The 72,089-nt window shown below is 39.0% G+C and overlaps 1 protein-coding gene and 1 pseudogene across 1 annotated transcript; one reads left to right on the plus strand and one right to left on the minus strand.

The window, feature by feature from the left end:
* Window positions 1-10,455: 10,455 nt before the first annotated feature.
* Window positions 10,456-38,783, minus strand: RXYLT1 (ribitol xylosyltransferase 1). Its single transcript, XM_036758436.1, has 6 exons — window positions 38,397-38,783; window positions 36,688-36,858; window positions 31,025-31,127; window positions 13,951-14,265; window positions 12,277-12,447; window positions 10,456-11,087 (listed from the first exon to the last, which is right to left on the minus strand). The coding sequence occupies exons 1-6, from the start codon at window positions 38,575-38,577 to the stop codon at window positions 10,667-10,669; spliced, it is 1,362 nt and encodes a 453-aa protein (XP_036614331.1). The 5' UTR covers window positions 38,578-38,783; the 3' UTR covers window positions 10,456-10,666.
* Window positions 38,784-49,557: 10,774 nt separating this feature from the next.
* Window positions 49,558-50,186, plus strand: LOC118850795 (annotated as a pseudogene).
* Window positions 50,187-72,089: the final 21,903 nt, after the last annotated feature.

Genomic DNA, 72,089 nt, shown 5'->3' on the forward strand with positions numbered 1-72,089 from the left:
GCCTTGTATGCTGGAGGTTGTGTGTGTGTGTGTGTGTGGGGGGATTTCTAGTTACTTTGTTAATTTGTTTAATTAAATGCCTTTTAAAAATTTAATATGTCCTCTGGTAAAAGAAGGCAAAAACCAAACACTCAAGAGGAGTCTTGGAACTCATTGTTGTAGGCTGCCTGAATGGCATAAGCTATCTGGTTTTCCTAGTCTCTCTGTGACTGTGCCACCTATCTGCCAAGGCACTTCATAATGTATTAGCCCAAGTATAGCCCTAGGCTTGAGGCAGTGATTGTGTTTCCTCATTCATAAAGGAAGTAATAAAATATCAAAGGACTCAAGTGACTGGCTTATTTAGCAGGAACTCTTCTTGCTGATTTCTTGACCCATGCTTGTGTCTGTCCTCCATATTATAAGGATGCTCTGAGTTCTCACTATGATTAATATGTATCTAAAGCAATAGCATTCATTTAATCCTGACAGAAGACACCCAGTCTGGTATAGTGGGAAAAAATGGAATAGGTTAGGGTAGTTCAGTGCCTCTGGGGTCAGAAACTCTTAAGTGTGAATCCTGGTCTGCCGTGTGTGTGTGTGTGTGTGTGTGTGTGTGTGTGTGTGTGTGTGTGTGACCTTGGGCTAGGTACTTCTTTCTAGGTCTCAGTTTCTTCATTTGTTAAATGAGAAGATTGGACTGACTTCTGACGTCCCTTTTAAGCTCTACATGTATCCATCTTATGGTTCTATGAATAAATTTTTCTTTGGGATCCCTTCCAGGACAATGCCTTTAGAAACACCCTTATCATGTGCCCTAGGCACAGCGGTGAGGAGCCCTGTTCATGGAACATCCAACTCCATAGGAAGTGATTGGATATAGTTACATCTATAGACATACACACACACACACACACACACACACACACACACACACACACACTCAGCTCTTTCCTTAGGCAAGATTCTGAGATCCCAGAGCATAATCTCATCTTGGTAACCTTGGCCAGTTTTATTCATAAGTAGTTGCCTACATCTTTGATTTGAAGGAAACTGGAAAGGTGCCCCCTTCTCAAAAAATGCTTTCTCCCATTAGTGCTTGGCACTGTTCTGAATGTAACCAGGAATTTATACTAATTTCCCTGTGGACAGGGAGAAATTCTGGGAACTGTTAGTGTGGACTTCTCAGAATAGTGGTTCCAAGGAAGAGTTTGAGTTCCCACCCCTAACCCCAACTTAGAGGGAGAAGCATCAAGAGATTTGAGGGAGGAGGCTGAGCTGAAGCAGCTGGGCATGAGAGTTTGGGAAAGGGAGTTTTAGTATGGCAGCTTTGAAGGGGAGAGGAAGAAAGATGGCAGTATTGCCATGTCAGACTGGAACTGATGGTTGGAGTGACAGACACTCCAGCAGGAGCTCGGAATGGAGACTAAAACTGGGGTGTTAATGCAGCTAGGGCTCTCCTCGATCCCTGGCTCCCATCACCACTTACTGCTCCAAGGGGCAAACTCAGGGAGTGAAGGTGTGACTAGAATAAACTGGAGAAAAGATCAATAAAGACAGTGAAAGTTTAACTCCCCTCGCCCTTCCCTTGAGTTTGTTTGCACCTGGAAGGAATTTTCAACACAATTTCCCCATTTTTAAAAGCTGTTCCTAATTTGTACAGTTAAGGATTACTGTATAAAGTATAGGTAACTTTGCGGGATGGGGGGGGGGGGGCACCATGAAACTATGTCCTATGTCACAGCACCCTCAAGTGGACAAATATTGTATCTGTCTTTCATCAGTTTTCCATTCCAAATTATAATTTAGATTATTTATACTTTTCTGCTTTATATAAACAAGGCCATAATTTGCCTTGTAGAAGTTCACTTGCAAATTGGTCATTTGGAACTCAATGGTCTGTGTTTCAGAACAGCTCATAAGAACCTCTTTTATCCATAACATCTGAAGTGTAGTATTAGTATCAACATGAAACCCTGTCATGCATAACAATATTTCTATAGGGAATTCAGATTTAGAACTTAGAATGCTAGTAGCATAATTCTTTTACTACAAAGGAATCCAGGTGCTATCAGTCATCCATCTGCTAGAGGCACTGGGTATTTTCTAGCTCCAAGTCATTGCTAGATTTAAGCAAATTCATAGACTTTCCTTTTTCTTTTATAATAGAGGAATTATCTGATTTCTAAATTAATTTTTCTCTTCCTTGCTTTTTGGGTGTGATTTTTATACATGTTTCTTATTTAATATTTAATTGGAAAAGATTATAATAATACAGCAGCTCTCTCTCTCTCTCTCTCTCTCCATGTCTCTCTCTCTCGTACAGACCTGTGATTTCCTCATTGTGGGGGGAATTGTAGCATAGAAACTCATTCCACGAATGCACATTGGTGACTTCTCTTCTACATATAGTCTTAGAGAGTTGGGGGATAGTGAGGGCCAGTGAGAATTGATAGATTAAATGTAGTCCAGTATGACAATGAGACAGAGAACTCGATCCCAGGTCTTGCAAATGCCAAGGCCAGGCCTCTATCTATTCTTGGATTTGATTTTTGTCCTGATTGGTGAGCATATGAGTACAAAGTCACTTAATGTACTCTATCTAGCCAAGCCTAGAACGTGCTTCACATCCCATCTAGACATCCATCCTGGACATCTTGGCAGGTATCCCTATCCCCCCCTTCAGCTCAGCTTTCTACCTCTTATTCTGTAAAGGGAAAGCAAATGAATACTACCACTGCTTCTGGAAAGTGACAACTGATTGCCCTAGTACTTTACCATGTTTGTGGTGACTCTCCAGACAAAAACTCACTTTCCCAGGTACCACTCCTTTAAATATATTGTCTCTCTCTATTAGAATATAAGTTCCTTGAGTGAAGAGACTGTATCACTTTTATATTTGTATTCCAGGGACCTTGAACCATGCCTGGCAGAGAGTAAAATGTTCATTTATTCATTCACTGAACCTTGCCTCCTCTTATATTTACTAATGGAAAAAAGTGCCATTCTTCCCCTCTGAGTGGTTAAGACCATGTACAGTTATCCTTTCCCCATTGTGACTTTCCCCATTGTTGGTTTGATATATCTCAGGTCAGCATAAGATATTAAATGGGAAATTTGGGAGAGTTTTGCCAAACCTGCAGAGAACAAGCAAAGGCCAGCAGACAACACATAAAAAGTTTAGAAATTCAGAAATGCATAATATGTTTGTATAGTATTGAAAATATCAACCCAAATTTTATAAAGTATTGTAAACACCCCCTAAAAGAAAAAGAAAAAATTCAGACTCCTTCTCTGGGAGGAAGGGAGGACCAAAAAATTTTACACAGACTTTCCAGATAGTGGGGGCACTGTGTCCCAAACCCCAGCAATGTTGAAGTACAGCCAATCAGTCATCAATGAGAGGCTAAGTTTTGTGACTAGAATAATGATTTTCAATATGGGAAAAATGTATTAGGTTCTATATAAGACTGTGTAAGCTCACTGTTAAAGACGTAAACAAGAAATAGACACAATTCTTGACAAAAAAGTTTAGGATTTAATAGGAATTGTAGTACATGTCAACAGACAGCAGTAACACAAATTAGAGTATGACAAATGCAAAGGAGAAGTCCAAACAGAGTAGTATGAGAAACTTGTGGAGGGGAAGATCATAGATCTAAAGTTGTAAAGTCCTTTAGACATCATTTTAGAGGGAAAAGCACTAAAGTCCATAGAAGTCCAGTAGTTTGACCAATGTCACATCAGCAGTAAGCAGCAGAGTTGTGTTTGAATTTGGATCTTGTTATTCCACAGCCAGTGTCCATTCCTTAATTGTAACACTGGCACTGCACATACTTTTCCCTTCTAGCAAGGGTCGTTAGGGAAGACCACCAAGGGGACAGCAGCGTTGTAGCATAGTGCCTGGCACATAGTAGTTATGTAATAAATGTTTATTGATTGATTGATCATGGGCCAATTATTTAATCTCTAAATGCCCTAGGTAATTCTCTGAGAGATTAGTTATGGAGATTATAGAATACATTACAGAAGGCTAAAGATACAGGCTTACAGTCAACAACAACATACCCAGCAAAAATAAATATAATCTAATGGGGGGGGAGGGAATTGATTCTTTAATAAAATAGAGGACTTCTAAGCATTCCTGATGAAAAATCCAGGGCTCTGTAGAAACTTTGAAGTTCAAAAACCAAAAAAACCAAAAAAGGGTAAACACAAATGAACAATGATAAGGGACTGAACAAGGACAAATTGCTTATGTTCTTTTTTTTTAACACTGTCTGTCTGTCTGTCTGTCTCTCTCTCTCTCCACACACACACACACACACAAACACACACACACACACAAACACACACACACAAATACATGCATGCCTACATACATATATTTATCCCAATTACATGTTAAAACAATTTTTAACATTTTTTTTAAAAGTTTTGACTGCACCAGAGCAGTGGCAATGTTAGGAGAAGAGGGAATGTATAAAAAATGGTACAAAGTTAAAATAGCTAGATTGGATATGGTGGTACCCTCAATGGTAATACAGAAGTTTGGAAAGGGTTTGGGGGAAAAGATGATGAACAGTTTTGAACATGGTGAATTTAAGTTATCTATGGGGCATCCATTTTGAGATGTTCAATGGGCACTTGGAAATTAGTGTGGAAGTCAGCAGTGAGATTAGGGGTGGGTAAATGGTTTTGAGAATCTTCAACATAGAGATGAAAATTGAGAGAAGGAAGTCCAAGGGAGAAAAAGCATTGGAAGCAAGTGGTCCAAAATGACAAAGGTTTGACTCAGGTCCATTTATGAAAATGAATTTATAGAATCATATCATTAGTATTTCATTGGGAGTAAAACCAATGTCTTGATAAGTTTTTTTTGTTTGTGTCAAGTGGGAGAGGATGGGCAAAATCGGACCAATTCAGCCTTTTGCCCCACAGAAGTAGCCAGGAACAAGCTTGAGAACCACCCTTTATGTAGAAGAAAATAAAGAATCATTTCACTGCAGCGCCACCTAGTGGTTATGCACCATGAAAATGTATTTGTTTTTCTATCAGTCATAGAAATAACCAAAAACATTGAGGAACCTGAAAAATGGCATACTGTGAAAAAAAAATCATTTAAATTAATCTTTACTTTTAAAGGTGAATAAATGCTAATAAGCAGCATTTATATGGCACTTTAAGGTTTGCCCAACTGGAGTTTGCCTCCAAAGTAAAGATGAGGAAACTGAAACTGACAGAGGTTAACAGATTGTCACACAGCTAGTAAGTGTCTGAGTCAGGGTCTGCACTCATCTTCCTGGCTCCAATTCCAGTGGTCTCTTTGAACACCTAGATAGCTTTGAACAAGGAAGAATTTATTGTGTACTTGTTATATGCCAGGATGGGTGTTAAAACTGGTATCAATAAACCCCGCTTTATTTTCTAAATAAAGGTTACAAAGTCTACACTTTGGAAACACTCTAAACTCACATTTACATTAATAAAACTTTAATTGTATGCCCACTTTGTTGGTTATATATCTTTATTTACTGTCCTGGCATGCACCGACAGTAGGTGAGGGCAGGTCCTACTAGGAAATGTGCTTTGAGAAACCAAGGGGTACCCATTTCTCAAATCCTCAAACCTACCTATCACAGGACTTCCACACTTAAAAATTTGACCAATAGAAATTTCTTTGGTTATCAAGTGTAGAAAATGCTAGGACTTTCTCCTTCTTCCCTTTCCCAGAGTCACATCCACTGAGGAAATGCACGCCAAAAGACTTGGAAAATGCATAGCTTTTCTAGGTTCACCTCTTTCCTGGTAAAGGGGGATTTTAATATTCCCACCTAGTTGCTTCAGAAAAATTCTTTGGCATTTAAGGAAGATAATTAGGGAGAAATTTGAGTGTACTATCAGCGCTTCCTCTGGGCAAGGGGGGGAACCTTTCATCTCAGTGTTTCAAAGGACAACAAAATGTACAATATGTGAGCATGGAATTTCATTGGTGGTGATTTTCTTGAAGATGTAAAAGGATAGAACTCTGCTCCCTGAGCAAGTTTAGGTGAGACCAAAGGTTGGCAGAAGTTTAAAAAGAAAATAAAGGTAATAGCCAAAACCCTCATGAGAGGGAGCCCTTACTCTAGAACTGCATCAAGAAAGCTATTACTAGGAGAATGTATGCTTTCAGCCATAAAAAATCCTGGAGCCTTCCCTTTTCTTTGGTGGTAGAGACTGAGTAAGATTGTGGCAGAGAGTCTGTCCATGTCTCAGGTTCTTGTTTGTCCTTTGTTCTTGAAAAGGACCACGACATTAGGGTAGTGATGCCATGACATGCAAGTGAATTGGATTTAAGTGAGAGGGGCCTGTGCAAAGTCACCAGCCTCACTCTCTCCTCCAGAGCTGTCTGGGTCCAGTGACAAGATATAGATACTAGATGGTATGGTATGGTGGTACGGTTGTTGTCCTTCGTTCATCACTATCACATCACTATGCTTGAGTCAAGACTCTATGTGTCCAACTGTGGCTGATCAGGAGCTAGGAATACTCTACCACAGGTTGGGCATGAATAGTCCATGTGAACATTTGGGGTGGATACTCCAAACTTGTGCATCCTGCATGTCCTTTGAGCTGTTTCAATTCTGCTTTGCTCAGAGAGCACAGCACCTTCTCTGATGTGGGCATGCCATGCTGAGTGGTTCTGTGCCAATGTCTCCCATGTCACACAATCAATTCCAAAGTTCTTGAGAGAGACCTTGAGAGTGTCCTTGTATCGCTACTTCTGACCCCCATGTGAATGCTTCCCCTGTGTGAGTTCTCCATAAAATAGTCTTTTTGGCAAGTGTATGTTTTGCATTCGAACAACATGGCCAGCCCATCAGAGTTGTGCTCTCTGAAGCAGGGTTTGAATGCTTGGCAGTTTAATTCGAATAAGCACCTCAGTGTCTGGTACCTTATCCTGCCAGGTGATCTTCAGAATACCAGTTGCCTGAAGGAACATGGATCTAAAAGAGGAACTTAGGAAGAGCTGCAGGATGTATGTAGAAAGCAATGCCTGATGCTCCCCGCTAGGAGCTCCCTGGAACTACCACAGGAAGCATGCAAGGGCTTGCTGCACACAACTCTGCCTCCTAGATGCGTCACACCTGGTGACACTAGCTGGGAACATCTGGGGCAGAGCTTGCATATGTTACTGTAGGTGACTCAGACTATCAAAAGACTTTGGGAGATGGTTTCTCCCTGGAAGCTATCTGTTATCTTCCAAGAATCCTATTTCATTATCTTCCCACCTTTCCATATACTTTCTCATTTTTAATTTTATGACTTGTGTGTTTATAAGTGGGGAGATGGTCTCAGTATCCTGGGCAAAGAGGGGAAGTGATATAACACAGAAAATGTCAGGCTTTCTGAATGGTGCTAAGAGTCAAATGAACGAGTTAAGTCCCCAAAGGGTCCTCTGGCCCTCTTTGTCACATGGCCTTTTTGGACATAAGGGTTACATATTCTTCTTGTTTCAAAATACAAACACCACTAACAGGGCTAAACAAATACAAATATCCACCAACTGGTCCCCTTAATATGAAATGATTCAATCATTTCACTGAAGGAATTGGGAGCTTCGAGGGTGAGAAAGAAACAAATGCATAAGACTTAGAGATAGAATCATAGTGTGAGATGGAGAGAATGCAGGACTTAGACATCTCCATCTATATACTGCCTGTGTGACCATATGCAAATTTATCTGCTCTAAGCCTGTTCTCTTATTTATAAAATGGTTAAAATAACCATAGTACCTATCTCACAGGATTGTTGTCTCAAATGAAATAATTTACTTAGTAAAACATTTCATAAACTTTAAAACGCTATATACATTATTCTTAACAACTAATTAAAACTTATTTGTGAATGAGGAAACTAAAGCCTAGAGGTATATTATCTTGCCTCGGATCACACAAGTAATAAGGAACAGAGCTGATATTTGAACACAGGCCTTCTACCTCCAAATGCTGTGCTCTTGTACTATATTGGAGATGGCTCAGTATCTCAAATATGCTGCTCTCTGGAAGGAAAGGCCTGAGTGAGGACTGGGTGGAGGCAAAATTCAGATAGCCAAACAGTAGAGAAGGAGATACAGGGAAAATGCATAGGTTGAGAAAAGGGTTTAGGAAAATGGGCAGGAAATTCTAGGATTCCATCTTACATTTGAAGACAATTTTCAAGTGTGGTTACGATCACTGTCACTCTATTGTATTTAGTTTAGCTGCTTCTTCGACTAATCAGTGAGAAGCAGCTGTGAGGCATGATGGGTCACTGAGCTTGGGGTTAGAAGACCCAGGTTTTACATCTTGCTTCGAATACTTAATTGCTAGTGGTCATTTCTCTGAAATTCATCTATCCCCATTTGTAAAATGCCAATAATAATAATACACTATCTACCTGGGTTGCTTCGAGGAAAATGCTTTGTAAACCCTAAAAGCGCTATGAAAGTAAAAAACCAACCCAACTCTGGTAGAAGGACAAACTATCTGCTTTGGCCCCTTCAGATGGCTCAAATCCCAGCTTCTTCTGCAAGAGGCTTTTCTTAGTTCGTCCCCCCCGCCCAAGGCTAGAGTCTCCCAGAGGTTAGCTCCAATTTATCCTATATATAACTTGCATGAACATAGTTATTTATCCTTAGTTTCCCTCATTAATGTATGAACTTCCTCAGGGCTGGGGCTATTTTTTGCCCTTCTTTGCATCCTCAGCTATAAGCATAATGCTTCCCTCATTTTTGCTGGCGTTCAGTCATTTTCAGTCATGTCTGACTCTTCATGACCCCGTTTGGGGTTTTCTTGGCAGAGATACTGGAGTGGTTTGCCATTCCTTCTCCAGCTCATTTTACAGATGAGGAAACTGAGGCAAACAGAATTAAGTGACTTGCCCAGGGTCACAGAGCTAGTGCCTGAGGCCACATTTGAACTCAGGTCTTCCTGATTCCAGCTTGGCACTCTATCCAGCAGTGCCACTCTATCCAGCAGTGCCACTTGGCTGCCCAATATAGTAGTGCTCAATAAATGCTTCTTGATTGTTTCCCAAAGCAAAACGAACTGAATTGGCATGTTCTGGTAAAGTTTCTTTTCTCTTTTCTGCTTATTGACAGCCAACAAGTAAAAGATATATCACTGCCACTACCTTTGCTGATTCCCTTCTAATCTAGGAAGTTCAAATCATTTTCTTCCTTTAGCAGATTGGTAAAAGACTGTGGGTCCATCTAAATGAAGGCCTTGAGTAGGAATTTAAACTCCTGGATCATAATTTGGGCTTCTCTTTTTTCTTCCTCAACAGTTAACTTTTACAAATTAGTTAACTGGAGATTTTGTAATAATTAAATTGGCAGCCAACTTAAAAAATACCCAGTTATTATTATTAATCAAAATCATACAACTTTAGGAATAGAAGTAGTATTAGAGATTGCACTTTACGGACAATAAAAGGTAACCTCAGGGAGACTAAGTAACTTACTAAAAGTCACACAACTAGAGAAGTGGTGTCTGTGAGAGCTATTGAGAGGCAATGTGTCACTTTAGCGGACAGAGGGCTAAACCTGGAGGTAGGATGACCTGGGTTACTTTGTTAGAATGACTTCTCCCCTAGGAGCTATCCAGAATCCTGGGCAATTTCTACCCCAAACTCTTTCTGCTCCAGTGATCAGAACCTTCTGTTTCTAACCCACGGCAGCTTCTTGCCTCGATCCTCTTTTTCCTGTGACTATGTCTGACATCAGCTACTTGGGTGGACCCATGCCTTTCCTCCCTATAACTACCCTTTATAGCCAGTCAACTGACTAGCTTGATCTTAACAACAGTTGCTCTCTGCATGGTGATCTATCTTCCTGACAGGTTTCTGAAAGAGCACACAATTACTTATAAATAATACAAATTAATATACACATATATGACATCCACAAAAGGACATATCAGGCAGCCTTTGGTACAAGAACCATAGGATTTGAGAAAATGGGCACACAGTGTGAGAAGAGCTGAGAATTTGAGAAAAAATTTAATTCCATTTCCTGTTTAGAGACAGGAAGAGTGAGGTACATAAATTAATATACATTTATATATATATCCAAAAGGTCAGAAAGGGTAACCTCAAGGATAGGAACAACAGAATTTTAGAAAATGAGCAAATAAGGTGAGGGAAGTTAGAATTTCTAAGAAAAAATTTAATTCCTTTTTGTGTTTGAAGACAGGAAGAGTAAACTACTTGAATATGCAATATATATATATACATATATACATGTGTATATATCCATATACATGTGTGTACATACACACGCATACATGTGAGTAATATATGTGTGTGTGATGTATATGTGTGTGTATGTATACACACATATATACACATGTATATATGTATACGTGTGTGTGTATCTTCTGGAAAAACAGACAGTGTAAGCCCAGGGATAAAAGCCATGCAATTTTATGAAATGGGCAAAAAAGGGGAGACAGGTTAGCATTTTGGAGAAAATATTTAATTCCAATTCCTGTTTGAAGACAGGACAAGTAAGCTCCATAAGGAAGCTCAGGATGAACCCTGCACGTTCAGTAGTCTATTAAATGTAAACCACGAAACACATTTTTCCTTAAAAACACATACATACACTAAAAGTTTTGAAAAGTACATTTTCTATCATGTCTGAACTTTGAGTTCAAATGAACAACTAACCTTTGCTACCATTCATTAAAAAGGAGCGTTCTAAAGTTTTAATGAATTTCAGTCTGAGCTCTGCTTTGAAGTGTTGATACCACCCAAGCAGTGTTTTTCTTCTTTCAACCTTTTCTTGTAAGCTCATATTTTTCTCTTTTTCTAAAACAGCAGGAAGTTCTTTCCAGTCTTTAATGAAGATAAAGGGAGCCCTCATAGCCTTGAGGAGTTGCAGTGGAGCACTAGGAGAGGTGGATGCATTCCCACAATTGCCAGGCGTCATTACATCTTCTACAACAGGAATGGAGCCATAGGAACAAGCCTCATAAATTCGGTAACATTCCGTGTTTACTCCTACGGGGCACAATGTGAGATCACTCTGAAGTAAAGCATCTTGGTAGTTCTTCAAACTTTCATTTGTTTCTTGAGGTTTCCACCTAGAAAAGAAGAAAAGGACCATGAATTCCCATTTCATACTAATTCTGTTCTTCAGGAAAAAAAATTATACCTTAATATCAAGAAGCAGAAATGGTTAAAAAAGAATATATTGGTAAATAAGAAAATAAAAATCTTACCTAAAAAGAACTCAAAGCACTGAGACTTGTTGATGTTTAAGTTTATAATAGAAGTTAAATTTTGAGACCACCACTGCAGATATTACAATTAGCTTTCTAAAAACTCTTATGGCTAATATTTAAATATATTTTTCCCATTTTCCCCTCATGAGTGATTTAAAGAGTTTTGTAATACCCATATGTAATACTAAATTTACTTTAAGGCTGAACTGGGAATAGACTTTGATAGTCTGGAACAAAGCATCTACTAAAATAATTTTACTTCCTGAAGGGCTTAACAAGAGTACAATAATAAAACTTTTCTAGCTGAATTTTACTGAAGGATTTTTTATAAAGAAGAGAATCAAACAATGCAACTCCAAGTTCCTACGTCAACAGTATTTTTTAAAAAATGATTCTAAATGTTTTCAAATGAGAATACTACATTGATATTCCCGGGCTATTCTGGGTTTTTCTGCCTTAAAATGTTTATCCACAGACTGTCATGCAAAAATATGACATGGTCCACAATTCTTGGAATAACAACATTTATTTGACACTTATGATGTGTTAAATGAAGCAACCAGAAGTTTGGTCTCTCAGGTTTTTTTCCCCTCCTATGTTTGTTGATTACTCCCATCCTTCTTTTCCCAATTACAAGGTGTTCCTGGAACTGAGTTCACAGAAGCTGGGAGGGAATAGATGTAGTGCCAGCTACAGAATCCTGAAATAGCACAATGAATGCCAATGAGATAAATGAATACCACATCTTCACCACATCTCCAGGAAGTCAAATTAACCTAGCAATGCCAGTGAGCCAAACTCTGGCAAACGGTTTTGCCTTTGACTGCCAGTATTATTCCAAGTCCACCTTAATGGAGCTTCTGCCCACCTTCAAGTCCTACCTTGTCTCTGTAAGATGCCCCTAAAAGCTTTAGATACTACTCTACTTTCTACAAGTAAACTATACTGACAGTGCAGCAATTGCCTCTTGTGGAAATGCCCCAGGCTAACAAGGCCTTCTGCCTGACTTTGGCAAACCAAGGGAATATGTAAAAGAAACAGAACTTACTCTTCTCTGGCTGTAATCCAGCACAATTTATTGTTTTTATCATGTTGCAAAATGTCCATTAGAATCTCCCTGGATGAATTTTTATAAATAGTTCCTAAGAAATTACACAAGAATGGTCTCTCATCATGCAACAATGACCAACTAGGTTCCACCACAGGAAAATTTCTGTATCTATAAAAATAAATATACAGATTAGTGCATAATATGTCATACCATTTTCCATTTCAATAGTGAGGAATGAAACGCAGATTGAAAGATTAGGGATTATTTTTGTACATAATTTGAGGTGTCATTTCTTTCTAATGGCTGACAAATCATCTTTAACAAATTACTCATATTTATAAATATTAATATTTATTATATATTACTATAAAATATAATGTATTAGTATGATTATATATAAATATCAATAACAGCTACTTCTATATTAGATAGAAAGATTATCTAACTAAGGTGCATTTATATTTTCCTTTTATACTTCCCATCACTAATCTATATTTGTTGTGTAGGTTGCATTCAAAGCTTTGCAACAGTGACTGGTGCATAATTCCAGCATGGCGGCTGGCAAGGAGGCTTAGCGACACTAGACCAATAGTTTCCAAACTTTCGTATATGAGGGCTCCCTTTTCAGGTTTTTACAATATTCCACAGACATGACAGTAGCTGTACTGCTAGTATCTGTAAATTAAAAGTACACTAGCACAAAAAGCTGCTATGAATTCATGAACACTTTCAAATTAACTTACAGTTTGTTAATCACAATGACATATATCTATCCATTTGACATTATTCAGTCAATAGAAGGCATTTTGCTTCTTATACTATGTCATACTGAGTATTCTGTTGGAGCTAAAGAAAAACAATAATAGTGTGTGGTGTGTACATAGATTTCTAATAATGATAGTGGATGCCTGTGGATTCAGTTCTACCAGTTGGGAATCACTGGTCCATACCAACTCTCTCAATTTACAGATGAGGAAACTGAGTATGAGAAAGGTTAAGTGACCTGCCTGGGGTCAAAGAATTAGAAACAGAGTAGGAAGGAGCACATTTCCAGACCAGTGTTCTTTCTACCACATTGCCTCTCCAAATGATTATATAAACAAGTCTTTTTGGTGGTTAATCTAGTTTTTAAAAATTGCTACTAACAAAAAGAACCATATAAGATGGTTTTCAGATTGACTCCTCACCCCTCCAGGAAACATAACAGAAACTTGTTGCATATTGCTAACGTGGATGAGGAAAAACCAGAGATAAATCATGTTTTTAAAACCTAATAAGCCTGTTGTAATATATGATTAAGCACTATCTTACATGACTGGCTAACAGGAGATCCACATGGTAGCATAATATCTACCATACTAATATAGTCTCTTAGTACTGTGTTTTATTAGTTATATATTATTAGATTTTTAAATATTTTTACTTGAGGTTTTGAGTTCCAATTTCTATTCCCACTCCCTCCCCTTCCCTTTCCCTGAGATAGTTAGCAATCAGATATAGGTTATACATGTGCTTCTGTAAAGTGTACCTGTCCCTAATGATCACAGATAGATAACTAATTTTCCTGTTCTGAAAAATCTTTAAATGAAGTTGATTCCATAATCTTCCTTTTAATGGCACAGAAATTAAAGTGTTCAATTCTGAAAAACAATGTAATTACTTTATACTTACGTGGCTACCCCTAAGGGCCACTGGAAAACATCTTCTTCATTAATCCAGGGGCTATCATAGATTACAAAAAGTAGTTCCACAAAGCCTCCATTTTTTTTAAGATATGGATTAATCCATTTGTTATTGCAATGTTCATTTCCAAGTAAGACAACAGCAACATGCTGGAGTTTCCGAGCTTCTAGTAAAGTTTTTGTATAGAGTAACCACTGTGTGGCGAAAGAGATCTTTGTGTCTTCTCTTCCATTTAAAATAAGCACCACGTTATCCACCTCAACTGAAAAGTATCCTGGGAGTAGGGCTGGACCAGTGATGAAGCTGTAACATTAGAACAAAGGAACTTGACATTTGGTTAAGACATTTAGTCTTCAATGCAAATCTTGTCAAAATTCTGCTCAATTCTTCGTGGAAGAATGCCATACCACTAGCAGGCTTATACCCCAAAGAGATCAAAGAAAAAGGAAAAAAGACCTATATGCACAAAAATATTTATAGTAGCTCTTTTCACAGTAACCAAAAACTGCAAACGAAGGGGGTATCCTACTGGGAAATGGCCAAGTTATGGCATATGAATGTAAGGACTATCACTGTACCATAAGAAATGGTGGAAAAGTCAGTTTCAGAGGAAACTAGTTAGAACTCTATGAAATAATGCAGAGTGAAATGAGCAGAACTAGGAGAAACTTTTATACAGTGACACCATTATAGAAAAAACAACTGTGAAAGACTAGAACTCTGATCCATGCAACCCATGGGTCCAGAAGACTGAAGATGAAACATACTACTGACCTCTTGCCAGGAAGGTGATGCACTTAAAAATGTCAAGAGAGACATTTTCAGGTACAGTCACTATGAGAGTTTGTTTTGCAGGATTATTCCTTTTTATGATGACGGTTTTAATTTTCGTATATTTTTGTTGTTGTTGCTCAAGGGGAGGAGGGGAGACAATGGCAAGGACAGATTATAAATGAAGGAGACATGCACTGTATAAGAGGGTCTTTAAATGACTAGTCTCTAACCATTTCTGGTTGGCTGGAGGTGGATGCATGTGTGAAGGAGGGAGGCTGTGAGGACAGTAACAATAATTATAATAATTAACATTTATTGAGCACTCATTTTGTGCCAGGCATTGTGCTAAGTGTTCTACAATTATTATCTCACAACAGGTCTGGGAGGTAAGTGCTTATTTATGTGCATTTTACAGTTGAGAAAGCTGAGCACACAGAGGTTAAGTGACTTGCCCAGGGTCACCCACCTACTAAGTGTCTGAGGCTGGATTTGAACTCAGGTCTTCCGTGCTCTAGGAAGACTCAGGCCTAGTGCTCTACCCACTGTACCACTTGAGAGGAGAGCAAGGCCATGGAGTAGCCTTCTGCCTCAAGGGGATGATGATGGACTTTGAGAAGGCTCTGTGTATCCATGTGAGAGAGTCACTTAGAGCACTGGACGCAGGGATCTTAAAAGTCATTCTCCCTACCTCTTTACAAGCCACTTTCTTCCGAGTTTGATGTTTGAAATCCTTGCAAACCATAGTGTGTGTGTGTGTGTGTGTGTGTGTGTGTGTGTGTGTGTGCGCGTGCGCGCGCGCACGTGCACAGCACCTATTAGCCCTCAAATGGATAGATGAGCATGACTGCTCTGACAGAGATAACTCCTTTCCAGGACAGCCCTTTTGGACTCACATACACATACCAATTGTGACTTTACTCACCAATTAGTTTTACTTGATTTAGTCTGGGGGAAAAAAGGTGAATTTAGGCCAAGAATTTACAGGAGTTTTTGCTCATCTATATAATGTAAATAATCTGTATGATTTCATTTTTTAGGTTTCAAGCATTTTTGCTGGGATTTAGAAAATCATAGGTAATGACTGCCCTTAAAGGTACCTCTTTAAATGTAATCAATGATTTGATTAGCATTTATTAAATGCCTATTATGCACAGAAGACTATTCTAGGTATTTGTAGAGACATCAAGATAAACAACAGCATGTACAGCATTTTCACATCTGATGATGCCTTATCAATGACTTTCAAATAGAGTTGAGCTGAACCATATTACTTTTCCTCTTCAAGTTCAAAAGATTAGAAATTTTTCCACAGTGGTGCCCACTCTGATGCAACAGACTGTGGCCCTTCCATCTCTTAGATGATAGTAATAAAGATTTATCACCAGAAAGAAAACCTTCTAGCAATGAATTAAGGCATTACATGTTTTTTAAATGCCACTTGAATTCATCTTAAAAGAAACTTATATATTTCCTGAGCTCAGATATTCTAAAATCCTGAGGGTCAAAAAAAAGAGGGAACTATGATACAGACAAAATTCACTGAACTACTAACATTTCTGACTGCTTAATATGAAAAAATGAGAAAACCAAGAGTATTTTATTACAGAGACAATTCTTGACATATCCACAACACAGGAGGGAACCTTTTAACCCCAGTCTGACAGAAGTGGACAAGAAAACAGACAGGTCACTCCTTGTGGCCTGAAGAATGAAAGAAAGAGGACAACTAAGGAGTTTAATTAGCCCAGGTGAGCGTCCCTGGGAATTTACACTGGCAAGAAGTTTGTTCTTTCCTCTTTTATCCCTTAGTCACTTTACAGCCCTTATCCTGCTTCTTATGCAAGGGTTTTTCTCCTTTCTAGCCCCTGCCCCAGACCCCAGGGCCATTGGTTTGGAGCTGGGTGAACTCTCACTAGGAGTGCTTGGCAGGTAGGACAAAGTCTATTCTAAGAAAAATCTATTTTCTCAGGGAGACAGTGGTTTGGTTTTACAGTATTATAGTTCAGATACATGATGGATTACGTAAGTTTTTGTGGGTTGGCCTTGGGATCCTAGTCACAAAATTTATCATTCTAACAGCAAATGTATCCCAAATACCTTATATAAAAACTTTTAAAAACATAACCAATTTCCTAAGTTGTGGACTATCTACTATAGCCTCCTTAACTTGGGGACTTTGAGGGGGTGGGGTAGGCAAATTCCCTGCTATGATGAGGATCAGCAACACTTATGTAACTGATGGTCTCAGAGCTGCCTCAGGTGCAGAGAGGTTGTCACCTGCCCTTGAGCAGAAAGTTGTTATGTATCTGAGGCAGGATGTCTCAGTCTGTCTGATTTCAGGGCCAGCCATTTAATCACCATTCCATTCATCTTTCAATTGGACTCTTGCTGATAGAAATAGTTATCACATGCTATTTTTTTTTAAAAATCTAGCACAACAAACAATGAACGCATGTTCCTATGGAATTTGTGTATACATATCCTAATGAGCCTGAGGCATTATGTTTGTACCACTATATATCTGTATGGTACATAATGTCTATAAGTATGTAGAGAGTCAGGACCATAGCATCGAATATAACCCAGAAAAGGAAAATAGGAATAACTCAGTAATTCCGTATTTGCCAAATTTTTAGCTAATATGACATACCTTTCTGTGAGACTAAAGATAGCTGGGAAAAAGGTTAAAAATATTTACTCTTACTGATCTAATTAATATTTTAATTCTAATCTTAACCACCAAGTTATTTTGTAGAATACACTTTTATTTCATTTCTTCTTAAAGAATAATTGTAAGGATATTTATCTACTAATATTTAACTTTTAGCTAAATAAGATAAAGATATGCTACATTAGGTCTTAGAATGAAGTACGGAAGGAAAGAATGAAAAATGAATTTGTAGAAAATAAACTGCAAACAATTGGTTCTTAAGTTACATGAAAAGCATGGCTGCTTTATCTGCCCATGAACATATATATCATGGAGGATGTTTACACATGTATATAACAAAAAGAGAATTTATTCATTTCTTATTGGTATTAATTGCTGATGAATGCACTAGTATTTTTTCCTTTTTTCCTCCCAAATGACCATAGAAAACTTCCAGAACAATTAATTTCATTTACAACAAGTTTCTAGTAAAACTGTGGGGGAAAAGTAAATTCAACTTACATCTAGAGTAAAAAAAAATGGGTATACACAAAATAATGAACATTTGGAAATTAATGTAGCTATGTATAAGAAAGAATGGAAAGAACTCAGAACTTCTGTTACAACCAGGTAGGTTATCACTATAACAACCAACAAGAATTTGCCAAGCCCACACTATGCCCTTGGTACCATGGATGACATGGAATGAGAAATGACAAGGGAGATAGCTTCAGCAAAATCTCGGAAAACTTGGATGAACTGACACAGAGTGAGGTGAGTAGAAACAGGAAAACACTTTATACAGTAATAGTATAAAGAAAAAATACTTTGAAAGAAGAATTCTGATGTATGCAATGATCAATCATGCCGATAAATGATAATGGAGCACATTCCCTACCTCTTGACAGAGGGGGTGATAGACTCAAAATAGAGAATGAAGTATAAATTCTTGGACATGACAAGCATAGATTTGCTTATTTGTCACAAGAATTGTGTTTTTCTTTTTCTAAATGGGGGTGGGGAGGAGAGGGCTAGTAATAGTGTTTCCCCCCAAAAAGAAGGAATAAACAAAAAGAGAGTCATAGAAACATTTTAAAAGTGCACAGAAGAGAAGGAAGTTCAGTGAGAAACTTGGCAAGTAGGACAAATTTGAAAGTAACAAGGTGAATTTACAATTAATTTTTTTTAAAGCAAACTGCACTGATTTGTGGTTTTACATAAAATCCCCTTTTTTTGTTCTACTTTTGTGTTCATAAAATTCAGATTTTTTAAAAAACAAAAACAAAAGATACAGTCCTTAAATTCAAAGAGAGTGCAATCTAGTGGAAAGACAAAAATCAACAGATATGAAGCAAGAATATATAAAGTGATAACTGATGGCTTGCATTGTAAGTGTTGTGGTTCTAATAAGTGGGAAATCAATGAGAATTGGCCAGGACATGGAGCATTGGAGAGGACATTCCAGGAAAAGGAAAGTGAACAATGAGAACGTGAGTCAGTAATGAGACCAATCTAATTAGAAAGGAGGGGACAGAAGAAGTGGAAAGTGAAGTTGGGTAGGGAGAAGACGGACTAAGATAAAACCCAGCAGAGATTTTATTTAGGTTAATATGGAAAAGGGAAGAGTCAAAGTTGGCTCTATTTTTTCAATCCCACCTAGATGGCTGAAAGAATGTTGGTACAATTTACAGATGTATAGAGGCTGAGAGGCATACGATGAAATATTAAGTTTGGGATATGCCAAGTTTGACCTTAAGTCATAAATAGAGTTATCATAAATTCAGGAAGTTTCAAACTTCTTTTTTTCTTATTCTTAGTACAATATTGATGTTTAGAGAATAGGAAAAGGAAGATGTAGCTATCCAAACTGTCCTTAAGTAATCTGAATTTAGGGAGCTTATAATTAAATTTGGCATATACTCAGAATGATAAAAATGGAAACTTAGAAAAGGGAATTTTAAAATCTACAAAACAGAAAACTTGGATGTTGACATTCTTAGAATTAACAAAAACTCACAATTATAGATACTAAGGTAGAAGGTTATTTTTTTTAATAATTTAAGAAAAAAAATGTTAAATCTTACTTTGGGGATACAGACTGGAGCTATATTATTTCATTGGTAGAGGGAATTCTGTGGGCAAGGAAATTCCCTCTACCAATGCAGGCTGGAAACTTGTCTGTACCTTATCATCTTGGAGAGTTGCCTAGATCTAGAACATTTAGAAATTAAAATTATTTGCCCCATTCACACAGGTAGTGTATGTCGTAGGGGAGATTAAACTCAGGTCTTTTTGGTTTCAAGGCTAGCTCTTTATCCATTATACCATGTTGTCTCTATTACTTTTAACAAGAGCAGTCAAAAAAAATTAAATGTCAATGTCCTGGGAACCTTTCAACATAAAGACTCTGAATAACTACACAGCTATATTTGCACAGGAAGGCAACCAATGGCCAGACAATTTCCCACAGCTTCTCAGTTAAAATATCTACAGTTCGGCAATTGCAAAACTTCTGTAAAAATGTAATTCATTTAGCAGCTATAGGTATTAGTTAGCCAGACTATTTAAAATCATTGAACTTTACACGATAGTAAAATAATTAAAACCAAACTCAAAAGAAATTTTAAATCAATTCATGAGAAAGGACTGGAAAAGTAAAATGTTGACTCACAGGTGAATTTTGCAGCTTAGCCCCTGGCAGCTTCCCAAAGTCTTTCCACTTTTTAGGTCAATGCATCATTTTTGATTCCTGTTTTCTGTTCATCCTGGCTTCTCATGCCTGGAGCCCTGGCCTAGCTCTCGAGTCCCTGAACTAGGTCCCTCAGTTCCAAAGTTCTAGGTTATTCCATGCTCTAGGCTCTCCCTACTCCAGTTTTTGGGTCTCCATGGCTAGGAAATTGAGGTATAATCCCCACTTGTACAAAGGGCAGGTGTGCACAAAACCTTCAAATATCTCTTTTATCCTCAACTCCCCTCCCCCCTGTCCACAAAAGGAAAAAACTTAAATGAAAAAAAAAAGTAAAAACATGACTTTATATAACTTTTGCTTATTAAATTTGCAGATGACATGAAGCTGGAAGGGATAACTAACAAATGGGATGGCAGAATAAGGATCCCAAAAGATGACAACTAGAACAATGAGCCAAATCTAATTACATGGATCCCTATGAAATTTTGCGCAGCTGACATTTTGAAACATGATTTAAAACATGGGCAGACAATAGTTCATGTGAAAAAGACCTAGTAAACTGCAAGTGATCTAAAAGCCCAACATGGGAATAGTTTATATTTTAAATCCTTGTTTTCCCAAAGTTGCTGCTCTTTTAGAAATTGTGTTTTAAGGTGGCCAGGGAAATGTCTGCTTAATTTACCATAAGAGAAAAAAACAGTACCCCTAAGATGCCATGACAGGAATCCTTCTTAACACAGGCATGTGAGACTCCTTGTTTTGAGATGTGCTTTCAAGACAGCATTCTGACCTACCAAGTCAAATGCTTTTTTGTCATCAACAAACAGCAGAATCTTCTATTTTCTGCAACTTGCAGTGAACTGTGCAACTCTAAAGACGTGGCTGAATGTAGGCAATCATTCGCAGAATTCTAGCTGTTCTCTAGCAGGACCGCTAGGTGGCACAGTGGATAGAGCGCTGCACCTGGAGATAGAAAGACTCATCTTCCTGAGTTCAAATCTGGCCTGTGACAGTTACTAGCTTTGTGACCCTGGGCAAGTCACTTAATTCTGTTTGCTTCAGTTCCTCAACTGTGTAAAATGGGCTGGAATGGCAAATCACTCTAGTATTTTTGCCAAGAAAACCCCAAGTGGGGTGACAAAGAATTGGACATGACTGAATGAAAGCTGTTCCCTTCTCATATTTTTAAGGATGACTTTGATATTTATGTAGAACACTTTTATAGTGATTTATAAAGATGAGAAAATAAGTACGCAGGCCAGTACTTATTAATGTCTTTTTCAGCAAGAATATTATTGATCATTTTTTCTATCCTTTTGGAATCTCCATGACATAGTACAAAATAGTCACTTAATACTCTAGAAATTGTGTCACCACCTGCACTGGTTCTTTCCTTGATCTGATCCAACTACTCTTCTCAACTTTTTAAGTGACCTTTCCACTTCCTTGTAGACCACACTAAGGCCTGAAGTATCAAGGTCCAAAAGTGGAGTTCCAGTATGATTGGTGATGAAAATGGAAATAAAAGCTCTATTCCATTTCCTAGGATTTGTCAACTGCTTGCCAGCATTTTCTAGAATTACTCTTGGGACAATGTTAGTTTAGTTGAGTCTCCCGCTGAATTGCCTTTTAGATGTGTTTTTTCCTCCCTTCCTTTTCATCATTTCAAACTGCAATGGGGTTGGGATAGGATGATTTGACCAGTGACTTGACTGGTACAGGAAACTCTCAGGTGAAGAAATTCCCTCTACCAACGCAGGTCCACACTTTCTCTGCATCTTCTAGTCACAGAGAAGTGAGGTAATTTGCTCAGGGTCACACGGCCAGTACATGTCAGAACCTGAACCCAGATATTCTGGCTCTAAGGCCATCTCGCTGTCCATTAACATAACATTACAATACCACGCATAAACTGCCATGATCCTATACAGTTTTACCAATGAGTTTGTTTTCTAAACTGGTGTTTCCCTTAGCTTTCAGTTCCTTCTACTTAGGAAGGAGATCAAAAGGCTAAAATGGTTTTTGACCAGCTCTTCTGGCTTCCTCTTTGGGGTGACTATATTAATTGCTAACTTCTTTTAGGAAAGGTTGTTAGATCCACGTTTTTGCTTCCTCTACCTCCATTTCCTATTTTCTAGCACCGTTCCCTTGTTTGCATAGACTGATTTCAGGTTGTACCATTTGTAAGCAGTGTCTTATTACTGAGATCTTTTTCTTGGGCCTATTCCTAACAACCCCAGCATGACCCAATTCTATGATGCAATCCATAATAAAGCACATGTGTGGCTTTTAGGGACCATCTTCAACACACAGTAACAGTTAAATGATTTTTACAGAAACTCCTTACACTGATACAGACAACCTACTTATCTCTATCATTTAATTTCAATTAACTTGGGCACTGAGAAGAGTCACAGTCAGTACATGTCAGAGTTAAGACTTGAATCCAAGTAGTACTGATTCTGACATAGGCTCTCTACAATATGTTATATGACCTTTCTTTTCTTTTCTTCTCTTTCCTTTTTTTTGTTAATTCATCAAATATAATGTGCTTAAGTAGAGGAAAGTATTAAACAGAATTCATTCTATAATTCTACTTCATACTGGTACTAGTGCGTAGCATGCAGTATGCACTTAATAAACGTACCCTGGAGGATATGTCACATGGATAACTTCAATATTTGTATGACTAGCTTTATCACAAGTCGACTCAACCTATGAAAAGTTCTGTTAGGTGGAATGCTACATTTGCTTAAGCTCTGCTTGGTAAAGCAGTCAGAGGAGCTGTCTAGCTGCTCTTTTTTTATTCCTTATGAGCTGAATCTCATGCTACTCTGCTTTCTGCAGACTTGTAAAACACTGAATAAAATACATTTTAGCAGTCTGATAGTAAGATCAGACTGTGCTGAGTCTTCTGTCTAGACTTCAGACAGCTGAGGTTTGCAGTGTGTTTTCTTTAATTTGGTGTTTAGTATTAAACTGACAAGAATTTTGTCTGACAGGTAGGAAGAGAAACATGAGAGAACAGTATCACAAAAACCCAAGAGGAGAATATCCAGAAGGAGGGGATGATCTATAGTGTCAAATTTTGTGAGAGGTCAAGATGAATAAGTACTGAAAAATGACTATGAGATTTGCAATTAGTATGTCATTAGTAACTTGAGGGAGAAGTTTTAGGTAAGTGATGAGGTTGAAAGCAAGACAACAAGTGATTGTGAAATGATTAGAGTGCTAGCAATGAGTATGGAAAGATTTTCCTTTTGGAGTTTGGTTGTGAAAGGTAGAAGAGTAATTAGATAGTAGGTTAAAGGGATAGTAGGATCAAGTGAAGGTTTTCAAGGCAGGGGTGAGGGGAATGATCTGGACATGTGTATAAACAGAAGGAAAGGAGCTGATGGATAAGGAGAGATTAAAAATTAGGTAGAGAGGGATGATCGAAAGGGAAAAATCCCAGAGGGGAGTTAAGAGTACAAAGAGTTGAAAACAGTATTTTGGAGAAGCTTTCTCCAAGAATGAAGCAAAAGGGAGAGAATTAAGAATGATGCTGACACGATTTGGAGCATAGAATGTTTTACTTCCCCAAGGAGACCCTGTGAATTATCTTTCCATGTTTATGCAGCTTTGCTTTGTCTTCTCATTTTATTTATCATGAGAACGCCAATACTGACGTGGCTCAATTTTTCCAATAGTAGGTTGACTGTTTAACACTAGACGAAAGTTTGTAATACCAATAGTTAAGGTGTTCTACTTCCTTTCTGACAATATTCTACAGTCACTACTGAAGATCAGGGCTGAGGGCCTTTACATCTTTTTCTTTATTTTCAAGGGTTGTCATGCCATGACCCTACCTATAAAGATATTGAGTTATCTTTGTTTATTTTCACATTCCCTTGTTCTCTTTCTCAATGGCTTTATTTCATTTGACTTAATTCCCGCCTTTTAGTTTTTTCAATTTATTGACGTTCTAAAGTCTTACAATATAATATTCTAAGCTTTTGGTCATTCTTCACAATCCCTATACTTAGTTATTTTTAAAGTGCTACTGAAGCCCTTTGATTTTATATTATATTCATTTCAAAATATGCCCCTCCTCTTTTCTTACTCAGAATCTTCCCTTGTAAAAAAGATTAAAAACAACAACAGAAACAGTTCAGCAAAACCAACTACTACATTGACTATATTCAGACAGCATATGCTTCACTCCTAGTTTTCAACAAAAAAAAAGATGCATTTTTTTCATTTCTTATCTGGGGCAAAGCTTGTACTTTATAGTGGTTACCTTATACTTTAAAAACCTGCATTTATGATTTAAGCATAGCATAATCAATTATGCAGAGGCACGGATAAATTAGATAAATCAGGTAATGGATAAATTAGAAAGGTCTTTTCTTATATAAAACTATATTTTTCTAAAGAAACTATCCTCAGTTATGGTAATTTGTGTTGCATACCTCCTGAAATTGCAAAGCTCCAATTAGATAAAAAATATTTTTCTCAAAACTACTGTCTATATTTTTTTCTAAAACAACTATTGTTCTTTTTTCACATTTCTTCAAATAATGTAAAGAAAAAAAACCATTTTTATACACCTGTTAGCTTTTTCCCCACTTACTTGATTCTAGTCTTTACTTGTTTAAATGCATCCTCTATGGTCATCCAATCCCCATATCTTGGCCAATTAACTGGCCAAGTCTCATTAATTCTATTGCCTATCATCTCTTGCACTTATTCCTCACTCTCTATTCACAAGGCTACTAACACCCATTTGGGCACTCATCACTTTCATTCTGGACTATTTGCAATGTCTTTCAGACTGGTCTCCCTAGTTTCAGCTTCCAACTTCATTGATGTATCCTTAATACAACCACAACACAGGTGTGACCATGTTACTTCCCTGATCAAAAATCTTCACTGGCTCCCTATCATAGCCTCTAGGATATAACACAAAATCTTTAGTCCAACATTTGAACTGCTCTGCTCTCTGGCTCCCCACTACTTTTCCAGACACATGACATTACTTCTTTGTACTCAAACTTTCCTGCCCAACTAAACCACTAGCTGTTCCCTAAACAAGACATTCTGCCTTCTTCCTTTGCGTCTTTGAACAGGCTCCCCTGCCTAGACAATACTCTCGCTTTTTATGATCACCAGCTTCCTTTCTGAAGGCTCAGTTCTGGTGCTATCACCTCTGTGAAAATCTTCCTGATCTCAGTTGTTAAACAGTTCTTTCTTATATTTACTTAACTGCACATACTGAGTACCAAATCTTGGAGGACAAGAGCAGATTTATTTTTGTCTGTGTTCCTAGCACCTAACACAGTTATACATATTAAGCACTTAATGAATATTTGTAAACTGAATTAAATAATTCATTGGTACTTTTTCACAAGCTTTTAGTGCCTAGATCTTAGTAACTCTTGCTCCTAACTAATGGTCAAAAGCATATTCCTACTGTGAATGTGATACCTTTATTTTGTTTTAAATTTTCTCCAGTAATTTAACACCCTAGGCTTTTTCTCTCACCAAGGTTTCCTTTTTCAGTTCCCAAAGTTCTTTGTATATAATACACAATTTAAATTTCTTTGTTGAAAGCAATTCATAATGTTGATATGCTGTGACCTATTTTTTTCCTTCTGTTTCCTTGAATTGAGGAAATTGAAATTTGCTCCATACATATTATTTCCTAGCTCTAACAACAAAGGAGAGCCAACCTTCACTGAGCAGTTTAACTATTACTAGATTGAGGCATTTTTTTAAAGATATTCACAAGAAAGAGAAATGAGCATGACATACAAAAATATAAAGCCTGATCATCCAACATTTTAAAGGTCATATAATTTCAGTTCTACAAGACTGCATTCAATAGGGGTATTCAATATTCCTCTTAAAAGTAAAACATCCAGAGCACTGAGGTTAGGCACTGGGGGAGATACAAAGTTTAACTGAGACGCAAACCTTTACCTCATGCACTTTACAGTCTGGTAGGATGCTAAGAAAGATAATTATAACATAAAACACTACAATGTAAAGTGCTACCTGAGATCCAAGGGCAAATATTCTTTTTGGAGAGAGAAAAAGAAAATGGTAGGCAGGTATTTCCTAAATGGTAGCTTAATTGGATTGAACTGAATTGAGCGTCCATATTGATGTGAATCTGTTCCTCTGAATGTATGTCAATTCACAGGTTATTGGATAAGGATTTCATATTTAGAGCTGATGGTCTAAAACACTTATCCTTAGTACCCTCTGCCTCTTTTTGTGTAATTCAACTCTCATCAATGCACAAACAGAAGCTAAGAAAGGGGAAGGTGTTATAGAGGACTCTACCCTTAGACAAGCAGGACCCTGAAAAGTAGACCTAGTTTGAGATCACATGCAAAGTTCTTCCAGAAGGAGCATCCACTAAAGCTTGTACTCTTCTGCTACAAACTTTCAGAACTAAGGGTCATCCCTGTACCCCAGTGACTTACCAGAGAAAAAGCCTTTTGTAGAGGGATCCTCTTAAACACCACCTGGAAGGAAAGATTCCCTTCCTCTTCAACTAGACAGTAATATTCTCTTATGAGAGCTAATGAACCTTGCCCAATTCTTTGACAATACCAAAATAAGAGTGTCACAAATTTTAAGAGTCTAGGTAGAGTAGTATAGGAGATTCTTATTTGATGAGCACACACTCAAATTTATAAGAATAAATGGATGGTTATTAAATCTTCAGAAGACTTAAAGCCAGGAGAGAGAGTTAACATGTTGGATGACAGACTTGGGGTCAAAAAAGATTCTGATAGACTAGAATGATTAAATATTAAGATTAATGCTAATTGAAATAAATGCAAAGGCCTACTTTGGGTTTAAAAAAAATCGACTGAAAAAAGTTAAGGTAGGGAAGAAATGGTAAGAAAACCATTCAGTTTAAAAAAGACCTGAGTTTTCATGGACTGCAAAATCAGTATGCAATCAAGAATAACAATGCATGTGAATATAACACCTAGATAAGGAAAACTAAAATTTTATAGCTACCCTGTTACCAAACTTAACAAAAAGTTTGGTACTTTCAGAGTGAGATTATTTTGAAAAGAGACACACGGAAAAAATCTTTTAGGAATACAAAAATATACAATAAAGAATTTAACTGGCAACGAAAATTTAAGTAACATTAAGTATTTAACAATATTATTTCTTGATATGGGTGAGGAAGAAATAGAAACCCAACAAAAATAGGATCTATGGCTCACATTTTCCCAAATGATACAATTTTTGCTAAATTCTTTGGAGTGAAGAATCGTAGAACCCTCTTCATTTTAAAATATTCCATGAATAAGACAAAATTTCTATAAAGTCATAGATAAGAAAAAAACTCAATTAAAAATATTGGTTTTACTGAATATAAAGCAATAATATGGTTCCCTCTGAGTACCATAATTCAGTATTCCAAACCTCTTAAAATCATCTAATAAAGTTCAAATATAAAACAATTTTTTAACAAGCAAGGTCACAGAATGTTATGCTTCATATTGATTTGGTTTAAAAAATAAACATGATTGTAATAAGAAGGGGACAAAAATGAAAAATTTCACTTTAACTTCAAGAGCATTTATGTTAAAATACTCTGCCAATAAAAAGATATCTTTCCCATTTGTACCCTCTAAGAAGCCCCCAAAGATTCAACATTGCAATATCTAAAGCTCAAGGTATGCTTTTTACACAGTCAAAATACATTTTTTTTTAAATGCAATTTATTTATTTAACATATTTGGTTTTCAACATTGATTTTCACAACAGTTTGAATTACAAATTTTCTCCCCATTTCTGCCCTCCCCCCCACTCCAAGATGGCTTATATTCTGGTTGCCCTGTTCTCCAGTCAGCCCTCCCCTCTATCACCCCCCTCCCCTCTCATCCCCTTTTCCCTTCCATTCTTGTAGGGCAAGATAAATTTCTACGCCCCATTGCCTGTGTATCTTATTTTTTAGTTGCATACAAAAACTTTTTTTGTTTTTGAACATCTGATTTTAAAACTTTGAGTTCCAAATTCCCTTCCCTCTTCCCTTCCCACCCACCCTCCCTAAGAAGTTGAGCAATTCAACCTAGGCCACACATGTATTATTATGTATAACCCTTCCACAATACTCATGTTGTGAAAGGCTAACTACATTTTGCTCCTTCCCAACCCATCCCGCTTTATTGAATTTTCTCCCTTGACCCTGTCCCCTTTCCAAAGTGTTTGTTTTGATTACCTCCACCCCCATCTGCCCTCCACTCCATCATCCCCCTGCCTTTTTTTTTTTTTATCTTCCTCCCTCTTCTTTCCTGTGGGGTAAAATACCCAACTGAGTATGTATGGTATTCCCCCTCAGGCCAAATCTGATGAGAGCAAGGTTCACTCATTCCCCCCTCACCTGCCCTCTCCCCTCCTCCCATAGAACTGCTTCCTCTTGCCACCTTTATGTGAGATAATCCACCCCATTCTATCTCTCCCTGTCTCCCTCTCTCAGTATGTTACTCTCTCATCCCTTAATTTCATTTTATTTCTTTTAGCTATCTTCCCTTCATCCTCAACTCACCCTGTGTCTGCTCTCTCTCTTTTACATATATATATATGCACATACATACACATACATATACACATAGATACATACATACACATTCACTTATATATATACATAAACATATATATATATGCATATATATATATATATGCATATTCCCTTCAACTACCCTAATACTGAGGTCTCATGAATCATACTCATCATCTTTCCATGTAGGAATGTAAACAAAACAGTTCAACTTTAGTAAGTCCCTTGCAATTTCCGTTTCTTGATTACCTTTTCATGCTTCTCTTGATTCTTGTGTTTGAAAGTCAAATTTTCTATTCAGTTCTGGTCTTTTCACTGAGAAAGCTTGAAAGTCCTCTATTTTATTGAAAATCCATATTTTGCCTTGGAACATGATACTCAGTTTTGCTGGGTAGGTGATTCTAGGTTTTAATCCCAGCTCCATTGACCTCCGGAATATCACATTCCAAGCCCTTCGATCTCTTAATGTAGAAGCTGCCAGCTCTTGGGTTATTCTGATTGGGTTTCCACAATACTCAAATTGTTTCTTTCTGGCTGCTTGCAGTATTTTCTCCTTGATCTGGGAGCTCTGGAATTTGGCAACAATATTCCTAGGAGATTTCTTTTTGGGATCTATTTGAGGAGGCGATCGATGGATTCTTTCAATTTTTATTTTGCCCTGTGGCTCTAGAATATCAGGGCAGTTCTCCTTGATAATTTCCTGAAAGATGGTATCTAGGCTCTTTTTTTGATCATGGCTTTCAGGTAGTCCAATAATTTTTAAATTATCTCTCCTGGATCTATTTTCCAGGTCAGTGGTTTTTCCAAGGAGATATTTCACATTGTCTTCCATTTTTTCATTCCTCTGGTTCAGTTTTATAATGTCCTGATTTCTCATAAAGTCACTAGCTTCCACTTGCTCCAATCTAATTTTTAAAGTAGTATTTTCTTCAGTGGTCTTTTGGACCTCCTTTTCCATTTGGCTAATTCTGCCTTTCAAGGCATTCTTCTCCTCATTGGCTTTTTGGAGCTCTTTTGCCATTTGAGTTAGTCTATTTTTTAAGGTGTTGTTTTCTTCAGTGTATTTTTCAGTATTTTTTTGGGTCTCCTTTAGCAAGTCATTGACTTGTTTTTCATGGTTTTCTCGCATCCTTCTTATTTCTCTTCCCAATTTTTCCTCTACTTCTCTAACTTGCTTTTCCAAATCCTTTTTGAGTTCTTCTATGGCCTGGGGCCAGTTCATGTTTTTCTTGGAGGCTTTGGTTGTAGGCTCTATGACTTTGTTGTCTTCTTTAGGCTGTATGTTTTGGTCTTCTTTGTCACCAAAGAAAGAATCCAAAGTCTGAGACTGAATCTGGGCGCGTTTTCGCTGCCTGGCCATATTCCCAACCAACTAACTTGACCCTTGAGTTTTTCAGTGGGGTATGACTGCTTGTAGATTACAGAGTTCTATGTTCTACGTTTGGGGGGGAGGTGCCAGCTCTGTCAGAGCCGCACTCCTCCTTCCCCAAGGACCCCCAGTCCAGACTGGGCTCAGATCTTCGGCAGGCTGTGCACCCCTGCTGTGATCCGCCACTTAATTCCTCCCACCAGGTGGGCCTGGAGCCGGAAGTAACAACAGCTGTAGCTGCCCCACCTCCGCTGCCCCCGGGGCTGGAAGCCAAACCGCGAACTCCTTCCACTCCCGCAGCTTTTCCCACTAACCTTCTCCGCAGTCTTTGGTGTTTGTGGGTCGAGGGGTCTGGTAACTGCCGCAGCTCACATATTCAGGGCGCTAGGGCCCCCTCCGCCTGGCTTCTGGTCTGGATCGTCCATGCCGCTCAGGCTGGGCTCTGCTCCACTCCGTTCCCAGCTCCCAGCTCCCAGCTCCCAGCTCCCAGCTCCGTGTGGAATAGAGCTCACCCAGAGACCATCCGGGCTGTCCTGGGCTGGAGCCCTGCTTCCCTCTGCTGTTCTGTGGGTTCTGCTGTTCTAGAATTGGTTCAGAGCCATTTTTATAGGTTTTTGGAGGGACTCGGGTACGGAGCTCACTCTAGTCCGTGCTTACCAGCCGCCATCTTGGCTCCGCCCTGAGCCAAAATACATTTTTAAAATGCATCAGGCATATGTGATCAGGCAACATGAAAAGTACTTTGGGATTTATTTAGTAATTTTGTCTTCTTGTCAAAGTTAATTGGTAATTTAAAAATAATTGGTATTTTAAAATTTCTTAAGAAAATGTCCAAGGACACCATTCTAAACATTAATTTGTTATCCAAGAAGTTTATTTCCCTCTTCTTTACAGCAAGTAGATTGAATCAAAATTAATTTAAGTAAATATATTTCTCTCTAACCCACTTTGTTCCTGCTTAGAAAACAAATTAAACAATTAAAAGTTAAAAGGCTGCACAATTAGTACCTGAAATATGTTCTTCCTGCTTTTAAGTTTCCTTCTCTCCACTGAGCAGTGACATCAGCAGGTTCAAGTAGGCCTTCAAAAATATGCTGCCACAGATAAAGACCTGGTAACCAGAAAAAAAAAAATATATATATATATATATATATGTACACACACACACACAGGTGCATATTTACAATATAGTAATGTCTAATTCAATTAGCTAGAAAAATATTTCTCTTTCTTTGCTTCTTGATGAATTTTTACAACTCTAAGGACCAGTTAGTAACTGCTTAAAAATAAGCCCCATACTAAAAATAAACCTATCAATGTCTTAACATTACTAATATTCTAAATAGTATTTTATGGATTACAATATTGGTCTCGGGGAAGCTAGGTGGTGCAGTGAGTAGAGCACTGGCCCTGGTGTCAGGAGTACCTGAGTTCAAATCCGGCCTCAGACACTGGACACATTTACTAGCTGTGTGACCTTGGGCAAGTCATTTAACCCTATTTGCCTTGCCTTCCCCCCCTTCCAAAAAAGAACAACCCCCCCAAAAAGAACAAAACCAATAAAAAAGAATACTGGTCTCTATTATTCCATTTCTTTATACAGGTGGTAGTGGAGAAGGTAGGCTTACTAGGGTAGAGCACACAATGTTAATTTTTTTTTTAGTATTTATTGATTGGTTTTGGTAAACTTTTTTTCATTTTGATCTCTTTTTTCTTTTTCCTTTTTATAAGGAAAGGGAGATGAAAGGGAAAATATAGGCAAAATTTAAAAAAACAGTATTAGTCATTATTACAAAACATATATTCAAGACTTCATCAATAGTAACCCATGAACGTTTGGGTGGATCACAGTTTTAACATTTAAAACTGGGCATTACATAAGTGATTAAATTGTTCTCTTCTCCTTAGCTTAAAAGATATTCAAAATTTGCTCTACAAGCCTGTGTTCTAGTAGGACAGACACCTAGGTGATACATAGCTATATACAGAATAAATATGAGAATAAATACAAATAGATACAAAGTGGTTCAGTGAAAGGTTGTTTGGGGGAGAGGGATTATAAAAAGCTTCATGGTGGTGCTGGGACTGAAATTTCAATTCCCTCTGCAATTAAGGATGGGAGTCATGGAACACACCTCTATCACTGGAGACAGTCAGCACCAAGGTATGGGGATGGGCAATAGAAAGCCACATATGAGAACAGAGAGAAGGCCAGATATGGGCCTTCAGAAAACTGCCAAAGTGATATTCTTTAAGTACAGGTCTGACCTCATTTCTCTTAGAAAACGATTCCTTCCTTTCCTACTGCTTCTAGGATAAAATTCAATCTCCTCTATTTGGCATTTAAAGGCTCTTACAACCTGGTTCCTATTTACCTTTTTACACTTGTCATGTGTTATTTCTCTTGACAAAATCGATGGGTCTACTCAAACCTGCTCCTTCTATTCCTTGGTTCTGTGCCTCTGCTGAGAGTTACTTTTCCTGAAATGCATGTCTTAAACTTTGCCTTTTGGAATTCCTGGCTTCTTTCAAAGCTCAAGTGTAACCTCCCACTGAAAACTTTTCCTGATCTTCTAGCCTAGATGGTTTTCCTTCTGAAATAAATTTGTATTTAATTTGTATTTATTTATTTATTTATTCATATGCATGTAAATTGTTTCCTCCCAAAAGAATATAGGCTCTTTGAGGTCAGGAAAATTTTTGGTTTTGTATGCCCAGAGACTAGAATAGTGTCTGACACAGAGTAGATTCTTAACAAATGCTTGCTGATTGATCTGGGGATAAAAAAGAAAGAAACTGTCTACACTTTAACAGGACAGACATAGAAATGGTTATAGAAGGAGTAATAATCCCAGATGCCAATGTATAGGTGCAGGTCATCTAAATGTTAAAGCAAAGTAAATACTGAATTAGAAAATGGATCAAGGATAAGAAGATGACATTACATTCAATTTTAGCAACTCCAAATATGCTTATTAAGAGATGTGAATATAAGCAGAAGTATCTCTTGTTGATTAACCAATCAACCTTTGGCCAAGTAGAATAAAAAACAGAGCTTTAAAGGTTCTCCTCTGACAGTCACATATGTGAAAGTCATACAGAGTTTTATAATGGGTGAGATCATGGAGATAGTTTTGAGACTGAGAAGAACATTGTATTTGCGAGCTGGAAAGTCCCTGGTAACCTCTAAGAAAATGTGCTTCCTAATCTGGAATTATATAAAGAGGGTGATTAAAATGTCCATACCCTGGCACCCTGATATTCCACTGGGAGCTACAGACTCCACTGGTAAGGCAGTGACAAAAATAAAGGCCTCATATACAACAAAATATGTGTAGCAAAATTTTTTGTAGTAGCAAAAAAGTAGAAACAAAGTGTATGTCCATAAACTAGGGAACAGCTAAACAAATTGTGGCACATGAATGCAATGGAACATTACTGTGTATATAAGAAATGTTAAATACAAAGTGAAATAAGCAGAACTAGAAAACAATACATATAATGAAAATAACAATATAAATGATAAAAAAGCCAAATAATTCAAACCGAGTATACTAGAATTCCATGACCAAAACTGGTCAGAGAAGAGACATGACAAGGTACTTCTTGGTTCTGAGTGCTGTAAAATTACGACTGGTTCTGATATGGAACACTGCATATGCCAGATTTTTTCAATATGCTGGTTAGTTTTGAACTTTTTCTCCCCTTTTTTATTCTTCATTATAAAGGATGACTCTCCGGATAGGGGACGAGAAGAAAGATATATTGGGAAATGTAGGTGATGTAATACTAAAATACATCAATGCAATTTTTAAAAAAGAACACAAGCTTCCATGTCTTTGTTCGTGCGTCCTTCACATTCAATGATCTCCTATCTCCTTCTTGGGTTTGGACCACTGACCATATAATGTCAGACTTTTTCCAGTATGTTAAGTTTTGATAACCTTTTCTTTCTATGTAACTTTTGCATTTTCTCATTATAAAAGATGACTCTCTGGGAGGGGAAAAAGATGCAGTAGGAAAGGTAAGTGATATAGAAAAAAAAACTTATCAATAAAAATTTATTCGAAAAAGAAAACGAACGTTTCCATTATTTTGCCCTTACCTGTAATAACATTTCTAGATTTTCTTTCTTCTATACAAATCCTAACCATTCAAGGCCCATCTCAAGCCCACCCAAACCATGATTATTCTCCTTGGCATTTCAGCTATCCAAACCGATCCTCCTCTCTTTCAACCTCTTACAGCATTTGTTGTCCAATGTACACAATCAACACTTAATTTTACACTCTTTTTGGTGTTTAATATTGTTTTATGTATTTTTAGTCCAGTCTTTCCAATTTAACTATAAGCCTTATGAGGGTATAGACCAAGTGTTTTATTTCTGTGTTGCCCACAATGCTTAGCACACATAGAAAAGATAGATTTGACAAAACAAGAAAATCACAAATGCTGGAGAGGATGTGGGAAAATTGGAACACTGTTACATTGTTAGTAGAGCTGTGAACTGATACAGCCATTCTGGAGAGCAATTTGGAACTATGCCCAAAGGGATATAAAAATGTGCATACCCTTTGACCCAGCACCACCACTTCTAGAGCTGTATCCCAAAGAGATCACACAACTGGGAAATGGACCGGTACGTCCAAAAATAGTAATAGAAGCTCTTTTTGTGGTGGCAAAGAATTGGAAATCAAGGGGATGCCCATCAATTGGGGAATGGCTAAACAAGTTGTGGTATATGAATGCAATGGAATACTATTGTGCTGTAAGAAATGGGGAAGATACAGACTTCATAATAACCTGGAAAGACTTATATGAACTGATGCTGAGTGGGGGGAGCAGAACCAGGAGAACATTGTACATGATTACAGACACACAGTATCTGTAAGGACTAACTTTGATAGACTTGGCTCTTCTCAGCAATGCAAAGTTCAAAGACAGCTCCAAAAGACTCATGATGGAAAAAGCTATGCACATCCAGAGAAAGAACTATGGAGTCTGAGTGCAGATTGAGGCAAACTATTTGTTCTCTTTTTTTCCCCTTCTTTTTTGGTTTTGTTTCTTCTTTCTCATGATTCATTCCATTGGTTATAATTCTTCTTTCCAACTTGATTATGATGTAAATAGGTTTAATGCGAAGGTATACTATCAGATTACATGCCGTCTTGGGAGGAAGGGGGAGAAGAGGGAGGGGGAGAAAATTTGGAACTCAAAAACATGTGGAACTGTGTTGTAAACTAAAAACAAAAAAGAAATTAAAAAAAGACCTTAAGAAAAGATAAATTCATTCAACAAATATTGTTGCCTACTACGTACACGCTAGGCACTGAAGGAGATATAAAAGTTTATTCCAGCTCTAAAGAAGGTTATAGTCTGAAAGGGAAAAAAACTACTTGTCTCTCATAACAACCAAGTGGGTAAGTATTACTATCTCCTGAGCAAGCAGAGGAGATAATTCATAAGGATTAAATGTCTTAGCCAGGGGCCAAATAGAGCTGCGATTAAAATATAGGTGTTCTGATTAAAAATCAGTACTCTTCTAAAACACACCACCTTCCAATGTATCATACTGGCCATTCAATAACTACTTGTTAATCCAATTAAGTTGAATATAATGATGCTATACAGTACCTCTAATAGTTTCTCTCCCTAAAACTATACTCTAATTTTTTTTGAACCTAACACATGATTTCATTAGTGTAAGAAACTCCCTCTCCTAATTCATATCTGCAACAATTCAGTAATGTAAGGGTCTTAGAAAGTTGCCTCTACCACTGAAAGTATGTGTGCCTTGCCAGAGCCCAGCTGGAAAAAGTCAAAAGCGAAATTTGAACTCAGGTCTTCATATCTTTAAGGCTAGCTGTCCATCCACTACGAGTCTTGCCACTAACACTAGCATTGTAGTATTATTAAAGAGCATAATAGAAAATATTGATTACCTTTTGTGTATACACACACACATATATATTTATATAAAGTTGAAAAATAGCAAGGTAACTTTGAAAAAGAATTCTAGCAAGTTCTAAAAGAACCATTTATACAATTACTACAATATTGTAAAGAAAAACATCTTTGAAAGACTTTAGAACCACCTGACAGAAAGGTGGGGGACTCAAGGTTCAGAGTGAAATAAACATTTTCTGACATGGGCAATATATGGATTTGTTTTGTTTCTTTATGCTTATTCGACACAAGGTTTTTTTTTTTTTTAATGGGAGGAGTAACTTAGGAGGGTAAGGGAAACAATTATAGTAATCAGAGAAAAACAAGAAGAAAGCCATTATAACAGTTTTTAAAATGCATAGAACAGAAGGTTTTCAGCAGACACAGACAGGCAGGACAGCTTTGCAACTAACATGCTGAATTTTGTAAAAGCACAAGGTGGATACATAATGAGAGATTTGTGGTTTCGTGTCCAATTCTTTTTGTGGCTGTTGTTCTGTGTATATGAAAACGCCCATTTGTTGATGTTGACTGAGTACAGAATACCAAAAAAAAAATTTTTTTTAGAATACTCCTAGTACTACCATATCATATATTCTCTAAGAGCTTAATAATCAGTCATGGACGAAGATGAGATGCACTCAAAAATACCAATTTAATAAAATGTTTACAAGCAAAATTATTTTGTGATATATTTTACTATATACTTTTATACAGTAACTCACCAATGGCAGCCTTGCCCCAGATCTGTACCTTGAGGTCTATTTTTCCTTTCTGAGATTTCTTTTTCTTAAACAGCTGAAGGTTACTTTCATATTTATGTTGCAAAGCAAGCTGCTCAATTTTTTCATCTGCTTCCCAGGGATTCCATTCCTCATTTGTCAAAGAAGAGGGTTCTGTGTTTTAAAAAGTTATAGTATTGACAAGCAAGTTAATATGGTATCAGAGATACATTCAGGAATTCTCTATGAAAGATTACCAGGGCAGGTGTAAGGAACTTAAAAATGTGCATAACTACGGGGAAACTCTAACATAGGTGCAAGGCAAAATTTTAAGGCGTAATTGTCACTATTCCAGCTGTACCTTTCTTCAAATAATTTAAATGTTAGCTGTATCTACTTTCACCAGAACTTTAGTAGTTTATCGTGGAAATGGTGAAAAGCAAAATTTGATCCAATGCAACGGTACACAATTTAGAATTTCAAAAGCAGTAGCTAGTTCACTGTTTGATACATTTCTTTGTTCTGAAAGAACTTAAGAATTAAAATGTGAAGCAATATAGATTTCCTCTCCTAAAGTGGTTGGTCAAATACGCCAATAACATATATCAATAGTGTATATTGACGTTTTACTATGTCTTTGTCGACTGCTAGATAAATAATCCCCCCTGCACAAAAACACTATGCTTCAAAATGACAATATAACATTTATTCAACTGTGTAAAAATTACATCCAGGCTGTCACAGCAGCAACTAGATTTCAAATATTGGTGTAAAATTCTTAATGACTAGAGTCCAAAGCGAAAAATATCCTCCTTCCAGTCGTCACTCCATGTATCTTAATAGGCTGATTGATAAAGCATTGCAAGAAAAATCACCCTTCCAGAAATCTCATTAGGGTGTATCAGAAGGACATCTCTTCTAATGTAGGTAGCTTGATCATCATTCACCAGATTTAGCTCTAAACACAGGAGAGGAGACCAAGACATGCAGAGTTCTCATCTTTCCTGGAGTCAGCAGGCCTGGGTTCAAAACCTGACTGTGCCACTTAACTTACCTCTAGTGCTACCCTGGACAGATCATTTAACTTTTCAGGGCCTCAATTTCCTCAAATGAGAAATGGAGTGAAAGACAATTTCTAAAGGCCTTTCCTCCCCAACCCCGTCTAATTCTACAATGCCAAGAGAGGAACAATTTTTAAGAATTTTTGACACTTTTTTTTTTAACAAATATTATCTCATTTGTTTCTCACCAAGACCCTGTGAGGTAGGTGCTATTATGATCTCCATTTTATAGACGGGGAAACTGGGGCACACGCGGGCAACGTGAATGGCGCGCGGTATTACGATGCCAGTTTTAAAGTTGGGGAAATTGAGGCAGGTCGCGAGGTTAAGCGCCGCGCCTGCGGTCTCAGAGCTCTGCGCACGCGTCGTCCCCGGGGGCCTCGGGAGTGGCGGAGGGGGCGTGGCAAAAGAAGACGCCCACGAGGACGCCCAATTGGCGGGGCCAAGCCTACGCAGGCTCGCGGCTCCCCTTCTTTTCCTTCCCCTTCCCTCCCCCGCTCGGTCGGGCCGTTCTTCGCTCCCGGCCTCTTCCGCGGGTGTCCGCCCGGGCCGGGTTCCCCGGGTGGGGAAGGAGGGCGAGGAGAGCAGAGGAGGGAGGGGGAGGGAGAGTCAGGGAGGAGGAGGAAGAGGGGGGAGGGGCGGGCTCGTTACCTCCGCGGACGCCGCGGCGACCCTTTCCCGTGGCCGCCCCGTCCCTCAGGCCTCGAGGGGAGGCAGCCGCGCCCCGGCGGCCTCGGCGGCCGCCGAAGAAGACGCTGTAGGCGGCGTAGAGCGAGAAGAGGCAGTAGGCGACCACGAACGCCGAGGCCAGGCGCTTCCGCGTGAGCCGCATTCCGCCTCAGGTCGCCATCTTTGCCGCCGCCGTGGCGCCCGGAGCAGGAGCCGCATACCCGGCGCGCCGCGTGCGGTCACCTCCCCACCCCCACCCCGGGAGGCGGGGACGCCGCCGCGGGCCCAGGGCCCAGCGAGCGCCCCCGGCCCCGGACGTGGGCAAGCCCGTGCGGCGGGACCGCCACTCCGCTCCAGCGGAGAGAACGTGGGGAGGTCGCCCGCACGTGCGCATGACCGGGCCGCGCGGAGCAGGCGCCCGTGACTCGCCCTCCGCCGACCCCCGTTCTAAGGGTTTTGTTCTTAAAAACACTTAAAAAAAATTAACATTTTTTTCCCGTTCTCATTTGCTGAAAAAGGAAGGGAAAGAAAGACAACGTTTTATCATAAGAAAGAAAAGAAAGAACCTTTAATCAAAAAGAAGGAAGGAAAGACATACCTTGAGTCATAAGAAAGAGAACCCGTATCATAAGAAAGGAAGAAAAAATGACCACTCTTGTACCATAGGAAACAGTAAGAAAGAAGGAAGGCAAGACATAACTTGTGTCATAAGGAGGTGTTGTGAGGATCGAATAATATAATAGTTGTAAAGTGCTTAGCAAAGTGCCTGGCACATACCAAGGGCTTTGTAAATGGTAGCCATTATTATTAATTAAGATATTCCAGAAACTCCACATTAATTTGCTATCAAAAAGGTTACAAAATATTTTGCATGCCCTTGGAAAAGATAAATTAATAATAGCGTTTATATAGCTTTTTAAGGTTCACAAAATGCCTTAACCAATGTTATCTCATTTGACCTTCACTACCACACTCTGAGGTAGGCGCTGTTGTTACTGTGTTTCTGACTCTTCATGACCCCATTTGGGATTTTCTTTGCAAAGATACCAGAGCTTTGCCATTTGCTTCTCCAACTGGTTTTACAAACAGGTAAACAGCATTAAGTGACTTGCCCAGGGTCACACAGCTAGTAAATGGCTGAAGTCAAATTTGAACTCAAGATGAATCTTCCTGACTCCAGGTTTGGCACTCTATACGCTTCACCACCGTGTGCTGCCATTGTCATTTTAAAGATAAGAAAACCCAGACTGAGGCTGCACAACTTTCTCAGGATTTCAGAGCAAGTATCTAAGAAAAAATTTGAACTTACGTCCTTCTTGCTCCAAGTCCAGGACTCAGTTCACTATTAATATTTATTTTCTTGTGTGCATATGAATGGTAAAATCTAGAACTTACTTCCTTTCGCATTAAATGGGGATACAGGAAAGTTGCCTGAAAAGCCAAGGCATAGGAGGATTGAAAATGGTTGGGAACCCCGCAGTAAAGTTCTCCTTTCTGTAAGAAGCCTTTCCCAGGCCTCCTTATTTTCAATGCCTTCCTTCTGAGAGTACCCTCCAATCTAACCTGTATATACCTTATTTGTACATAGCTGTTTTCATGCTATCCACTACATTATATTGTGAGATCTTTGAAAACCAGGATTTTTTTTGTATTTTTTTTGGGGGGGGAGAGGGAGTGGGTTTGTATTCCTAGCACTTTGACATTGTCTAGCTCATAGCAGACATTTAATAATGCTGGTTGACTTACTGACCCCTGGTGCAATTTGGAGAGATTTTTCAGCAGTAGAACCATCTCTGCTGAAGAGAAACAGGTTTCTGAGCATTTAAAAAAAATATTTTAAAGATATCTTCTTCTCTGGCTTTTTGAGTGAGTTGAGGGAGGGACTTTCCAGTCTGTCTTCCCTTGTAATTCCAGAATTGCTGCATGTGATGCTTTCTAATGGCTCATTCATGAAAGCCCTTTTGCTTAGCACTGCCCTCAACACAGAATTTTGCCAGTTCTAGTATGCCATTCTGTGTCTGCCGTCAGTAAATCAGTAAACATTTATTGTTGTTTGTCCTTTGTTCTCAAAGAGGACCATAACACCAGGAAGGTGATGCCATGAATTGCAAGTGAATTGGATTTAAGTGAGGGATAACTTTGCAAAGTCACCAGCTTCCCTTTCTTTTCTAGAGCCATCTGGGTCCAGTGGGAAGATATAGATCAGGACAACTGGAGATGGTTCTGGATGCAGTGGGAGACCCTGACCTTTTAAAGCTAAGGTCTTTCCCAGCTCTCAGTTTGACTGAGGCAACATCCATTCATTGATTAAGGCGAGGTAAGAAATGAGGCAAAGAATGGCCTCCTTTATCTAGTTTAAAAAAAAAATCAATCTGGAAGGGGAAGACCCTCAGGGTTTCTGGCCAAAACAGAAATAATTGCTATTTACATTCGCTCTGAGTAATCAGGACCCAAACAGTGACCCAGTGTGCTTGGGCTGGGACCTACTGTTGGTCAAGCAATGAGAGCCAGAGTGATTGGGTTTAAGGCTTGGTCCTTAAGAAAGAAATCTATCCCATAAATCCCAAGACATCTTGTGAGTTTTCAGTGATTAAAATTTACATTCCTTTGGGCAGAGCACCCACAGGCAAGGGTAGGATACCCTATGTGGATAGAGAGACAGGAAGGAGGAGAGGGAAGGGAAGTCCCCAGTGACCCAGCTCACACTGCTCACAGGTTGTTTGTCCTTTGTTCTCCAAGAAGACCATGCCATTAAATGTTTACTATGTATCAGGCACTATGCTAAGTGCTGGGGATAAAAAAGAAAAATACAGTCCTTGATTTTGAGAAGCATAAGATCTAAGTTGAAAAGCTGGGTACTCAGCTCCAGGTGGGAGAGGGAATGGTGAGGTCCAGTACAAGGATTACAGCTAGTGAGAAATGAAGTGTTGGCTGCCCTGGGGCCCTCTTTAAATAGAGGCTTTGGAAGTGCTCCTCCAGCAGCTTTGCTCCTTTGTTTCTCCCTGAAGTAGAGGATAACTGGGATTACGGATGAAACATGAGTACCAAAGTTAATGTAGTGTGGAAGGATGAGGAGTTTCCTGGTGATGAGGTTTCCTAGGGACATGTGTGGCGGAATCCAGGCTAAGGAATATAGGTAATAGGAATTGCTACTTGGTCATTCTTTCATTCAACTTGTATTGATTTCTTATATTCCCCACAGAGGCGTTATAGTCATCTGTTGCTTAGTAACTAGTATATTAATCACTGTTAGAAATAATATTATCTAAGTGAATTAGTAAATCAAAACAGTGATGCAGTAATGAATCAACAGTGAGTCAAATCAAATCAATTACACAAATGTTAAAATTTGTCTCCCTCTCCCCCTTTCTTTTCTTCTCTCTGTCTCTCCTTCCCCAAAACTGGGTACCCCAAGAGCATAGTTTGATGGCTGTCACTACCCTGGCCCATCCTCTTCTACTTGAAGACTAAAGTTTTCAGTTGTATTTCAGTCTGACTCTTCCTGACTCCATTTGGGGTTTTCTTAGCAAAGATACTGAAGTGGTTTGCCATTTTCTTCTCCACCTCATTTTACATACAGATGAGGAAACTGAGGTGAACAGGGTTAAGTGACTTGGCAAGGGTCAAACAGTTAGTAAGTGACTGAGGCCAGATTTGAACTCAAGAAGATGAGTCTTCCTGACTCCAGGCCTGGCTCTCTATCCACTGCTCCACCTAGCTGCCCTTGCAGTGTCACTGAAGGAGGGGTAAAAATGGCCAGGCCAGATGGCTTACTTTCTCTGCGTTTTTGAATGCGATTACATAAAACATAGTTATTAATAAAATCATAACTAGGAAGCCTTATCAGAAATAGTTCCTGATGCTCTCAGTTATGAAAATTCTTAACAGAGATTTATATCTCAAATATTTAAATCCTGTGCATTTTCCCAGCCAGCTACTACAAACTGAAGATACATAAATATGGAGATATGCACACAAACTGAAGATACTGTGTAATGTTACATTTACAAAGTTCGAGAGATATAATTTCTGGGTAATTAATCATCCTATTAATAATGCTAGCATTTTATTAATAAAAGAGGCCAGTGGCACTCTTAAATGCCAAAGACCATCATGGTGGCAGGCTCACAGCTTTTATGCCATTGGAAAAATGGGTGTTCCAGAGGTTGGCAATCAACTCTGATTGGTTAACAATTAATGAGAGAATGAATGTTACTGTGAGAAATGGGCTCACTCCAATGAGGGACTAGGAGAGTAACACCATGTCACTCTTGGACAAAGAGACTATCTCTACACCCAGACCATCCTCAGCCTTGGGCCATTGAGATAAAGGATCTATCTCTACCCAAACTTTCTAGAGTGGAACACAATTGGCAGGAAATCACCTTAGATAAGATGGTCTAGGTGAGGTAAATTTTTGGAAGAGGTCAGTAACGGCCTTGAATGAGTTTTGACCAAAGAAACAGGCCGGGAAAAGCCTGGATCTCCCCTATAATTGGTTATTAACAATTATTTCTCTTAGCTACTACTGCTGTTTGTCTTTCATTCTCAAAGAGGACCATGATATCAGGAAGGTGATAACCATGACATGCAAATGAATTGGATTCAAGTGAGGGAGGGCCGTGCAAAGTTACCAGCCTTGCTTTCATCTCTGGAAACATATGGATCCAGTGGCCAGATGTAGATCAGGACAAGTGGAAGTGGCCCTGGTTGTAGTGGGAGAAATAGAGACTGATGGAAAGGAAGAGATTATTGTAATAAGGAGGCATGAAGTAAAGTGAACCTAGACTAAGATGGCGGCATTGGGAATGGAAAGGACAGTATATAATAGCAATGAATATATGCAATGCATGGTAGTTAGGATTAATCATAGGTTTTATGTAAGGGAAAGCTTTGTCAAAGCCACAAACTAAATCAGAAGTTATAACAGACTTAAAGAAAAAAAAAGCTTAGCTGTTTAGATGACATAAAACCAGCGGAAAGGAAGTTGTAAAGCATGTCACCAGTTCTGTCAGCCTTTTGGATCTTTCCTTTACTCCTTACCTCCTACAGGGAGATAATTGGATCCAAAGGAGCTGATGAGATCAAGTGGGGCTGGGGGTGGGGGTGGGAAGGGGGGGGAAGGGAGGAATAGAAGAGGCAGTTCTCCAATGAAGAAAACAATTTATAGACATGAAAAAATGATCTAAATCATTACTGATTAGAGAAATGCAAATTAAAACAACCTTGAGATATCATTTTACACCTACCAGATTGGCTAAAATGATTGAAGAGGAAAGCAAATATTGGAGGGGATGTGGAAAAATTGGGACACAAATTCATTGTTGGTGGAATTGTGACCTGAACCAACCATTTTGGAAAACAACCAGTTGTGTGTCCTTTGTTCTCAGTGAGGACCATGACATCAAGAAGATGATGCCATGACTTGCAAGTGAATTGGATTAAAGGGAGGGAGGGAGGGCAGCACAAAGTCACCAGCCCTACTTTCTCCTCTGGAGCCATCTAGGTGCAGTGGCAAGATATAGATCAGGATGACTGGAGATGACACCAAGTGCAGTGGGAGACCTTGGCCTTTTTAAGCTACAGTCTTTCCCAGCTCTCAGTTTGACTGAGGAAACACCCAGAGAGGAGAGGAGAGGAGGAAGAAAGGGAGAGAGGAAGAAAGGGAGCTGCATTGCCCAACTGGAACTGGTCTCTTGGGTCCCCAGTGGGGCAGCATCTACTACTTACAGGTTGTTGTTTGTCCTTCATTCTTGAAGAGGACTATAGCATCAAGAAGGTGATGGCATGACTTGCAAGTGAATTGGATTTAAGTGAGGAGGGCTGTGCAAAGTTGCCAGCCTCACTTTCTCTTCAGGAGCCATCTGAGTGTAATGGCAAGATATGAATCAGGATGACTGCTAATGGCCCTCTGAGAGCAACCTAGAATTATTCCCAAAGAGTAATTAAACTATCCATACCCTTTGACCCAGCAATAGCACTACTAAGTCTATTTTTGAAGATGATTAAGGAAAAAGAAAAAGAACCTATATGTTCTAAAATGGTTATAGGAGCTCTCTTTGTGGTGGCAAAGAACTGGAAATTGCAGGGATGCCCATCAGTTGGAGAATGGCTTAACAAGTTGCGCTATACAATTATGATGGAATACTATAGTGCTATAAGAAATGATGAGCCCCATGATCTTAGAAAAACATGGAAAGACTTGCATCAAATAATGAAGAGTGAAATGATCCAGAGAAAGAACTGATAAATAGAAGTATGTATAGAATAATTTTACATACATATACACACATATCCCAATTTTGTGTAACGGTAGCTATCTCTAGGGTGGGATGGGGGAAGGACGAAAAAAAAGGAAAAAACTTACATGATAATTTTGTTGTACATTTGAAAGGAATAGCAAATTGTGCTTAGATCTGCAGTTTCATGTACAATCATCTTTTTTATTGTGCTATATTATGGAAATGCTTTATTCCATAAATATGATTAATGTAAAAAAAAGGGGAAAAAATTTTTTAAAGGGAAATTAAAAAATCACTGTTGGAATGCTGATGTTATTCTCTGGGCTGGGACTAATACTGTTGTTTGTCTTTTGTTTTCAAAGAGGAGCAGTGACATCATGGGGTGATGACTTGCCATGAATTGGCAGATTTGCACAAAGTCATTAACCTCACTCTCTCTTGTAGAGATTAAAAGTTCAGTGGCGAGTCAAAAGTCATGGGATGTAGTGGCCAATCTTGGCATCTTCAGTGTCTGACCAAGCTCTCAGTGCTCTGCGGTGCCGGCTTCGGCTGCCTCCGCGGCCATTGGAACAAATCGTTCTCATCTGTTCTCATCTGCCTCTACTTCTAGGGAAATCTTCACATGCTTGGGGTAGACATCCCCCCAACTCACAGACAGGTTTGAGTCTTGTCTGTTACCCTCAACCTGGTTTAGTCCATCCGCCAAGATGGGTTTACCGGGGTGTGGCTGCTGTACATGCTACAGCTTCTTGGAACCACAGGTGAGAGTTGGGTGACAGGTGGATACCAAAGGTGGATGAGCAGCCCTGAGAAGGGCTCAGCAAGACCTCACACCAGAAGTGTGTGCTATTTAGTCTTCCTTCAGCACTCCATATGGCCGATACTAATACCACTGAAGTGCAGGAGTCCCCGCAAGTATGCTCCAGTTAACAACCAGCTGGTAAAAATTTGATCAGCTTTCAGTAGAACATTTATTCAGATTGACTAGCAGGAACAGTAGTTACAAATGATTGTGGTACACTCTCCTACGCAGTACCCATTGGAAGAAGGGCCCAGATTTATGTAGCAGTGATACATACGTGAGCACACCCAGACACAGACACAGAGAAATAAGTGTGGTAAAGGCTACTCCTAACTCCTAGTACTGCTGGACCTAGAAGTCCTTTCTCTATTCATACATGCCACATACTGAATATCAACTGGACCAAACTGGCCTCTTAACCTGTGGATGACCAGAGAAGAACAGAGTGGACTAGAGAACTTGCTTGCTGGGCCTTAGTTCTGGAAAACAGGGTGTCTCCTAATATCTTGACATGGGTTTCCAGAATCTGTTAACTCTTTATAGTCTGACTCTCAGTTGCCAGGAAGTGAGAAGGAAAGCTGCTTCTTTCCTTGGGTGACTGTCTCTACATCCCTGCCTGTGTAGAGTGTGCCGCCTGATAGATGTGGTGCTTCCTAGTGGTTCAGTAGCTCTGATGATGTGGCTGGTGGGTAGGGGGAGAAAGCAGAAGAGGAGTTTCCCTCTCCATCTTGCTGTCCGCTGATATACTGCAGGAGTCTTTATTGCTCTCTTCTCATTCTCATCCAGGGCTCAGCCATTTTAAAGATCCACAAGTGTGATTAACCTCTTACTGAGTCAATTACTTTGTTCCCCTCTTGACCCAATCGGAGAAGTATTTGCACCTTATAAAGAGATCAGGGTATGGGATGAATTTGTTGACATAAAATCTCATTATGTGGAACTTCATTCTGTGACTATATCAAAAGAGGTAGGGAAGATTAGGATAAATCTCTCTACTTATATACACATGCATATGTTTATAATATGTACATATTAGTTCAATTATGGATCTTAATTACTCCTGAATGAGAGCAGGACTTATATGTGCCTGTGACACATATTGATGGTGTTGGTGGGGTTTGGGTGCCAGTGTTTGGATCCCAGTTCCAAAATCACATCCAGCTCCAAAACCACATCTCTCCCTAGCCTCAAAACACTCTCCCTAGCAGTTTCTTTCTAGCAAAACAGGACAGCATGCCCTAGCAAAACATTTAAGGCTCTTCCTCATACAGTGGCCAGCTGCATCTATAGAATTTGTTAGTTTGAACTGGCTGTGTACTGGCTGAACTGGCTGTGTACTGATTCATAGAGATATTTACTACTCACCGACCTATCATATGCATCTTAGACTTAAACATATGTATGCTCTCTTATGGTTTATCTTATCTAACAAGACATTGGTGGAGGCAGCCTGGGTATATCCCAGTCAGTGCTGACCGTTAATTGATTTAGTTAGTGACATTTCAGTCCTAAAACCACATCTCCATGTAGCCCCGTTTTGGGCTATTTCCCAGTGAACTCTGGGTAAGATACCTTTGCAGTAGATATAAAAAATGCATGTTCCTTTAAGAACTGACCACTCCTTAACCATTCAGTAATTCCACTCTGAATCACCTAATTAACATGTTTTACTACAGAATAAACTATATAAACTTTTCCTTGTAGCCCTCTAAGGCTGCAGGTTCCCTAAGAACTCTTGCCTGCTGACAAATGTAGCAATAAATCTTTGCCACCTTAACTTAAAGAATGCTTGGGTCTGTGAATTGATTCCAGATGGCCTCAACCCTGTCTGGGAACTCTAGTTTTGGGGTTCCTGTATCCATGGTTATCTCTCCCAACCCTCAACAGGGTGACCCTAGCCAAGTCACTTGATTTCTGAATTCCTTAAGGAATTCTCTGACACTACAAATTGCACATTTGTTGCTAATCTGCATTAGTGAACTTTTACACGGGGGATTAACATGGATGGAATCGGCATACTGGGAGTGCATTGGGGGTGGGGGGTGGGGAGCAGTATTTTTCTTCAGGTCCCTCTAAGCATTTATAAATGCAAAAGGTAAAGCAAGAGAGCACAAGGAAACATTTGCACAATTCATCATTGGCATAATTTACTTCTCTGTTTTCCTAATTGGTTTCTTAGCCTTCATCTGTCAGAAAGAGATTCTCTTGGAAGTGTCAGCACTTCCTCGGAACACAGCCCTGCAGCTTAAACAAAATGAGTTATATGATGGACTAGACTAGTTGCTTTGGCAGATATTGCTGTTCTCATTATTTGAGATAAAATTGCTGAGGGGTAAAAATTATGAGAGAACAACATTAGAAGATTTTAGTCTGGCACTGTCTTTTTTCCTTCCTCTCTGGTGTGAAAGTTCCTGAGATGCAGGAGATAAATACCATTCATATATTGTATTAGACTCCTCACGTCTAGTTGAATGAGTAAAAAATGCTTTTTTTTTTTTTGCTTAGAGATGAGATGGTGGCAAAAAAAATATGTCCCATGATATTTTTTAATTGAAAAAATCAATAAGGAAATTAAAACAAATTTCTTCCAACAGTTGGACAAGGAATGAATAATAGGTGTAGAAAGCAAATCTTAAGGTGAAAATGAAGTAGGCACATTATAAAAGCAGTTCAAATATTAAGGCATTAAGGCCATGTCTTCTATCTGCTGAAGTACCTAGCACAATTCTGGGCACAAAGTAGGTGTTTAATAAACATATTTAAAATTCATGACAAAAACGATTTAGTCCTAAAAAATTCAAACTTGTCTTAACATTGAATGTGCACAAAGATGACAAACAGTAGTATTTTAAAATAGACTTCATAGGAATGATTATTTAAAGTTTTTCAATGCAGAATTGTTAATTTATATTGAACTTTTCAGTGTTTCATCCTTTAAGAATACATGTAGGGAGTGGAGCCAAGATGGCAGCTGGAAAGCAGGGACTTGCATAAGCTCCCTGTCAGGTCCTTCCAAAAACCTATAAAAAATGGCTCTGAACAAATTTTAGAACTGCAGAACCCACAAAATAGCAGAGGGAAGCAGGGATCCAGCCCAGGACAGCCTGGATGGTCGCTGGGTAAGGTCTATCGTGCATGGAGCTGGGAGCAGAATGGAGCAGAGCCCAACGTGGGCAGTGGCAGGACCAACCAGACCAGAAGCTGGGCAGAACAGGCCCTAGTGCCCTGAATCAGTGAGCCATGGCAGTTATCAGACTTCTCAACCCACAAACACCAAAGACAACAGAGAAGTTTAGTGGGAAAAGCTGCTGAGACAGAGTGAAAGGAGTTAACAGTTCAGCCACCATCCTGGGGGCAACTGGGGGTGGTGCAGCTACAGAACTACAGCTGCAGTTGCTTCTGGCCCCAGGCCCACCCGGTGGGAAGTGGTGGATCAGAGTGGGAGTGCAGAGCCTGCTTAAGATCTGAGTCAGGTACAGGTTGGTGGTTCTTGGGAGAGGAGGAGTGCTGGTGTGGCAGAGCTGGCTGTATAGAAATAGCTCTGAAAACAAAAGCACAGTCCCACAAGCTTGGAACAAAGTACTCTTTACAAGCATTCATACCCCACTGAAAAACTCAAGGTCAAGTAAGTTGGCTGGGAACATGGCCAGGCAGTAAAAACAGACTCAGATTCAGTCTCAGACTTTGGAATCTTTCTTTGGTAACAAAGAAGACCAAAACATACAACCAGAAGAAGTCAACAAAGTCAAAGAGCCTACATCAAAAGCCTCCAAGAAAAACATGAACTTGTCTCAGGCCATGGAAGAGCTCAAAAAGGATTTGGAAAAGCAAGTTAGAGAAGTAGAGGAAAAATTGGGAAGAGAAATGAGAATGATGCAAGAAAACCATGAAAAACAAGTCAATGACTTGCTAAAGGAGAATCAAAAAAATACTGAAGAAAACAATGCCTTAAAAAAATAGACTAACTCAAATGGCAAAAGAGCTCGAAAAAGCCAATGAGGGGAAGAATGCCTCGAAAGGCACAATTAGCCAAATAGAAAAGGAGGTCCAAAAGACCACTGAAGAAAATGCTACCTTAAAAATTAGATTGGAGCTCTTCCCTTGAGCCGTCCTAGGTAATCATTTAAAATGGTGAGGTACTCTCTTGATCCAGAGAACCCCACAAAATCATGCAAGTCAAGGGGTTCAAATCTCCGGGTCCACTTCAAGAACACCCGTGAAACAGCCCAAGCTATCAAGGGCATGCATATCCGAAAAGCTACCAAGTATTTGAAAGATGTCACATTGAAGAAACAATGTGTTCCCTTCCGTCCGTATAATGGTGGAGTTGGCAGGTGTGCCCAGGCTAAGCAGTGGGGTTGGACATAGGGTCGCTGGCCCAAAAAGAGTGCTGAATTCTTGCTGCATATGCTTAAAAATGCAGAGAGTAATGCAGAACTGAAGGGTTTGGATGTGGATTCTCTTGTCATTGAGCATATCCAGGTTAACAAGGCTCCCAAAATGCGACGGCGTACTTACAGGGCTCATGGTCGAATCAACCCATACATGAGTTCTCCTTGCCATATTGAGATGATACTCACTGAAAAGGAACAAATTGTTCCTAAACCAGAAGAGGAGGTTGCTCAAAAGAAAAAGATATCCCAGAAGAAACTGAAGAAACAAAAGCTTATGGCACGGGAGTAAATAATGAAATTAGAGTGCAAATAAAAAGCGAAATGAAAAAAAAAATTAGATTGGAGCAAGTGGAAGCTAGTGACTTGATGAGAAATCAAGATATTATAGAACAGAACCAAAGGAATGAAAAAGTGGAAGATAATGTGAAATATCTCATTGGAAAAACCACTGACCTGGAAAATAGATGCAGGAGAGATAATTTAAAAATTCTTGGACTACCTGAAAGCCATGATCAACAAAAGCGCCTAGATATCATCTTTCAAGAAATTATCAAGGAGAATTGCCCTGATATTCTAGAGCCAGAGGGTAAAATAGAAATTGAAAGAATCCACAGATCGCCTCTTCAAATAGATCCCAAAAAGAAAACTCCTAGGAAAGTATCTTACCCCACAGGAAAGAAGGAGGAAGAAGATAAAAATGTGGGGACCATAGAAGGGAGGGCAGGTAGGGGGAGGAGGTAATAAAAAACAAATACTTTTGAAAAGGGACAGGGTCAAGGGAGAAAATTCAGTAAAGGGGGATAGGTTAAGAAGGCACAAAATATAGTTAGTCTTTCACAACATGAGTATTGTGGAGGGGTTTTAAATAATGACATGCATGTAGCCTATGTTGAATTGCTTGCCTTCTTAGGGAGGATGGGTGGGGAGGGAAGAGGGGAGAGAAGTTTTAAAAACAGATGTTCAAAAACAACAAAAAACCATTTTTGATTGCAACTGGGAAATAAGATACACAGGCAATGGGGCGTAGAAATTTATCTTGCCCTACAAGAAAGGAAGGGAAAGGGGGATGGGAGGGGAGTGGGGTGACAGAAGGGAGGGCTGACTGAGGAATGCAGCCACCAGAATACATGCCATCTTGGAGTGGGTGGGAGGGTAGAAATAGGGAGAAAATTTGTAATTCAAACTCTTGTGAAAATCAATGCTGAAAACTAAATATATTAAATAAATTAAATAAATAAATTTTTAAAAAAAAGAATACATGTAGCTGGTGCTTAGATTTTTTTCCTTTATTGCTCTCAAAATGGATAGTATCATTAGGAAATATATGCTAGAAGATTCTGAGATTGCAAAGCTTCCTTCAACCAGCCCCCTAATGTGATTTAAATAATCCTACCTTGTTGTCTGTGTTAATCTTCAGAGATATAATTAGAAAGAAATTAGGGTGCTCTTCTCCTGCCCCACCCCCGCCCCCATGCCAAAGCTGTGAGCTTCTGACCTCCTAGGCAAGCCTATGTCTCGGGTGGGGGTGGAAGAAGCAGAATAAACATTTATTTTAAATTCCTACTATGTGCCAGGCATTATACCAAGTACTTTTACAATATTATCTCATTTAATGGGGCTCCCTCCTGTTTGTTACTTCCTTTCTTTGGTACAGGGCTGTGTGGGATCCTGGAAGGCACATGTGCCCTCTTTCCTTTTTCCTGGGCACTTAAGCAGATGCATATCAGTCATTTTAGCTAGTATGGTACAAAGTAGTAGAAATTGATTAAGTAGAAGGGAAAGAGTTACCCATAGAGATAGACTGGAGAATAAAGAGCCCATTTGGCATGGAATTGGGCTGTATTCAGTAGAGCTGAAATGGACTAATCCTTGGGATACATTTGAGATCTTGGGTAGGGCCCCACTCACAGTGCTTCTTAAACTGTGGGTCGCTACCCCATATGGAGTAGTGAAAAATTTGGCAACAGTAAAAGGTTTCTGAACATGCAGCAACCAAAAATTAATTAAAAATCAAACTTGCAATGAATCTGAGATGTTTCTGGCAGCACTTGTCTGTGCTGCATCATGCAACTTCATGGCAGCCTTGGTTCTGAACAGAAAGCCTGCATACTTTGTACAGCACATGCCCTCAGGCCACAAGCAAAAAGGGGTCCTGAATGGGAAAAGTTTAAGAAGCCCTGAACTAGGAGACTTTACTTTTGTTTATGGTATAAACAGAACTGATTCTAGGTTAATTCTAGCCCTAAAGTGTCAAGCCCATGCGCTTGCACCCCTCCATTGGAGTCTAGGGGAACACAGCTCCTGAATGAGAAAATCAACCAGAATGGTCTGGGTAGGGATGGATTCCTTTGTCCAAATTGCTGGAGGTGGCTGAATCTCATGATTTGGGCACATTCTCAGCAGGGCGAGCTGAAGACTTTCAGCCCACTTCTTGCTGGTCAGGGTTGATTTCCACCTATCAGGGGCACCTCCTTTTCCAAAGGTATATAAGCATTTGGTGTTCTGCGTGGTTTTATCTTTGGTTAGAAAGAGAAACCACTGACCACCAAGTGACTGATTATTAGCTAGCCTAATGAATAAATTATTAGTTACCCAGAAACCCTGTCTCTTTAACTTTTCATTCATCTAAGTTAATTTTAAATTTTGAGGAGACTGGTGCAGAGACCGTGATATAAATTCTGAAGGAGAGATAATAAGCTCAGTGTAGATCATGTTGAGTTTGGGCAGCTAGTGGGATATTCAGGTAGAAATATTATGTAGATAGTTGCAAATGGGCCTGGCATTCTGAGGAAGGACCTAGTTTCATGGTGGAGACTTGTGAGGTCCTCACATTCATAAGAGAGAGTATGTATAGGGAAAGAAGGGGACCAAGGACAGAATCTTTCAGAGCATTTGCCTTGAAGAGTTTGGAAAAGGACATGTAGCCAGTGAAGCAAACACAGAAGGGCAGTTAGACAGACAGAAAGAGAGCCAGGAGAGTGTGTCTTGTAGGCCAGGACTGATTAGGCCAATCCAGTAGCAGAGGTTTGAAATTGGAATGAAATGGGAGGCTCTAAGTTCATCTAACCTTTAACCAAAGGAGACTTACTCAACATTGGGAGAAGAACATTCAGAACAAGGAAAGGTTCTTTATTCAGAATATAGCTTTGATTAGGCTGAGTGAAAGTTTCCTGGATCAATGTTGGTTATGCTGCTGATCTGTTTTCAGAAACCTGAACCCTATTGATCTGACCAGATTTATTCTTTGGTGATCAGGAAGCTTTGTTGATAGCCCAAGTCTTAGTCCTCTGAGCCAATTAAATCTTGAGGAGAGTTTGAACACATTCTAAGGAAAAACTAGCCTTACCTGCTTATGTTAGGGCCTTAGGATATTGTTCTCACTGCAGTTCAGTATCTCAGCATCTAAAGGAGGAGACAGTATTTGGAAGGATGTCATTAATGTTGTCTGTTTGGGGACAGCGGTCAAAGAATGTGCTTCAATAAGTTATGATGTGGATTGACAGGATTCAGCAGGAAACATGCCACTCATGACTAGTCAGAGGAGGAAAAGATGATAGTAATGGACAATGATGATCTGAGAAGGTGTAGCCAGGTATCCATATGACTGAATGTGAGAAATGTATGCTGTCTTCCTCAGGTATGTGTTTGTATCAGAATGGAGATATTGTCTGGGGCAGCTAGATAGAGCAGTGGATAGAGCACGTGGGTTGGAGTCAGGCCTTGGAGTCAGGAAGACTCATCTTCCTGAGTTTAAATCTGCTGTCAGACACTTACTAGCTACGTGACCCTGGGCAAGTCAATTAATCTTGTTTGCCTGTTTCCTTATTAGTGGAGGAGAAGGAAATGGCAAACCACTCATACCAAAACACCAAATGGGGTCACAAAGAGTCAGACATGACCTAAACTACTGAACAACAACAAAAACCCCAGTTAAATAGGATATTACCAGATGACCTCACCCCCCTCCCCACCCACACGTCACATAACACATCAGGTGAACTTCCCTTGTTCTCCTCCTGCCTCTCATAGAGGATACCTCAACAGTTGCCTTCAGAGTGCCCCTGGATTTTTGTCTGCCTCTCACAGAGTGATGCCTGGGATCTTTCCTGTTATGGAACCCAGTGTCCAAGGTCTTTCCTCACAGGGGCCAAAGACCCAGGATCTCTACCTATATGGAGGGCTCCAATGTGCTAGTGTCTTCCATCCAGCTTAACAGAATTTGACTTGTTTCTTATATTCACATCATGAATGGCAAAATCAATTAAAGAGCATGTTTAATTTAATACCACTTGTCATGGACACCATCTTATGCTGGTCGCCTCTGATGCTAACATTACTTATCACAATTCTGGGTTTGTTATTCTGAAGAAGGTCATAGCTCTATTATACCTGCCCTGGTCAGCAGGCATTAGCTCCAGATTTCCTTGTTTCTGTGGCATTACTTAGGACCTGAGCTGAGAAAGCTTTGGTTGGTATTTTACTTTTATTTTAGGTAATCAGTTTCACTGATAGCCAACCTGAATTTTGCTGATATGCTTTGATAATGCACGAAAATGTATTGTAATTGTTTTTCAACTGGAGAGAAGAAAAAGCTTGAAAAGCAACATAATGCATTTGATACAGAATTGTGCTAACTTCTCATTGATCTACTCAAGGAACAGAGTGTTACCCTAGGGTAGGGGGCAGAGAAATTTCCTGTCTGGAATATTTTCTAGGAAGATATTCTCTTTTTGGAATTTAGACTATGCATAGTTTCAGAGAAGAAATATGTTCCCTTGCCAAAACTTGTGATTCCCAGCTTTGGTTGGAGTTTTCTCTTGCCAAATTGTCTTCCCAAATTGTTCACCCACTTGAATTTTACTCATACTTCAAGCTCCAGCTTATATCTTATTTCTTCTATGAAACTTTCCTGAATCACCCCAAACCTCAATTATGATTTTCTGCACTCTAGCCCTTACTGTCTTTACCATTCCTTTGATATTTCTTTTATATTGCCTTATACTTGGCTTTCTCTTATTCTTAGACCGTATTCTCCTCTTACCTTCATCTGTTAGTCTCGTTTCCTTTAAAACTCAGTTCAAGTGCCACTATTTTTTGACTCACACTCTCCAGTTGCTAGTACTTCACCCCCCAGTAAAAAAATTACCTTGTATATATACAAAGTAGTTGGGTGGGGAAAGGAAGGTAGGAAGCATGATAGAGAGCTGACTTCTGTGTCAGAAAGATCTGTGTTCAAGTTCTGACTTTAATATATATTGGCTCTGTGACACTGGGCGAGTCAACGAGTCTTTAGCTCCCCAATACCAAAGGTTACTGAGTAGTTGCGTACTTTCCAAAACCCCACTTGCACTGGAAGTTTAATTTCCCCAGGGAAAGGACGACTACCATTCTCAGGGTCCCAAAGGTAAGTCTTATGGACTAGAATTTCTAACACTCTAGCTCCCGAGCTTCCATTCAGTGTACTGCCTTTTATTGATTAACCAGTAAAACTCTATTAGCTTTTTGAGAAAGATATTTACTGAAGTAGTATGGCAAGAACAGTAGTTATAAACATTTATCCCAATACCGGGGGGACACTTCTGCTGTACAGGTATTTGGGAAGAGTACACTCAAACTCAAAGTATGAAGGTGGGCAGACATACATCTAAAAAACACATGGGGGCTGAGTGACTCAAGATTCCTAATGCTCAGAGTCCTTTTCTCTCTTTGTGGGTGTCCTCATAAAGTTTCCCCAGATATAGCTCTCTGTTGTGTTCCAAGGGCCATTAAAAAAAGAGTGTATCTCTAAGATACTGATCACAGGACCTGATACATAGTAGATGTTCAATCGACATATATTCATTAGCTGAATTATTTAATTAATTTGATTATTCAGGGATGGATGCCATTCTGTTTTTCAAATTTACCACTCTTCTTAGTTTTATCCAGAACATGGATGACTGAATCATACTATTCTGGATTACCAAGCTACCTGGTTCTGTTACCATTGACTTGGGCATATACTAGGAAATAGGGTCTAAGATCTTTAGCTTTCAGTTTCTAGACCCCAAGTTGCCAGACTTTACATAAAATTTCTAACACACTCCAAAATATCTCAGTCAAAATGATGACCAGACACCCTGACTACTCCCTTCTTCCCTAATCAGAGGACTTTAAAGTTTTGAGACACTGCCATTGAGAGGAGATGTTTAAAATTTTATCCATATGTTTCTTTTTTATACTACAATTAACCCTTCCCACCCCTGAGCCCTCATAACAAAGAAAACTGGACAAACTTAATTGAACAATTGTTGTTCATTTGTTTAAATGGTGTCCAACTGCTCATATCAAGATCTTTCAGTATTGTAGTAAGGAGAATTCTAACTGTAATTAGATCAATTTTCCTGACTCAATCAGGAAGCTCCATAACTATATAAAATATGGAAAAATTCCCTCTGTATTAGTGAGAGTCTAACATGCTTGTTTGTTGTCTGTCAGGTCTGGAGCCAAGTGTTAATACTTCTTTTTGAGAACTTACTACGTAGAATATCACCAGAAATAATAATGTACCATTTATTTCTATTAAAGCTTAACCCCAGATAGTCAATGTTCTAAATGATTTATACATCTGATTCATTGTAGAACTCAAGATAACCATTGGAAGTCTTCAGATTGTCAACCTAGTACCTGGTTTCACTGGAAAGAACAATCGGAATTTACAATTCACTTATGAAACAAGGAAAACACATCCCACGGTGTTCAGAGAGGTATTTGCTCATTTATAAAGAGGTTTGATGCTGGACAGGGGGTTAGTTGGGAGTACACTTTGCATCTGCTGCTGTGCCTGGTTTCATCTCCAAGGAACAGGATGCCCTTCCCAGGATAAGCTCATCACTTCTTACCTCATTACCATGCTGCTTAATTGACCAAGCCTTAACTGACACTACCTCCCTCAGCCTCTTCTCTCTTTGATGACTGGATAGCTGTAGAGTGGGAGTACCAAAGTCCTCCCAAGGCCTTCCTTTATAGAGAGCAGAAACTGGACTTTCAGTTCACCCCACTTTGCCTCTGTTACTTTTCCCAGTTATGATTCCACAGAGCAAGATGCCTTCTTACCAGGTACCCTCTTGTGTCTTGTGTATCCTTCCTTCCCTGTCTGCATTTGTATGTTGTCTTCCCCCATTAGATTATAAGTTTCTTGAGTGCTGGAGCTATCTTTAAAAAAAAATTAATTGTATCCCCAGCACTTAGCATAGGGGCAGGCACGTAGTAGCCATTTAATAAATGTTAATTGGATTGAATATTGGACTGGAGTGAAAGGAACCTTTTTGGCAAGGAAGGTAGCATTGGGCAATGCAAGGGAGATGAATGCAGGTTTCAGAGAACTTGGTGGGACTTAAGAGTTTCTGAGATGCTGCCTTTGAGAGGAGATGTTTATAATTTTATTTATGTTTGTTTTTAATACTACAATTAACTCTTTCCACCCCTGCACTCTCATAACAAAGAAAACTGGTCAAACTAATCAATTGTTCATTTTTTTTCAGTGGCATCCAACTCTTCGTGACCCTATTTGGGGTTTTCTTGCCAAAGATACTGAGGTGGTTTAGCCATTTCCTTCTCCAGCTCATTTTACAGCTGAAGAAACTGAGGCAAACAGGGTGAAGTAAATTGGCCAGGGTCACATAACTAGTAAGTGTCTGAGGTCAGATTTGAACTTAGGAAGATGAGTCTTCCTGACTCCAGGCCTGGAACTCTATCCACTGCACCATCATCTAGCTGCCCCTAAATTGAACAATATAACAGTGTTTATCTGTAGGTATATGCCACGATCAGTATCTCTAGTTTCCTCTCTGTACTAAGAAGAGGAAAAAAAAATTTCACTGTTCTTTTTTCTAGAATCATTATTGGTTATAGTACCTAAACTGTGGTCAGCTATTCTGTGTTATCTTCATTTACATTTTTATTCTTTCTACTGCACTGCATTCCCTATTTAATCTTGAAGTTAAATATCACATGGCTAAGCGGTATTCCATTTGCTACAGGAGACAGACCAATTCTACTTTGTGTGCGGGTGAGATAGGTCAGCATTTACAATTCCTTCATGCTATATCTTCATTATGACAGGTTTTTTCAGTAGTCGCTGATGGGAGCAAAAAAGATATTTGACTCAAAGTGCCTTTATGAGTCAGAAAATAAATTATAAAAACCTAAATGGAAGAACTAGACCCAGAAATGACATGTTACTACCTTCACTTAATTTATGGTATTTTGTTCTAGTCACAGTTGCTGATTTAGCTTTACATTTCAGGAGTCACTTCTTCCCCCACTACCCTATGGTGTATTCCATTTCCTCTCCAAAGGAATATGTGTCTGAATTATTGCTTTATTCTACCTTGCTCTCACTCTTATCCCCTGCCTGCCTGGTGCCTGAACCAAATGATGCACTTCATATTAGTATCACAATGGGTCTTTCATATTCAGAGATACATACACTGTTTTCTGAGATGAATCGGAGATACACTCTTACTTTGTTTTTGCTTTAGGCAACTGTGACTTCTGTCAGGTTTCTTTTTTTTTGTTTGTTTTTAAGTTATTTTCTTACCTCAGTAAAGACTCCATTGAATCTTCTTTACCTCTTCCTCATCCCAGCCACTTATAGACATTATCTAAGACTTTAAACTTGACTCTCTTCTCTTTTTAAATTTTAACCAAAGGGTACCTCCTGGTAATGCAATTTACTCTACCTGTTTTGACTTACTTTATAGATGACTCTCAAATTTCTTTCTTTCTTTGAGTTTTATATCTTTATCTTTAATTGACTCATTTACCCAGATTTTCCCTCCCCCTCCCCCTCTGAATATGTTGAAAAATCAAACCCTCAAACCTTCGCTTGCTCTTGACTTTCCTATTTGGGCTAATGGTACCAAGTACCAATAGTACTAAGTTACATGGACTTTACAATGTGGAATCGTTCAATTCGTCTTAGTAAAAATATATCGATAGCTATTATGTGCAGGGCACTGGGAGGACCCAGATAAAAATAAAAATTCCTGAATCAAGATGCTTGCTTTCTAATCCAGGCATGTGATATGGACAAATATGTAAATGTAGTACATGTTCTGGAGTTACTTTTTCCAACCACCACTTGTATGACAATCTAGGTTCCCATAGGGTAGCTTCTACTTCTCCCTCAAGGATCTAGGGAAGCGCTGAAGGGCAATCTCTCTAATGCCATAGTCCATAAGGCTCACAATAGTGTGCTTTTACCCAAATGATTAGCAATTGAAAGCAATTAGTCAGCCATACTTCACTAACCTTTAGAAAGGGGAATTTACTAAAGTGTAATAGAAACACAGTTGGTAAACCACACCTCTCAAATGTCTGTGATATACTCTCATAACTACATACAAAGTCTAGGGGGAAATCTTCTCAAACTCAGAGAGCACATGTTGTAAAAGGGTAACTCATAAGTTTTTGCTGTACTTTTGCTAGAAGTCCTTTTCTTCCCTCAGTGGGATAGTGGGGGTACTTAGTGGGGGTACTCATAAAGTTCCCCCTAGGCAGGTTGTAGCTTTCTGCTAAATTCTTTGTAGAACCTTGTAGTTGTCTTCCCTCAGTATATCTAATAGTCCTTGGCTCCCAATGTGGACACTGAGGCAAGCACATTTTGGAGATGCTGCTAAGATTTAAAGGAGAAATCCAAATCCTCTGACCCTCCAAAGTTTACAAGATCATCCCCCAGTTAAGAGTAGTGGTGGTGATAGCAGAGACAGAGAATTTGTCCTCCTTCTTCAAATGATTTCCTCTCAGGGACTTGGCTGGACAGATCTTTCTTCAATGCTGCCAGATGATGGAATCCTTGGATTTGGAGCTCGTGTGCTAATTTATAGAAGAACTTGCAGGCATGTCTGAATCTCTTCAGTCAATACCAATATAACCTCCTGTGGAGTGCCATTCCATTTCATCCAGTATATATTTTTTGTATTTATTTATTTTTATTTAATATTTTTAGTTTTCAACATTGATTTCCACAAGATTTTGAGTTACAAATTTTCTCCCCATCTCTAACCTCCCCCACCCTAAGATGGCATAAATTCTAATTGCCCCTTTCCCCAGTCTGCCATCCCTTCTATCACCCCACTCCCCCACCCTTATCCCCTTTCGCCTTACTTTCTTGTAGGGCAAGATAGATTTCTATACCCCATTGCCTGTATATTTTATTTCCCAGTTGCATGTAAAAGCAACTTTTTTTAAACATTTGTTTTTAGGACTGTGAGTTCCAAATTCTCTCCCTTTTTCCCACCCCACCCACTCTCCTTGAGAAGGCAAGCAATTCAACATAGGCCACACATGTATCATTATGCAAAACACTTCCATAATAGTCATAAAAGACTAACTATATTTCCCTTCATCCTATCCTGTCCCCCTTTATTCTCTTTTCTCCCTTGATCCTGTCCCTTTCCAAAGTGTTTGCTTTTGACTGCCTCCTCCCCCAATCTGCCCTCCCTTCAGTCATCCCCCGCCCCATCCCCTTTCCCCCTACTTTTCTGTAGGGTAAGATACCAATTGAGTGTGTATGTTATTCCCTCCTTAAGACAAATCTGATGAGAGCAAGATTCACTCATTCCCTTTCACTTGCCCTCTCTTCCCTTCCATTATAACAGCTTTTTCTTGCCATTTTCATGTGAGACAATTTACCCCATTCTATCTCTTCTTTTCTCCTTCTCCCAATATATTCCTCTCACCCCTTAATTTTATTATTTTATTTTTTAGATATCATCCTTTCATATTCAACTCACCCTGTGCCATCTATCTATCTATCTATCTATCTATCTATCTATCCATCTATCCATTGCCTTTAACTACCCTAATACTGTGAAAGGTCTCATGAGTTACAAATAACATTTTTCCGTGTAGCAATGTAAACAAAACAGTTCAACTTTAGTAAGTCCCTTATGATTTTTCTTTCTTGTTTATCTTTTCATGCTTCTCTTGATTCTTGTATTTGAAAGTCAAATTTTCTATTCAGCTCTGGTCTTTTCATTGAGAAAGCTTGAAAGTCCTCTATTTTATTGAAAATCCGTATTTTGCCTTGGAGCATTATACTCAGTTTTGCTGGGTAGGTAATTCTTGGTTTTAATCCTAGCTCTGGAATATCATATTCCAAGCCCTTTGATCCCTTAATGTAGAAGCTGCTAGAGGTTGTGTTATCCTGATTGTGTTTCCGCAATACTTGAGTCATTTCTTTCTGGCTGCTTGCAATATTTTCTCCTTGACCTGGGAACTCTGGAATTTGGCTACAATATTCCTAGGAGCTTTCTTTTTGGTATCTTTTTCAGGAGGCCATACGTGGATTCTTTCAATTTCTATTTTTCCCTCTGGTTCTAGAATATCAGGGCAGGTTTTCCTTGATAATTTCTTGAAAGATGATGTCTAGGCTCTTTTTTTGATCATGGCTTTCAGGTAGTCCCATAATTTTTAAATGATCTCTCCTGGATCTATTTTCCAGGTCAGTGGTTTTTCCAATGAGATATTTCACATTGTCTTCCATTTTTTCATTCTTTTGGTTCTGTTTTATAATTTCTTGATTTCTCATAATGTCACTAGCTTCCACTTGCTCCAATCTAATTTTTAAGGTGGTATTTTCTTCAGTGGTCTTTTGGCCCTTCTTTTCCATTTGGCTAATTGTGCCTTTCAAGGCATTCTTCTCCTCATTGGCTTTTTGGAGCTCTTTTGCCATTTGGGTTAATCTATTTTTTAAGGTGTTATTTTCTATAGTATTTTGGGGGCCTCCTTTAGCAAGTCATTTACTTGTTTTTCATGATTTTCTTGCATCACTCTCATTTCTCTTCACAGTTTTTCCTCTGCTTCTTTTACTTGCTTTTCCAAATCCTTTTTGAGCTCTTCCATGGCCTGAGATTAATTCATATTTTTCTTGGAGGCTTTTGATATAGGCTCTTTGACTTTGTTGACTTCTCCTGGCTGTATGTTTTGATCTTCTGTCACCAAAGAAAGATTCTATAGTCTGAGTCCTTTTTCACTGCTTGCTCATGTTCCCAGTCAATTATTTGACTTTTGAGGTTTTTCTCAGGATATGACTGCTTTCAGAATGTAGAGTGCTTTATCCCAATCTTCAGGGATTTTGCGCTGCTGTTTTCAGAGCTACTTCTATTCTGAGGTGGTATGACATACCACCAAGCTCTGCCATACTAGCGCTCCTCCTTCCCCAAGAACTGCCAACAAGGACCAGCACCCAGACCCAAGCAGGGCAAAGCAAGAGAACCTTGCCTTAGCACCAGCAAAGCAATCTCTGTACTCCTGCTCTGATCAGCCACTTGATTCCTCCTACCATGTGGGCCTGGGGCTGGAATCCGCTGCCACTGGAGCTCTGGAAGCAGCCACCGGAGCTTCCTGCTGCTGCCGCCACTGCTGCAGCCACCTCTGCTGCCCCAGAGCTGCAGCCGGACCATGTACTTCCCTCACCCAGATCCAGCAGTTTTCCCACTGACCTGCTCTGCCATCTTTGGCGTTTGTGGGCTGAGAAGTCTGGTAACTGCCCCAGTTCAGTGACTCACGACCCTGAGGCCTATTCCACCTTGTCTACTCAGCACCTGGTCTCTCCTGGAATGGCCCACATTGGGCTGTGCTCCGCTCCCAGCATGGTGCAATAGACCCTTCCCAGTGAACATCCAGGCCATTGTGGGCTGGAGACTTGTTTCCCTCTGTTATTTCATGGGTTCTGTAGCTCTAGAATTTGTTTAGAGTCATTTTTTACAAGTGTTTGGAGGGATCTGGGGGAGAGCTTAAGTGAGTCCCTGTTTTTAAGTCGTCTTCTTGGCTCTACCCTGCCTCATCCAATATCTTTCAGGGACTTTCTAGAACCTAGTTTGATTGATTGGCAGTGGAGATATCTAGGTGTTATTCAGATCTTTGATTGATTGTTATAGAGGTAGGTGTATGGAATATCTCTTTTACATAAATGTAAGTTAATTTGAGCAAACCAAGGGAGAAAGGCAGTAGTAACTAAATTGAGCCTCAAAGGAAAATAAGGATTCTGATACATAGAAAGAAGGGATGGAAGCACATTATTAGTGGAAAGATTCTGGCTCTGGTGTCAGTGGACCTGGGTTCATATTTCACCTCTGATGCTTGCTTCCTGTGTAATGTTGGACAAATCACTTAACCTCCCTGGTCCTCAGTTACTTCATCTTTTAAGTGATAGAACTGAGGTCCCTTCTAGCTCTATGTCTATGATCCTATGGCTTCCCAGGTCAGGAGAGGAAGTAAGGAAGACCTGCCAATCTTATAGTAAACATCCTTGAGTTTTGAAAAGTTATAATTAATTTGTAAAACTTAAGCAATTTAGGTATTAATAATGAAATAGTAATCTGTTCTGGGTTATTTCTGAAGCACATGACCACTCATATTATTTAATGTATGTTTATTGTCAAGTTAAGACAAATCATTGTCTTTTATAGCACCATAATATTTACTTAGAAGGAAATGTCATAGGATGAATTTGACTTCAGTAATCATAACACAATTAGAGATGCTTTCCACTCATCCAATTTTCCATATGGGTGACCTTGCTGTGAAAAATAGCTCATAGATTACCTCATTTTTACTGTCAGAACATGTCAATATAACCCAATAACACTTGTTCTTTTTCAAATAGATTCAGCAAATGAGTTTAGGTGACTGAGGACCATGCTTTGTTTATATTTTGTTCACAGAAAATAGTTAAAACATTGAAACATTGGTGAAAGAGGTAAGCCCTTCAGGTAAATGTATTCCTGACTAAAACCATCTTTTTCACTACCCTAATGTTGGCTTTCCTCTTCTCCTACCTAGTTTGAAATCCCTAACATCATGTGCCCTGATCCTTTCTAAACATTGGCCCCTGAAACAAAACTATGTCCAGTTTCAATCATATTTTGGGTTAACATTTATTGTAAACTATAGCTCATTTTTGTCTTCTCTCAAGACTATCAAAATAGAACAAAACCAGTCATAGGCACTATCATATTTATCTTTCTTTAAGAACCTTAAAGATATTAGATTTCTGAGAAGACATTTGTTTCTTCTTTTCCTATTAGCATGTAAATAATTTGTCCCCACATGTTCCCTTCTAATTAAACAAATATGTTTGCTTTTCTATGTTTTCTTTGACTCCTGCCTTTCCATTTCCAAACATTTTCTGAATTTTGAACTTTTTATTAGGAATGCTTACCTTCATTAATGCTCTTTCTCACTGTGGGATTATACTTTGTTTTGCCAGATAGGTTTTTCTTGATTGTAAGCATTTATCTTTTGCCTTTTGTAACACTAGGTTCCAAGCTTTTTGATTGGTTTTTTTCTTTTTTGAAGAATGATTGCCAAATCTTGGGTAATCCTTATTGTGGCTCTTTGGTATTTGAACTCTTTCTTTTAGGGTTCTTGTAATGTTTCTTTGAACTTGAAGCTCTGAATTTTGGCTACTACATTCCTGGTGGTTTTCATTTTGGAGTTTCTTTACAGAAGTGACCATTGGATTCTTTCTGTTTTCACTTTGCCCTTTGGTTCTAAGAGTTCTGGGCAGTTTTCATTTGTAATAACTCAAAATAGAGTATTCAGGCCTTTTTTTTCCTAAGCAGAGGGTCATTTTCAGATAGTCAGATAATCCTTAGATTTTCTTTCAGCTTATTTTCTACACCAGTTATTTTTGATATTATATTTCTTATATTTTCTTTTTTTTCAGTTTTGTGATTTTGTTTTAATGTTTCTTGTCCCTTTGAGTGGTTTTTTGTTTGGCTCATTTTAATGGCATTGAGAGAAATGATTATTAACAACCAGTGATCTGGGGAAATTCAGTGTTCTCCCCTTTTTTCTAAAGTCTTGATTTTTAAAAAGTTCAGTCTCTTGAAGGATATTGTTGATAATGAGATTGGACTAATTTTCTTGTTCAAGTCCCGACTCAGGTAGAGTAGCCATTGTGTTCTGCTAAGGCTTGTGTGGGTCATAAATTCTTTGAACAGATTTCCCACGGCTGGGGGTAGCCTGGTAATAGAGATAATCTCTTTGTCCCAGGGTGATATGATGTCACTCTCAGCCCCTCATTGTAATAGTCTTTCTCTCTTTAATTGTTAACCAATTAGAGTTGACTGCCACTACTCTTCCAAAATACTGAGCCTTCCTACTATGACTGTCTTTTGTCTAAGATAGCCAATAAATGTGCTGGCCTTCTTAACAAAATGATTAAATTATCCAGAATCTATGTCTCTGGAACTTTTTTAATCACCAGGGCACTCAGTTCTTAGGTAAGGTCTTTCACTATTTCTTTTAAAGTGTTAATTTTATTTGCCCTTTCCCTCCTCTATTCTATTATGAATCTTTTTGTTTTATTCCTTTCAGGTATTCTTGTAGTCCTTGTGGCTGGGGCATTAATTTTTTTTTCCAAGGTTTAAGTGAACTTGTTGTGAGGTGGTTTTCTTTTTCAGAGCGGGTATCTCTCACTTCACAATATTTCCCCATAGTATTTGGTGTATTCCTTGGCCTGCTTATATCACCCTCAGTGTCCAGGTTGGGGTAGGGGTCTGTGCTCAGGTAAGGCTCAGTTTCTGCACTCCTGAATGGAAAATGCAAGCCTTGCCTGATCCTGAGCATGGTGGCCAAGAACAAACCCCTCCTCTACAAAGGACTCTTGGGCAGCTCCAAATGCTGGGCTCTGCCTAGGTATTCCTTGTTATGGGGCTCCTGATCTGTCTGCTATATTAGGCTTTGCCTTAAGTGCTTTCATCCTGCTGTGAGACACAAGGGGCCATTGCTATGGCTGCTCCCACCCCCAGTTTTGTTCACAGAGCTTCCTATTGCTACAGGAGCCTGTGGCCATCCCTTGTATTAGATTTGATATAAGATCCTTTCCCTCCTCCTGCTGTACTCTGGGGCCACTAAAGCTACTCCAAGTTGGATGTACGACCATAGGACTTCAGGGTTTTCATGGGATTTGGGGGCTGCCTTGGACGGTTTTTTTGTCTAGGGCCCTTCTCTTGTTATGGGGATTTGGCTTCCATTCTTCCACTGTGGCCACTAGGTTCTCAGCTGTGTTAGACCTCTCCGTTTATCTTGGGCCTGCTTTGCATGCTAGTTTCCACCTACCATAGCCTACCTACTTCAAGTTCCTGCAGTATTCTGGTAGTCCTATGTAACCCTGAGCTGGGTGGTCCTTATTTTGCAGTTAGTGGCAAATGGTGCATTTTTAGGTTTAATTGGGATGTTTGTGAGGGATCTGAGATCCTCTAGGTCCTAACAAACCACCATTGTCAATACTTTCTTTTTTCTCTGTTTTTATTTTTTAAATCCACTTTTATTTGCAGTTCTGAATTCTTTCCCTCCTCCTCCCCCACCCCCATCCACTGAGAAGGCAAGGAAAAACAAAACCCATTACAAATATGAATAGTCATGCAAACAAATTCCTGCTCTAGCTATGTAAAGAAAAGGAAAGAGAAGAAAATGGGCTTCAATTTGCACTCTAAGTCTATCAGCTCTTTATCTGGAGCTATATAGAATGTTTCATCAAGAGTCTTGTGGTTGTTCATTCTGTTGATCAGAGTTCTAAGTCTTTCAAAGTTGATTATCTTTACAATATTGCTGTTGCTGTATAAGTTGTTCTCCTGGTTCTTCTCACTTCACTTTTCATCAGTTCATACAAATTTTCCTAGGTTTTTCTAAAACCATCCTTTTCATCATTTCTTAGTATAATAATATTCCATCATATTTTTATAGGGTAACTTGTTCAGCTATCCCTCAGTTAATGGGTATCACTGGGAGATGGGGGAGGATCAAGGAAGAATGGAGAAAATTGTTTCACATACATGGGGCACATATATCTATTCATTTTATGCCTTGCCTATTGTTTATGGTCATAGGGTCACTTCTGTTGTTTTGTTTTTCAAGGAATCTTGAATGATTTTGATGTGCAGATTGGCTTTTTTTAATCTTTGTTCTCTAAAGTTACATTTCTATCTCCTCATTGTACACCTCAGGGACAATGGTATTTGGGTATAAGTGTTTGGGTTCCACTACCCTTGATAGAAAAAATACAGTTTATCAAATTTGTTTTTGAAAATATTTTCCATTTTTCTTTTGTTTGTAGTTCTCTTGTTTTGAATACTTTTTGAAAGACTTTGATTATTTGGATATCTTGCCAAATTTTCTTTAAGTTTGTTTTACTCTCCACTGTTTCTCCCTGTTTTATGATATGATACTGCTCACAATTTTTCATTATCATTGTTTATATGATTTTATAGACAAGTGTTTCTTTTAACCGAGGTAGCTTTCAGCAGCCATTTTCCTCCATTTGGCAAGTAAGTCAGGCTTTTGCCAGTACATATATTAATTAACCATATTAGTTTGACTTCTAAGTAGAATTATTATAGTTGGTACAAGAAAATAAATTATCTATATGAAATGTTTTATTCGATACACTTATCAGTTTAATTTTTCAGTCTGATAGGCCTCACAAATACAGTTCCTTCCATGCTTTATGGGCTGATGTTGCATATATAGGGCAAAATGCAGCTAAACCAATTATATTTTCTCTATATTGGCTGGCAAGAGATAGGTTAGAACTCAGGGGTTACATTTCTAAGGTTTGCTGCTTTCTCTTAGTTCTAAGAAGTCTTTTCTTAAAATATAAGTGAAAGTTCCCAAGATTTTGCTTGAGAAAAATCATATCGTATAAGACCTATATTCCATATTATAAAAGTAAATTTAACCTCATTTTGATTTTAGGAAAGTGGAGCTCAAGAGATTAAGAAAAAGGTCATAGACCATAGTTATTAAAAAGCTTCTGAAGGTAATACTGGCAAATTTAATACTTGCCATGAAATCTAATAAAAGTGTTATTTATATAAGGCATCATTGTCAAAGATCTTGGGAATGAAAAGGTCAGAAAATAAAGAAGTAATTTTAATGAAGCAGTAAAATGAAGAAAATATGATGAGATAGGAACAGAAATACATTTTTTCCTACTGTGTAGCCCAAGACTTATTAGCAGATGGAGGTAGCCCAAAGATGAGCAAACTACTAACAACCCCTCAATAAGTACTTAGTGAATACCCACCATATGCCAGGCACTGTACTAAGCACTGGGGATACAAAAAAGGGCACCCCCAGACTTTTTATGCTCAGTAGACATCTCTCTACTACCCTGTGAATAATTGGCTATATTGATTCTATAGTGACTGTGGCATCCCATGTTTTATACCCATAAGATGAAATGAAATTTTGCGTTTCTCCTTCTTTTTAATTCGGAGCCTGAGTATTTGCCCATTGTCAGTATCTACCTAAGATATATGTACTGGCAGGCCAGCAAAATGGCCTAGACATTCAACCAACTGTCTATCTTATGGAAAACAGTCGTGCTTGGTTTTTCTTCAGCATATTGTTAGGCTAAACTCTTTTGAGTTGTTGTTGTTTTCATTTGGATGGCTTTGCAATATCCTGGGGATTGATGAAATTGGCATAATACCATAAACAAGGGACTCTGGAGGAAATCACTATCTATTAGAAAACCTTCCATGAGGACTTTAGCCTGAACATTCTCCATGTGAGTGTCTTAACTACTTTAGTCAGCATGTCTTCATGTTTTATCCCTTATTTGATATTTATAACCAATATTACTATTTCTTGTCACATTTTTAAAGAATCTTAGGCAATTTTGATAAATGCCCATAGCACACAATCCACAGAGAAATTTAAAGATCTCGTCATTTGTTGACTATCAAAAGTCACTTGATTTGCTAAAGCAAAACATGCTATTAACAATTCTTCATCCAGTTCTGTCCTTCTAGTTTCAACTGTAAATGATTTTTGAATGATCTGACATAAGAATGATCTGCTCACCTATTATTTTGTTTCTTTTTTTCTGCCAAGGAGAATGACCATTGCGTTGCATGGCTAACAGAGACCTGATACTCAAGGAAAGAACTGAATTGCTGCCAGGTCAGTGAAGCTGTGACAATCTTCCTTTCTCTCTCTGTAGCCTGGGGAGGATCTGGATTTGAATAGGACCAGAGCAGGAAAAGCCATGAAGACAGGTTTATGTTTCCAGTAGCAGGGGAAAGCCCTAGTAAAGATTCTGAAAAATGGCCACCTATAGGGGAAATTTCAACATCACTGACTCAGTCTAGATGTAGGCTAATTAGGGTGTTACCTTTAATTCAGAGGGCAGCTAGGTGGTGAAGAGGAAAGAGAACTGGGCCTGGAGTAAGGATGATCTGAGTTCAAATCTGGCCTCAGACATTGTCTGTATGACCCTGGGAAAGTCACTTAACCCTGTTTGCCTCAGTTTCCTCATCTGTCAAAGGAGCTGGGAAAGGAAATGGCAAACCACTGCAGTATCTTTGCCAAGAAAACCCTGGATGGGGTCATGAAGAGTCAGACACTCCTGGACAATAAGCTTTTATTCAGAACAACCTTGGGTATGCGCCTAGAGAGTCAAAGTTCTCTAGGCAGTTACAGACAAGGGAATTCACCCAGCCGGTTTCATGTCCCTTCAGGCCAAATAGGGAAAGGGAAGAGAGGGAATAAGCGTTTTATATGGCTTCTATTATGTGCCAGGCATTATGTTACACACTTTGGGCCACTATTATCTCATTTGATCCTGGCAATAACCTATGAGGTAAGGGCTATAATGATCCCCATTTTGCAGTTGAGAAACCTGAGACAAAGAGAGGTTAAGTGGTTTGCATATAATTCTGATGGCCAGGGCTAAACAATGACCATTATTTTTGTTGAAACTGAAAAAGCCCCTTTGTTCACTTTGTCTTTCCGCAATTATTTTCTATAGAACCTCTGTCTCTTATTCACACCCACTAAGGAGTTTCAAGCTCTGGGCTCACATGTGTAGACCTTATTTAGTCCTGGTCAATTTGTGTATTAATAACTCTCATAAAGATTTTGTAAGACCAGAAGAGTAGACATGTAGATAGTTATTGGTGTTCTCTTGATCACTCTTTTCAGTATTGATAAGGTATGACATTTCCCCCAAACCTTTTATATATTAGCAAAGAATGATTCCTAAACTGAAATAATTTAGAAAGAAATGTATTAAGTCATCCAGCAGAGGTGAGAGCCAAAACAGGGGTAGCCCACTCCTCCTGAGTGTCTGTAGGTTGCACATTATATAGGATTTAGAAAAAGAAACAGTAGTCGTTTGGCCAGCACGGATGCAATTTCCAGATAAGAAACTTGAGTTCCTTGAGAAAACTCACATTCTTTGTATCAGTCTTCAGATCTGACTGGGTTACTGGTCAGCATAGCCTAGGTCCTGAGTGAAACATTAAACAGATCTAGCAACAGATCTAAGCAACAGGTCTGGGGTCTCAGCCATGTAGGGCTAGGTTCAAACAATATCAAAGTTTTTCTATCTACAGGTGGCATCACCACCTTTAAATACCTTGTAAATCAATTCTTTGTGTCCTCACAATTGTATCTTCTCTAGCATGGCTCTCCTAAAGAGAGTGGTCAGGCTCAGCTCTCAAATATACTCTGGAACCCTGGCAGGAGGGAACTACTTAAAGGTTAGATTTGGCTCATGTGTAAGGCCTCCCGCCAGAAGGGAAATGAGATAGAGAGAGACAGGCAGAAACAAAGTTGGAGAGCTACATACTAAAAGTTCTAGAGAAAGGAAAGAGAGCCAGAGGTCAGAGTCACTCCTTTTAAAATCTGAGTGGTTGGTTCTTCCTGGTCCGTTGGACAATCCTTCCTGATGTAGCCTTCCTTTCATCCCCTTCACTCCAACCATCATGTTGTAGAGGGACCAAGGGGCTACTCAGTATTTGTTGAATTATTCTGAAGCACTGAGTCATTCAGTACTGGGTATCTGTCCTCTGAAGTGTCCAGGATGTAGTCTGAACCCTCCATGAAAACTGTCCAAAGAAGAACACATGTCAATGAAAATGACCAGGACTCAGGGCTATCCCTGTACCTGCTCTGTGGCATGGTCATTGTTAGATAAGTAAGGAGATAGCTTAAGAGTACCTACCTAGTCACCCTTGATGGATTCAAGTCACTTGGCTCAGTTGGACTATATCCTTGAGTACTGAAAAACTGGCAGCCCTGATAGGTTGTAGAGTCACTGTCAATAATTTGAAACACTGTGGAAAGTTATAGAAATACCATAGGATTTGGAATAGGGCAAATATTAGCAAAATCTTTAAAAAAATGGAAGAAACAGAGCCTTCAAACTATAATAAGTTTGATGTCAATTCCTGGGAAAATTTTAGAATAGATCACTAAAATGAAGGTTGGTGAACATGTAGAAAGAGAAGCAGTAATTATAAAGAGCCAACATGGCTTTATCAAAAGCCGGATTAATAGTATTCAATTTTTTAATAGGATTGTTAAATTGTTAGATGAGAGGAATGTTGTAGATTTAGAATGTGGAAAATAGAGGCCACCTAGGTTTTAGCACAGCTATCAATAAAGTATCTTATACTGTGTGTTTTTTTGGTGGAGATTATGGAGAGATGTGTAGTAGATGTAAAGCAATTGGATGGATACAGAACCGATTTATCAATACGGAGAGGTAGAGGACTTGGAACTATGCTTGGTCTTATGCTGTTTAAGACTTTTATCAATGACTTGGGATCAAAGGCTAGATGGCCTGATCGTCACATTTTCAAATATCATTAAGCTGGGATGGATATTTAATAATGATGAAAAAGTCAAGATCCATAAAAATCTTAACTGGCTAGAGTATTGGACTTAATCCAATAAAATGAAATTTAATAGGGAGACACATAAAGTCTTACACATGAGTTAAAAAAACAAACTTCACAAGTATAATTCGAGGAAGCATAGTTAGGCAATTGTTTGAAGTGGACAACTAGATTCATCTGAGTTAGCAATGGGATGTGACAGGTTAAAAAAAAAAGCCACTGCCACATTGGGCTGCCATTAAAAGAGTCTTGGCTTCGAGGAATGAGGAGCTGAGAGTCCCTGTTAATTCTTTCCTCTTCAGACCTCATATGGAGTAATATGTTGAGTCCTGCCTAGGACAGTGTAGAAAGGCCAGGGTCTCCCACTGCATCCAGAGCCATCTCTAGTCTTCCTGATCTATATGTTGCCACTGGACCCAAGTGGCTCTGGAGGAGAGAGTGACACTGGTGACTTTGCACAGCCCTGCCTCACTTAAATCCAATTCACTTGCAAGTCATGGCATCACCTTCCTGGTGTCATGGTCCTCGTTGAGAATGAAGGACAAACAGCAACTGCA

This window comes from Trichosurus vulpecula, chromosome 5, assembly GCF_011100635.1.
Source record: "Trichosurus vulpecula isolate mTriVul1 chromosome 5, mTriVul1.pri, whole genome shotgun sequence".
Lineage (NCBI taxonomy): Eukaryota > Metazoa > Chordata > Mammalia > Diprotodontia > Phalangeridae > Trichosurus > Trichosurus vulpecula.

Coding starts and splice junctions, on each gene's coding strand:
- RXYLT1 (XM_036758436.1), bottom strand. CDS start 38,577: ATGCGGCTCACGCGGAAGCGCCTGGCCTCGGCGTTCGTGGTCGCCTAC. Junction 36,859..38,396: donor TCGCCGCGGCGTCCGCGGAG/GTAACGAGCCCG, acceptor TTTAAAACACAG/AACCCTCTTCTTTGACAAAT. Junction 31,128..36,687: donor CTGGGGCAAGGCTGCCATTG/GTGAGTTACTGT, acceptor TCTGGTTACCAG/GTCTTTATCTGTGGCAGCAT.